General features: G+C 44.4%; 2 protein-coding genes and 1 long non-coding RNA gene across 4 annotated transcripts; 1 reads left to right on the top strand and 2 right to left on the bottom strand.

Annotated features, from left to right (window-relative positions):
- Positions 1 to 1,718: 1,718 nt before the first annotated feature.
- LOC117518150 (signal transducer and activator of transcription 1-alpha/beta-like) lies at positions 1,719 to 28,894 on the bottom strand. 2 transcript variants are annotated; one of them, XM_034179211.1, is made up of 25 exons: positions 28,739 to 28,894; positions 28,314 to 28,441; positions 25,054 to 25,198; positions 24,358 to 24,453; positions 22,914 to 23,000; positions 17,024 to 17,102; positions 14,015 to 14,106; positions 13,656 to 13,807; positions 12,278 to 12,436; positions 12,106 to 12,198; positions 11,668 to 11,727; positions 11,568 to 11,588; positions 9,308 to 9,398; positions 9,158 to 9,199; positions 9,001 to 9,084; positions 7,507 to 7,605; positions 7,165 to 7,300; positions 5,150 to 5,205; positions 4,901 to 4,995; positions 4,456 to 4,595; positions 3,926 to 4,114; positions 3,781 to 3,856; positions 3,422 to 3,518; positions 3,307 to 3,345; positions 1,719 to 2,300 (listed from the first exon to the last, which is right to left on the bottom strand). In XM_034179211.1, the coding sequence occupies exons 2-25, from the start codon at positions 28,439 to 28,441 to the stop codon at positions 2,259 to 2,261; spliced, it is 2,298 nt and encodes a 765-aa protein (XP_034035102.1). In that variant the 5' UTR covers positions 28,739 to 28,894; the 3' UTR covers positions 1,719 to 2,258. The 2 variants fall into 2 exon arrangements, with proteins under 2 accessions (XP_034035102.1, XP_034035108.1); XM_034179217.1 differs by lacking the exon at positions 3,307 to 3,345.
- A 33,317-nt stretch (positions 28,895 to 62,211) lies between these two features.
- LOC117520899 lies at positions 62,212 to 63,627 on the bottom strand. Its single transcript, XR_004563809.1, has 2 exons — positions 62,663 to 63,627; positions 62,212 to 62,557 (listed from the first exon to the last, which is right to left on the bottom strand). It is a non-coding gene; the product is annotated as an uncharacterized LOC117520899 (long non-coding RNA).
- A 229-nt stretch (positions 63,628 to 63,856) lies between these two features.
- Positions 63,857 to 69,027, top strand: LOC117519576 (mucin-2-like). Its single transcript, XM_034180877.1, has 3 exons — positions 63,857 to 63,951; positions 64,632 to 65,681; positions 65,784 to 69,027. Exons 1-3 carry the CDS (start codon positions 63,857 to 63,859, stop codon positions 69,025 to 69,027), a joined length of 4,389 nt encoding a protein of 1,462 aa, XP_034036768.1.
- Positions 69,028 to 72,089: the final 3,062 nt, after the last annotated feature.

A 72,089-nucleotide genomic window follows, 5' to 3' on the forward strand; every position in this document is an offset into this window, starting at 1 on the left:
CTGGTCTCAGACGATCTTGGAGGTGGACATGCTGGATGTGGAGGTCCTGGGCTGGTGTGGTTACACGTGGTCTGCGGTTGTGAGGCTGGTTGGATGTACTGCCAAATTCTCTGAAACGCCTTTGGAGACGGCTTATGGTAGAGAAATGAACATTCAATACACGAGCAACAGCTCTGGTTGACATTCCTGCTGTCAGCATGCCAATTGCACGCTCCCTCAAATCTTGCGACATCTGTGGCATTGTGCTGTGTGATAAAACTGCACCTTTCAGAGTGGCCTTTTATTGTGGGCAGTCTAAGGCACACCTGTGCACTAATCATGGTGTCTAATCAGTATCTTGATATGGCACACCTGTGAGGTGGGATGGATTATCTCAGCAAAGGAGAAGTGCTCACTATCACAGATTTCGACTGGTTTGTGAACAATATTTGAGGGAAATGGTGATATTGTGTATGTGGAAAAAGTTTTAGATCTTTGAGTTCATCTCATACGAAATGGGAGCAAATCCAAAAGTGTTGCATTTATATTTTTGTTGAGTGTATATACACATACATATATACATACATATATATATATATATATATAAATTAACCTTGCTTGCTCGGTCTGTACGGGGATATCAGACCTCCATGTTTTCAACCGCTGCACTGTGACATAAATCGTTTTCATTCATCCTTTAGCTCTTCTTGACAGTGACCTGAAAATGACTTTGGAACTGCACGGAGAGACACTAAAATGCATAAGAAACTGCACAGAGACCTGAAAACGACTGTAAAAAACTGAGGGGAGAGACCCAAAAACGCATTAGAAACTATGCGAAGACCCAAAAACTACAAAAGTACGCGGAGAGACCCGAAAACGACTACGAAACTGAAGGGAGCGACCCAAAAACGACTACGAAACTGAGGGGAGCGACCCAAAAACGACCACGAAACTGAAGGGAGCGACCCAAAAACGACTACGAAACTGAAGGGAGCGACCCAAAAATGACTACGAAACTGAGGGGAGCGACCCAAAAACGACCACGAAACTGAAGGGAGCGACCCAAAAACGACTACGAAACTGAGGGGAGCGACCCAAAAACGACCACGAAACTGAGGGGAGCGACCCAAAAACGACTGCGAAACTGAAGGGAGCACCCAAAAATGACTACGAAACTGAGGGGAGCGACCCAAAAACGACCACGAAACTGAGGGGAGAGACCCGAAAACGACCACGAAACTGAGGGGAGAGACCCGAAAACGACCACGAAAGGGAGCACCCAAAAACGACCGCGAAACTGAAGGGAGCACCCAAAAACGACCGCGAAACTGAGGGGAGAGACCCAAAAACGACCGCGAAACTGAGGGGAGAGACCCAAAAACGACTGCGAAACTGAGGGGAGAGACCCAAAACGACTGCGAAACTGAGGGGAGAGACCCAAAAACGACTGCAAACCTGAGGGGAGAGACCCAAAAACGACTGCGAAACTGAGGGGAAAGACCCAAAAACGACTGCAAACCTGAGGGGAGAGACCCGAAAACGACTGCAAACCTGAGGGGAGAGACCCAAAAACGACTGCGAAACTGAGGGGAGAATCAAGTCAAATGGAAGTGAAAGCTGCTTTATCAAACTGAAAAGTCTAAGATCTAAACGAGAAGTTAGTGTTTTTTCTTTTTTAAGTTACTTTGATCTTTTTTTTTCCAAACAAAGCAGTTTCCACACTTCAAACAACAGAAGGAGGAGGAGGGTCTTTATTGTGACTGTACATACAAACAACGTAACAGCTCATTTCAGAAACATCTTTCAATTCTGGTTTCTTCATGACATTCAGCATTATTATCAATACAACCAGTAGGGGGCAGTCAGTGGCAAATCCAAAATTACAGAATGAAATTTAAACACTGTCCAGGCTGAACCCGCCTCTCACCCAGGCTTTGTTTGGGGAACATATATCTTTAATCCTACCTGTGGTTCAGCACGTCATTAGGACACTGGAAGAACGTCATCCTGAACCATGACCCCCCCTCCCCACCCCAACGCACTACAAAACTAAAAACAAAACATTTAATTAGCAACAATTAACACTTTTTTTCACATTTCTGGATGTTGTCACTTGAACTCTCGCTACCTCAGTCCCAATTAATTATTTGTACATATGGTGAGGTTTTAAAGTGGTAAGTTATTTTATACTCAATTTAGTCACTTTTTTACATGAAAAAATTCATCTGAAGATGTCGATGTAAATTGTAGCTGAAGAAGTGGATTGTGGGAAATCCTCATTTCTGGTCCAAGCCACAGTCTTCAAACTCTGCACTCATCTGTGAACAAAAGAAACCGTTACAAACAGAAAATGTTGTAACTTTGACGCCGTAGACGCTGACATTAGTTTACAGGCTAACAGCGCTCATGTGCCTGTTTGCTAATGTTCCAACACGCTCACTGATCAGTTCCTGTTTAGCAGGTAGCGCCTGCCCAGGTTTGATTCCTGTTCACGCTGCCATCCGAGTCTACCCCACTGCACGTATACCGGCCTCAGCGGCCACAGGCTCTGATCCGCTTCACACTACGGAAACCAGAGATAAGCACCGGCACCAACAGGCCTCAGGGCCCAGATAGGAGATAGTTCTACTTCATTTGTGATGAATTTCGTAAAACATCGGCGCAAGAAACTCATGATATTGACGACTGGTGCTACGCTCAGTGTAAACAAGCTAGCTTGTGACATCAAACTGCAGGTTCTTGTGTGTTTGAGATGGGTGGAACAACATAACTGCTGTCATGTGCACAGGAGTATTACATCATCGTAGGCTAACAAAATAACAGCATAATGTTATGGCACATGCTAACATCGTAACAACATGCTAACTTTGTAACAGTGTGCTAACAGCAGAATATTATGACATGCTAACACAACAACAGCATGTTAACATAGTAACAGTGTGCTAACAGCAGAATATTATGACATGCTAACACAACAACAGCATGTTAACATAGTAACAGTGTGCTAACAGCAGAATATTATGACATGCTAACACAACAACAGCATGTTAACATAGTAACAGTGTCTAAAAGCAGAATATTATGACGCACGGCAAAGCAATGACAGCATGCTAACATGATAGCAGCACGTTAACATAAAAACAGTGCACCAACAGCTAATGATGCTAGCACTTTGCAGTTCTGAAATGCAAAGTGAAATGTTTTGACAAATGAATAAAAACACAAGTCAGACTTAAGCTTTGCCACACTTAAGTCACAAATTAGCATGTTGACAAACCAGTTAGCCATTACGGTAACACAGCATGCTTTTTATTTTGCTTCTACCTGAATGTCAAACTGTCCAAGTCCAAGCAGATTGTTTGTCTGAAGGACAAAGACACAAACATTTACAAGGACCATTTCATACTTTTGAAATACTCGCAGTACTCGCGGTACTCACCATGGCATCGATGTCTTGTGGACTGACGTGCTGCTCCAAAGCCTTGTAGACGTTATGAGACATCGGCAACATGTTGTCCTGCAACTGGGATGGATGTCTGGACAAGCCGCACACAGAAAGCGACATTTAATTACGCTAATCCTTGAAGCTGAGCGACAGGAAGTCAAAGCTAATCACCAAAAACAAAAGGTCAATTAACTAACGATGTCAGAGCTACTTAACTGTTTAAGCCAGTTGGTTTTGGTAAGCTGGAACCAGTTTACGTGTTTCTGCTATTCTAATGCTGAATTCAGCTTCATCTCACAAAAAGTGAGGACCAACACCAGTTCCCTGCTAAACTCCTCTGCTTGTGTACTTACACTTCTGAGACGGATATGAGCTCCGTCTTCATGTAGCCGTGTTTCTCCGTGTTCTCCACGTCCATCGGCTCTGGAGCTGCACAGACATCCACATTCAAACTCGGCCTTTAGAACCCAGAACCTTCAGCGTGTTGTTGGGACTTACCCTCCGAGGGTTTGGGGTAGTATTTCCCGAAGGCTTTGTCTTTGGGAATGTCAGGGTAGAGGAAGCGCAGCGGGTTTTCTGGAATATTCTCTGCAGCCATCACCTTGTAGGTGCGGATGATGTCATGCAGAGAAACGGCGCCCAGCTCCTTCTTGGTGTACGGCTCCACCGAGTGGAAGACCGGCTTATCTGAATCCAGACAAAACCAACATACAACCATCAAACGGGACACAAGCTCCAGGTCTGTCATCCACCAGACATCTGGGAATAATTATGTTGGGATGTTTTTGGGAACATCTCCCTTAATCAGGAGTCATGTTTCAGATTTCAACCCAAATAAGCCTGAATTCTAAAAACCAGGATTCTTGGAGCATTTCCACAAACAACATGGAACAGGACCCCCCCCCCCCCCCCCCCCCCCCAAGGGGTCAGAGTTCAGGGTTTTTTTTGTGGGGGGGGGGGGGGGGGGGGGGGTAGGATTGGTTCTGGTGTCTCTGGTGACAGATGCTCAGCAGGTGGAGAGCGCTCACCGTACACATCATGTTCGATCCAGGTGAAGGTGATGGCGCCCTCTCTGCTGCTCTCGCTGAACCTCAGCAAGAAGGTTCCGGGACACTTGTCGCTAAGCAGAACCTTCTCCCGCTCCTTACTGAGGAAGCCCATGATGGACCTGCACACAGACACAGCCTGACCCACTTCAACAATCCGCTCTGCACCACAGAACCAACCAAGCAAAGAAACACAACCTCCAACAGGATTTAGTTTAACTAAATAAATGTAAACAAAATCCAAATTTAGAGCTGAAAATCATCACTTTTCTGTTTGAAGACATTTAGTAAACAAAGAATTTGGACTCCAGCAGCTTGAGAAGAACTTCACATGTCCAAGTTCAGGTTCCACAGGGAAATGAAGGTGGTTCCCACTCAGAACCGGGCCAGGTTCTGTGGACAGTACCGTGGTTTCAGAGGTACTGACCCGTCGTTCCACAGAGACAGCAGGTGTTTTTTAATCAGATCCAGAATCCCCTCGATCCACAACCAGAAGGGGAAAGATTTCTCATTTGCACTTTGCTGCAAGAAAAACAAACAAAAAAAGTTTTAAACGGAACTGATCAGGTTTTATTGATGATCTGTCACAACAATCGATTGAGTGGAAACATTTTAGCATGAAAACAAAAATCGTCTCCCGAGTATATTCTAATGTGTTCTAAGTTCTGGTTCTCACTTTGCAGAACTTGGTCCACTGAATCTGTCCATCCAGGTTCCTCTGAGCTTTGGCGCCTACAAAATAAAAACATTTTGTTTCCACCTTCAGTTTTTTTTTTTTTTAAGTTTCTGAGTGATTCTTAAATTACAGTATGGTTAGTTATTTATGGTTACAGCCCTGTCACAAGTTCAGGATTTAGCCAAACGTATGCCGACCGTATTAAAAACACTGGGCATATGAAGGCGTACGTCAAGTAAGTTATGGGTAAGTTAAGAGCTCGTTGAAACTCGCTGATATACATCGCAATATGCCAAGCACCTTGAAAAATTTTGGGCATGCTGAAAATTTTCAACGTATGCCAGCGTATGAGTCATACATCTCACACATGCGGGATTAAGTTGTAGGTAAGTTATGCGATTTGACACACATTTCTAGTAATTTACTCATAAGTCTAAATATGTCCATTAATGCTGGCCATTGATTGGCTGAAAGCTGCGGTCCTCATACGAACAGACTGTTTCAACCATTCACACACGGAGTAAATATAACGTCTTAATCTGACCTGTTCGTTTCAGGCAGATTCATCATCACAGCCTGACAAAAACTTAACCACATAAAGCCTCCTGACTTTGGAAAACGACATCTGAAAATACTTTAGTTCCTTTGTTGTGGCTGAAGAAACGTAGCGTTTTAAAGCAAATCCCTCTGTGTTTTTCTGTTCCAGGTGCGTTTCTCAGCCTGAGGATGCCAGTGTCACGGTCTGATCGGTCCCCCGTCTGAGCCTATCTGGGGGGTGGGGGACCAATCACACCGCGGGGGGACTGATCAGACCAGGACCGGCTTGTAAAAGTTTAACGAGTCACAGCACTTCATTCATTCACGTCAGCTTTTACCACAGATATCAGTCAACTCATCAGCATTCTGCTTATCATGAAAATAAATCCCACGATCCACCAAGTCTAAAATAAAATATAATAACGTTAAATTACTCCGTTTTGCCTCTGTGTGTTGTGGAGACACCACACGACAACGTATGCACACTGGATAACGTGCGTCAATATTTAAGTGTACCATCTACCAAACAAAAGCATTCTGCCAGTGGTGAAACACAAACCAAGCCAGACTTAACCCTTCTGACCAGCATCATACTGTGCAGTACCAACCCGAACCACTTGGTGGAAACAGGACTGTCAGCATATGTCAGCTAAATCATTGAGGTTTGACAGTGGCATAATTTATTAGACGTACGCCAGCGGTTTTAATACAGTTGTATTACAGTTTAATACGCCGGCTAAACCATGATGGTGTGATGGGGCCATTACAGTCAACGGGCACAAATGTTTTGCCTAAGTGTTTGACGTTTAGGCAGGAAGTCAATGCATCAGATCTTATTGTAACCAACAGCACTTGTTAAAACAAAACAAAAACATTTATTAAAGCTACAGTGTGTAGGATTTAGTGCCATCTAGTGGCGCACTTAGATTGCACTTTGTCATCACTGGCTACAATTGTGTTTCAGTGTGTAGCTTGTTTGGTGATGGAATTTCTGCTCTGTCATGATGATGATCAATAGGTCTGATCCTCCGTTTCACAAAAATAAGCATTCTCAAACTTGTTAGCTTGTGCTAGCAACCAGTAGATAAGGAGAAAAAAATGATTCCTCTTCTTTTTACTTTAGTTTTCCAGCTGTGCTGCCAAATGTGAAAACTGCAATATTTAGTATGTCTCTTTTGGGTATCAACGTGGATGGCGTTACAAGATGGCGGGCTCCATGAGGGGGCCCGCTCCATCTCCAAGGTGATGACATGTGGAGTCGCTGTTCCTGGTAATTACATGCTAATGAACAAGTGGTTATGAATGATATGTGTAATAAATTTTTGCTAATAATCTGCCTTAAATTCTACATACTGTAGCTTTAATTAGAACCAGTTTTTAGGTGGACTGTCCTCATGTGCAATAACTGGAGAAATCCTCCAGGACAATGTGTTCTTCTGGACGCTGGTGGTGGGCCGGTGTGGTGTTCTGGTTCTGACCGAGCAGCTTGTCTTCCAGCATGTTGAGCTGCTCCTGGTTCAGGCCTCGTTTGGTGACTGAGGAGAACTGCCAGCTCAGGACCTCGGACAGCTGAGACCACTTTGCTGGCGGGGGGGACAGGAAGAACTTCAGGTCCTGAGGACACAAAAACCTGTTCAGCGTTTTCTTCATGGGTCAGATGATTAAATATCCTGCAGTGTCACATGTTTCAGATGGCTGATGAATGAGTTACATCAGGGGACGAAGGATCAGCGTGACGCCACATATGGGCGTGTCCATACATTTAAACAGTTTTGTTGGCTGTGTGATGGCTCAACATTTCTTTGTTTGTCTGGTTGTACCTTGGGCTCAGTGGTTAACATGTTGTACCAGAGGATGGAGGCCCAGGCGCTGGGCAGCTGGCAAACATTGGAGATGACCACAACAGGAAGTGACACGGTCTACAACAACAACAACACAAGAACAAATCACAATTTCATGCTGTACATTTACAGCTTCAGGTTTTTTTCAGGATGAGTAAATTAAACTGACATTACCCCAATATGTACAAATTGGCTTGAGACCAGAGGATCCTTGGTTCAAATCCCAGTCTGACTGGAAAAATCACTAAGGGTCCTTGGCCAAGGTCTTTAATCCCCTAGTTGCTCCCAGTGTGTAGTGAGCACCCTCACATCAGGGTGAACGTGAGGCATTATTGTAAAGCACTTTGAGCGTCTGATGCAGATGGAAAATCGCTATATAAATGCAGCCCATTTACTATATTTGAGCAGCTTCTGTCCCCCTCTAGTGGACCATGTGAGCATTTCAGAACTTTATTCAGTCAAAAGGCATTTATAAATGTTAGAGATGCATAATATTTTGACAGGCAGGGCTTTGACTTCTCGGTATTAATGTGTAAAAACGTTGATTTCGAGAGTTTTACAGTTCTTGAGTTTCAGGATGCCGAAGGTTTTGCCATTCAGACGGATGGAAGGACAACACTTTCTCTCAACAAGCACAACTTTTTTTTTATTTCTCTTACATTTGTTTTTTACAGAGTGCAAACTTGCAGTTTGAGATATATTTATATTATATATATATATACACACATACATACATACACACACACACACACACACAGATGCATACACACATAAACACACCCACACATTAAGCATGCTGGTACAAACTACTTTGTGTATTTCTATACATAATACATTTGTTCTCACCAAAATGAGCAATGCGGGTTTACAAACTATTTCAATTCTATTTTTAGGTATAGAAATTTATGAGTTCACATCTTAAAATGTAAAATTGGTAAAATTGTTCACACAAAAACTTTGTGAAATCAGCTTCATTCCCACAATTCTATGGGGTGTCTCGCAGTGGTTTTATTAGTCGGTCACAACTATATTTAAAAAACAAATACTAAATATAATAAATACCTTATTAAAGCCCTCAATGTTGATGATTTAACAGTTTTCTCTGTCTAATAATCACCGCTGACACTGTATCTTCTGGACATTAGAAATAAATTGTATAAAAATTAATTCCTGATCAAAAATTGATGTGTTTTTACAAAAATTATTCACCTCAGTTCACAGTTTGTGATTTTTAATTAAATGTCCTTTTGACTGCTGTTTGAAGAAAACGATTTCACGTTACTTTCATCTAGGGCAAATTAAAAAAAAAATCCTGGCATTTTATAAACAGTGAAATTTGTAAATAAACTTTGGTAGTAATTGTTACTGCTGGTTGTTGTTTTATTATAATGTGAACAGTGTTGTGGTTTTTATTGACAGGTTTTGGACACGAGTCTCTGTTTGGTTCTTTATTGGTTTGTTTGTTTGTCTCACCTCCAGTTTGACGTTGAGTCCACACTGACTGATCTCAGACTCGAAGCTCAGCGAATGAAGCTCCTCTGTGACGATCAACGGACCCTTAAAAAGGAAACTTTTTTTTTACATTTTACACTTTGATATTTTTGTTTGTTTGAACCTGACTGAGTTTTACCTCATTAGTTCGATTTCCGGCGACTTTCTGCTCTTTCAGTTGCTGTTTAGAAAACAAAATCCAGTTAATAACTGTTTATAAGTGACATTTTTGTATCAGCAAAACAAATGAGTTTCACTGTTTGGAAATAAAACATAAAAATTATTTTACCAAATGTCGGAATTCCGCCGCCAGGCTGCCGTTTGATTCCTCCATGTTCAACACTTTTGTGTTTGTTCCCAAAAGGTTGAACTTTCGAAACCTGTTTTCAGAATTAATTAATTAATGTAAAACGAGTCGTGTACACATTAAAAATGTAAATTTAAACATTCTGTGACCATTTTAAAAGTGTGAATTATTTTTAAAAATGTTAATGTAAATTCCTGAAATAGTAACAGTTTTGTTTTGTCATTATTTGATTAGTATGCCCCCGCGACCTAACCCTGGATAAGCGGGTGAAGATGACTTAAACCTGATTATAATACAACTAGAACTGCGTGGAAAAGACTCACAGACAGGAAGAAAAAAACAAATAATAATAGCAATGTGAGTTGTAGCAGAACTGACAGTAATTATGTGAAATAGAAGTAAATTTAAAATGATAAAATGGTCATAAATGAAGCAAAGCATGACAGTCTCTGGGGGGAAAATATATATATACTACCCCTGGCAAAAATTATGGAATCACCGGCCTCGGAGGATGTTCATTCAGTTGTTTAATTTTGTAGAAAAAAGCAGATCACAGACATGACACAAAACTAAAGTCATTTCAAATGGCAACTTTCTGGCTTTAAGAAACACTAAGAAATCAGGAAAAATAATTGTGGCAGTCAGTAACGGTTACTTTTTTAGACCAAGCAGAGGGAAAAAAATATGGACTCTCTCAATTCTGAGGAATAAATTATGGAATCACCCTGAAAATTTTCATCCCCAAAACTAACACCTGCATCAAATCAGATCTGCTCGTTAGTCTGCATCTAAAAAGGAGTGAACACACCTTGGAGAGCTGTTGCACGAAGTGGACTGACATGAATCATGGCTCCAACACGAGAGATGTCAATTGAAACAAAGGAGAGGATTATCAAACCCTTAAAAGAGGGTAAATCATCACACAATGTTGCAAAAGATGTTGGTTGTTCACAGTCAGCTGTGTCTAAACTCTGGACCAAATACAAACAACATGGGAAAGTTGTTAAAGGCAAACATACTGGTAGACCAAGGAAGACATCAAAGCATCAAGACAGAAAACTTAAAGCAATATGTCTCAAAAATCGAAAATGCACAACAAAACAAATGAGGAACGAATGGGAGGAAACTGGAGTCAACGTCTGTGACCGAACTGTAAGAAACCGCCTAAAGGAAATGGGATTTACATACAGAAAAGCTAAATGAAAGCCATCATTAACACCTAAACAGAAAAAACAAGGTTACAATGGGCTATGGAAAAGCAATCGTGGACTGTGGATGACTGGATGAAAGTCATATTCAGTGATGAATCTCGAATCTGCATTGGGCAAGGTGATGATGCTGGAACTTTTGTTTGGTGCTGTTCCAATGAGATTTATAAAGATGACTGCCTGAAGAGAACATGTAAATTTCCACAGTCATTGATGATATGGGGCTGCATGTCAGGTAAAGACACTGGGGAGATGGCTGTCATTACATCATCAATAAATGCACAAGTTTACGTTGATATTTTGGACACTTTTCTTATCCCATCAATTGAAAGGATGTTTGGGGATGATGAAATCATTTTTCAAGATGATAATGCATCTTGCCATAGAGCAAAAATTGTGAAAACATTCCTTGCAAAAAGACACATAGGGTCAATGTCATGGCCTGCAAATAGTCCGGATTTTAAGCCAATTGAAAATCTTTGGTGGAAGTTGAAGAAAATGGTCCATGACAAGGCTCCAACCTGCAAAGCTGATCTGGCAACAGCAATCAGAGAAAGTTGGAGCCAGATTGATGAAGAGTACTGTTTGTCACTCATTAAGTCCATGCCTCAGAGACTGCAAGCTGTTATAAAAGCCAGAGGTGGTGCAACAAAATACTAGTGATGTGTTGGAGCATTCTTTTGTTTTTCATGATTCCGTAATTTTTTCCTCAGAATTGAGTGATTTCATATTTTTTTCCCTCTGCTTGGTCTAAAAAAGTAACCGTTACTGACTGCCACAATTATTTTTCCTGATTTCTTATAGTGTTTCTTAAAGCCAGAAAGTTGCCATTTGAAATGACTTTAGTTTTGTGTCATGTCTGTGATCTGCTTTTTTCTACAAAATTAAACAACTGAATGAACATCCTCCGAGGCCGGTGATTCCATAATTTTTGCCAGGGGTTGTGTATATGGAGGGAGGGAGGGAGAGAGAGGAAGAGAGAGAGAATTTTAACAATCTAAATGAACGTATTTCGAGATGGCTTTGACACGTACCCTTTTTTCTCTGTGACGTCTCTGCGGAGAAGAAACACAAATGTGATTAATTCTGAAAATGTTCAATCGTTTTAAGAAGAAAAAAAAACAGTTAGCATACTTATCAAGTACAGCTTTGACTCTGAGTTGGTAGTTAAACTCCTGCAGCTTCACCAGGAACCTAAAGAAAAAGAAAACAAAGAGTAAAGACCAGGACTGAGACTGAGGTCCAAATGTATATTAGGACACTAAACCATGATTTTGAGTCCAGAATGCAAAATTTCAGGGTAAATGTTTAAAAGCTGCTGAAGAAATGTAAAAACAAACAAACACGTCTTAACAAGGGATCAGAAGTAAGTGGACAGTTTTTGAGGAGCACAGTGACCCGACACGTTACATGTTCAAATAGAAAAGGTTGAATATGTCCAGAGCAGCAGACCCGTGAGGGAAGCCACCAGGACAGATGTGTGATTAAAAAACAAAGAAGCTTCTCTGGCGGGGAGGAGCGGTCACGCTGACACGATGCTGTTCGTTGGCGGTGGTGGAGCCCGGTCTTTACCGTAGTTTGACGGTGATCTGTCCGCCTGTTTTGAGGACCAGAGGTCTCTGTGGGTGTGTGGGCATGCAGGGCTGACGCTCCACCACCAGAGAGCTGCACACAGACACACACACAGTCAGCACCGATCACCACACTGATCACCACCAATAAACGATCAATAACATGCACTGACTTGGTGAGGAGGGTCTTGAGGAGCTCCAGCGCTCGAGCCTCCATAAACTCCTTGTTCTGCGTGATGGGGTCGTTGTCATACGTGAACTTCTGCTCCAACTCCTGCAGCTTCTTCAGGTGCTGACGGACCTGCTGGAGGCTCTCTGCCACCACCGTGAACCTGCAGGCAGCAGGAGGAGCAGGAGGAGCAGCAAAGGATGACAGGGAGGAGGAGGAGCAAAGGATGACAGTGAGGAGGAGCAGCAAAGGATGACAGGGAGGAGGAGCAGCAAAGGATGACAGGGAGGAGGAGGAGCAAAGGATGACAGTGAGGAGGAGGAGCAAAGGATGACAGTGAGGAGGAGGAGCAAAATATGACAGGGAGGAGGAGGAGCAAAGGATGACAGGGAGGAGGAGCAAAGGATGACAGGGAGGAGGAGCAAAGGAACAAAGGATGGTGAAGAGAAGGTGGTGTTGAATTAAACAGAAGAAGTGAAAAACACTGGATAATGTGACATTATCACCTCTGAGGTTTCTGGATTCTGGTTTGGCAGTTTTTGGATAATGGGACATTATCGCCTCTGAGGTCTCTGGATTCTGGTTTGGCAGTTTTTGGATAATGCGACATTATCGCCTCTGAGGTCTCTGGATTCTGGTTTGGCAGTTTTTGGATAATGTGACATTATCGCCTCTGAGGTCTCTGGATTCTGGTTTGGCAGTTTTTGGATAATGTGACATTATCACCTCTGAGGTTTCTGGATTCTGGTTTGGCAGTTTTTGGATAATGTGACATAATCGCCTCTGAGGTCTCTGGATTCTGGTTTGGCAGTTTTTGGATAATGTGACATTATCACCTCTGAGGTTTCTGGATTCTGGTTTGGCAGTTTTTGGATAATGTGACATTATCGCCTCTGAGGTCTCTGGATTCTGGTTTGGCAGTTTTTGGATAATGTGACATTATCACCTCTGAGGTCTCTGGATTCTGGTTTGGCAGTTTTTGGATAATGTGACATAATCGCCTCTGAGGTCTCTGGATTCTGGTTTGGCAGTTTTTGGATAATGTGACATTATCACCTCTGAGGTTTCTGGATTCTGGTTTGGCAGTTTTTGGATAATGTGACATTATCGCCTCTGAGGTCTCTGGATTCTGGTTTGGCAGTTTTTGGATAATGTGACATTATCGCCTCTGAGGTCTCTGGATTCTGGTTTGGCAGTTTTTGGATAATGTGACATTATCGCCTCTGAGGTCTCTGGATTCTGGTTTGGCGGTTTTTGGATAATGGGACATTATCGTCTCTGAGGTCTCTGGATTCTGGTTTGGCGGTTTTTGGATAATGGGACATTATCGTCTCTGAGGTCTCTGGATTCTGGTTTGGCGGTTTTTGAACTGTGGTTCTCACCAGTTCTGCAGCAGGTCTACACAGGCATTGGGTGGACCACCGATGCAGGCGATTTGCTGGCGCTGCTTCCACTCTGGCAACTCCTCATTGATCAGGTCCGAGATTAGAAGGTTGATGACGTGGAGAAGGTCGGCGAGCTGGACCACCACCTCCTGACAGACAGCAGAGGTGACATCACAACATCAACACATCCGTCCATGTCTTACAGATCTCAAAGGAGGCATGGGGGGGGTTATGGACCTGTTGTTTGTGACACGACCCTGAGCCTGTCTGTGCCCAGTGAGACATGCCCACATGGCTCCAGCTCCTCCTCCCTTCAGAAAGAGGGTGTGGCACGCAGGGTGCAATCAAGCCCTCACCTGGCGTTTGGCTTTCAGTTCCAAGCACATCCTGCCGATGGTCAACTTCTCCTTCTGCAGCTCCATCGCCGTAGTTCCGTTTACTTCATTCTCTGCACAAACCACATTTACAGAATGTGAGGTTTTTTACTCAAAGATAGTGTTAAACGAGAAGTCCACCTGCTCAGACGTCAAACACCAGCTCGACGTTTGATCAGGAAACTGATCATTCTGAGATTGATCATCTGCCAAGCAGCAAATGTTCTCAGGCTGACTCCTTAGTCCATCAGCCAGAAGTCAATTTTTACCTCTTAAGGGGACTAAAGGACAAATACAACTCAGCCTCAGTGTACCAGGACCTACACAAAAAGGTATGGTGGCCATCCGGGGAGCAGGAGGAGGAGGAACAAAGGATGACAGAGATGAGCAGGAGCTCTCTGGATTCTGACAAAGGTCAGTTTTTTCGGTTCCCAGTGGTGAAGTCACGATGAGGCAAATGTGAGAGGTCATGTCAGTAAGTGTTAGCCTGCAAAACCGCCTCGACACGTTTGAGCTCAGGGTCATAAACAAACCACAACACATGTCCCCTTTCCACAACAATGTCACTTTTTCTTTGTATTTTCACTTTGTTTGCTGTGTAATTTGCCCAAAACCTCAGAGAAAGTTCTGTGTTTCTGATGGGGACATGCGAGGACTGGCTCCGGATGTAGCATTATTGCATCATATTTTAACCCTTTCGCGCCCTCCCTCAAACAAAACTCACACACACACACACACACACACTCATCTTCAACTGCTTAGTCCAATCCTGGATCGTGGGGGGCTGGAGCCTATCCCAGCAGTCAGAGTGCGAGGCGTGGTACACCCAGGACAGGATGCCAGTCTGTCACAGGGCCAAACAGACAAAAGAAAACATTCACACCCACTCGCAGACCTATGGACAATTTAAAGATTCCAATCCACCTAACTCGCATGTCTTGGATGTGGGAGGAAACCAGAGCACCCGGAGGAAACCCACGCAAACACAGGGAGAACATGCAAACTCCACACAAAAAGGTCACAGAAGGGAATTGAACCCATGACCTTCTCGCTGTGAGGCAACAGTGCTAACCACTAAGCCACCGTGCTGCCTTCAAACAAAGCTGCACTGCCCAATTAGCTCAGAGTCATTTTAGCATTTACAGTAGTTTGTAATACACTTTTAGATGAAACCTGAAATATCAGGAGTTGAAATATTGACAGTAAACTGTCTTAAAGGATCGTAATTTACACACCACTGGAAATATTTTTGCTGCCAGTTGAGATTCTTGTCCAAAATGTTTACAACAATGTGTAAATTTTACTGAATGTTGTGTTATTGTGGTGAATTCTGCAAGAACAAGATGAAGCAAATAAAACTATCAGAATTCAAATCAATCAAGAACTGAAGGAAAAGAAACATTTTCTATGCGGAAAAATGCACATGTGGAAGGCCAGGGGATACGTGTGGAAGGCCAGGGGATACGTGTGGAAGGCCAGGGGATACGTGTGGAAGGCCAGGGGATACGTGTGGAAGGCCAGGAGATACGTGTGGAAGGCCAGGGGATACGTGTGGAAGGCCAGGAGATAGTGTGGAAGGCCAGGGATACGTGTGGAAGGCCAGGGGGACGTGTGGAAGGCCAGGGGATACGTGTGGAAGGCAGGGGATACGTGTGGAAGGCCAGGAGATACGTGTGGAAGGCCGGGGATACGTGTGGAAGGCCAGGAGATACGTGGAAGGCCAGGGGATACGTGTGGAAGGCCAGGGGATACGTGTGGAAGGCCAGGGGATACGTGTGGAAGGCCAGGGGATACGTGGAAGGCCAGGGGATACGTATGGAAGGACAGGGGATAGTGTGGAAGGAGGGGATACGTATGGAAGGACAGGGGACAAGAACTGAAGGAAAAGAAACATTTTCTATGCGGAAAAATGCACATGTGGAAGGCCAGGGGATACGTGTGGAAGGCCAGGGGATACGTGTGGAAGGCCAGGGGATACGTGTGGAAGGCCAGGGGATACGTGTGGAAGGCCAGGGGATACGTGTGGAAGGCCAGGGGATACGTGTGGAAGGCCAGGGGATACGTGTGGAAGGCCAGGGGATACGTGTGGAAGGACAGGGGATACGTGTGGAAGGCCAGGGGATACGTGTGGAAGGACAGGGGATACGTGTGGAAGGACAGGGATACGTGTGGAAGGCCAGGGGATACGTGTGGAAGGCCAGGGGATACGTGTGGAAGGCCAGGAGATACGTGTGGAAGGACAGGGGATACGTGTGGAAGGCCAGGGGATACGTGTGGAAGGCCAGGAGATACGTGTGGAAGGCCAGGGGATACGTGTGGAAGGCCAGGGGATACGTGTGGAAAGCCAGGAGATACGTGTGGAAGGCCAGGAGATACGTGTGGAAGGCCAGGGGATACGTGTGGAAGGCCAGGAGATACGTGTGGAAGGCCAGGGGATACGTGTGGAAGGACAGGAGATACGTGTGGAAGGACAGGGGATACGTGTGGAAGGACAGGGGATACGTGTGGAAGGACAGGAGATACGTGTGGAAGGACAGGAGATACGTGTGGAAGGACAGGAGATACGTGTGGAAGGACAGAGGATACGTGTGGAAGGACAGAGGATACGTGTGGAAGGACAGAGGATACGTGTGGAAGGACAGGGGATACGTGTGGAAGGACAGAGGATACGTGTGGAAGGACAGGGGATACGTGTGGAAGGACAGAGGATACGTGTGGAAGGACAGAGGATACGTGTGGAAGGACAGAGGATACGTGTGGAAGGACAGAGGATACGTGTGGAAGGACAGGGGATACGTGTGGAAGGACAGAGGATACGTGTGGAAGGCCAGGGGATACGTGTGGAAGGACAGAGGATACGTGTGGAAGGACAGAGGATACGTGTGGAAGGACAGAGGATACGTGTGGATGAATGCGTCATGACATCAGCTCATCGGTCTTTGGGTTAAAAGCAGAACAGGTGTGTGAGACAGTCAGAATAAACTTCCTCACCTCTGTTTTTCAATGTGTTACTTTTGAAGTCGTAGTCGTCCTGTAGTTCTTCTAGATTCTTAATGTTCTGATCCACCACCTGACAAAGAGAGTTTTCATTTCTTTTTTAATTTACCAGAATTAAACAAAGACATTAAAATGAGCAGAAGATAAACAGTCCATCCGGTGAGTTCCTCAGAACATCACGGTGTCTATACGCTCGTTAGAGGAAAACAATCACCAACGCTCAGGTGGAAAAATACATACTGCAGTTTTTGAAGTATGTCATGTTTGTTTTTGTACAGGTTAGGGAGGTCCTGTACTCTACTGTGACTTATATATATGTTTTTCCTCTTCAAGAGGCCTTTTTTAACAGGTGCAGTAGGTCAAATCTCTTTAATCGTGACCTTCAGTGTCACTTACGTTGACCTGATTGAACATCATCACCTCATTGTGATCAGAATATCGGCTCAGATTCACTCCAGCAGGAGAAATATTTGCACAAATAGTTTCTAAAGCCTTTCAGAGTTCAGGACAACTTTAGCAGCTGTAACAGGGATTAATTTTACTAATCACCAAAATGACACATTTATCAGAGCCAGAAATGGTCATCAGGTTATTACATTTCTGAACTAATCGTGTGCACTGAAGACTTCTCAGGGACAAAAAGAAGTCATACGAGGTCTGTCCAAAAAGTATCGGACCTTTTTATTTTTTGCAAAAACCATATGGATTTGAATCACGTGTGATTGCATCAGCCAAGCTTGAACCTTCGTGCGCATGCGTAAGTTTTTTCACGCCTGTCGGTTGCGTCATTTGCCTGTGAGCAGGCTTTGAGTGAGCACTGGTCCACCCCTCTCGTGGGATTTTTATTGCGAATAAAATGTCTGAACGATTTGGAGCTTTGCTGCATCAAATTTTTCAGAAACTGTGAGAGACCTCCAGGTGGACACCATTCGGAAAATTTAGATGGGTTTCAGCGACGATTTTATGGGGATTACACAGATTAAGGAGTGCTCCAGCCGGTTTAAAGACCGCCCACAGCGTCTGAGAGCGCGGCCCGCTCCGAGCGCCGATCGACAGGCTCACACCCCGCTCAAATAACCAGATCATTTCCAACATGAAGGCTTTGTTGATCCGGGACGTTGTATAACTTTCACAAAAAAGGCAGAAGTCGTGGACATCAGCACTTTTTCTGCACATTCTACTGTTACAGGAATTTTTTTTCATGGAAAGAGAAGTGGAGGAATGCGCCACCGTGCCGCTCATGGGGCGGGACAAAACCACTTCCGTGTTGGTCTCACAGGACGGCTTTCAGACGGCTTCCGGTTGCTTTTCAGTCGTGTGAGTATCCGAGAAACTGAGCATGAGCTGGACATGCCCCAATATGTCCTGTGAGGCTTCATCACGGCGGTGCTTTGCGCCATGCAGCTCCGCCGCGACGCGTGGAGTTCCTCCGCATGTCTGTCTCAATGTGCCGAAAAAGTGCTGATGTCCACCTCTTCCGCAATTCCTGTGCTAGTCAGACGACATACCGGATCAAGACAGCGTCCAGTTTAGAATTGAACGGCACATTCCACTGTTACAGGAGTTTTTGTCATGGAAAGAGGAGCGGAGGAACTCCGCGCGTCGCGGTGGAGCCGCATGGTGCAAAGCAACGCTGTGATGAAGCCTCACAGGACATGTTGGGGCATGTCCAGTTCATGCTCAATTTCTCGGATATTCACACAACTGAAAAGCAACCGGAAGCCGTCTGAAAGCCACCTGAAAGCTGTCCTGTGAGACCAACACAGAGGTGTGCGGCACGGTGGCGCAATCCTCCGCTTCTCTTTCCATGAAAAAAACTCCTGTAACAGTGGAATGTGCCGAAAAAGTGCTGATATCCACGCCTTCTGCCTTTTTTGTGAAAGTTAGACGACGTCCCGGATCAACAAAGCCTTCACGTTGGAAATGATCTGGTTGTTTCAGCGGGGTTTCAGCCTGTCGATCGGTGCTCGGAGCGCGCCGCGCTCTCAGACGCTGTGGGCGGTCTTTAAACCGGCTGGAGCACTCCTTAATCTGTGTAATCCCCATAAAATCGTCCCTGAAAGCCAACAGAATTTTCCGAATGGTGTCCACCTGGAGGTCTTTCACATTTTCTGGAAAAATTTGATGCAGCAAAGCTCCAAATCGTTCAGACATTTATTCGCAATAAAAAGGTCCGATACTTTTTGGACAGACCTCGTATTTCATCAAAATCACTACAATCAAAGTTTACCATTTGCGGCTCCTGATAATAAATAATAAGAATAAAATTCAGAGCTCCACAGCCAAACAGACTAAATAAAGATCATGTGACCTGCAGATTGGAGCAAGGACAGAACTTATAAACTCTGGAACTACATGACTTCCACGTTTGAAACACTTGTGGGCATTTGCAAAAAAAATATTTTTTTTTCTAAAATATTTCACTTTTTCCTCCTTTATGGTTTTTGTCATTATAACTCTGTTGTGCTGCACAAAATACTTTTTTTCTTTTTTGAGTTCTTTGTTCTTCTCACCATGTGTGTGTGTTTTGTTTCCAGAGGTGCCGGACTTGCAGGTGCAGTGAAAAAATAACTACAAATGACAAAAGGGGAAAAACAAAACAAAACAAAAACACCCAGAAACTACTCAGGGTTCCAAACCTTTAGACCAGGACAGACCAGAACCCGCCGAATATGGTGGCACCCTGACAATAATGACGAGCAGGTGAGAGACGCGGTAAATAACAATGAGCGATACTTTGAACCAGAACCGACCCCACTGACAGGTGAAGGCTGCTGACATCAGGCGGCAGTAAACCACATCTAAACCACATGTGGTTCCAGACGGTTTCTAATATGACTTTTCCTTCAACTGCTAACATCCAGGTAGCAACAAACCTCTCTGCCAGGTCCATGCACTACGCTGTTCTGACCACGTGGCCTAGCTAGCATGCAGCCAGTGATGAGCACTGTTCAGCTAATCCAATAACCGATAATTATCAAAGATAATGTTTCTGTTAGCTGATTAGCTTTTCAGATAAGTTTTAAAACCATCATCAGACCAATTATCTTCTGATAAATTTAGTTCCAATAACTTTTAGCACGCTAGCACTTTTTTACATAGCTAGCAACGTTGAAAGGCATTTATAATCCATTTTGCTCCTGTCTGCTATGTATTTTGCAGCAGTGAGGAAGCTAAGAGGAGCTAAGCTCAACTCTGCCCCCAGCAGAGGAAGCCTGGCCGCCAGACTGCCACAAAAAAAAAAAGAAAAAAAAAAGAAAAAGAAAACTCAATACTCTTTAACACTATACAGTGGTCCAGCCATGAGGCAGAGGTCTTGAAATGGAAAGAGGGTTGACTTATGGCTTTGATTTATAAATCAAATTATTCCAGATAGAACAACTACATTAATGTAAACTCTTAAAATGTACAAAGTGGATATATAACACATATCTGTTCATTTTAAAATAATGCACCAATTCTGAAGATTTGAGCATTAACACACAGATGCCCAAAGGGATTATGGGTAAATTTAGCCTCCGCTCATACTGATTGGTTGACTAATTCATTCTATGTAAAAATCAACACGTGAATCAATGTAACGTGTGTGCTGGTGTTTACAAATAAATGTGCTTTTGTACAATATATCATTTTTTTCCATTTGTGTTAAAAAAAGGCATTTGCCAAGCCGAAAAGTCTGTTAAATTATGATTCAGGCTGTGTGATATAACCGGAGTCAAAATGCACAGAACACTGCCATCTATTGGTGACCCGTTATATCACAGTGTTGTCGACCACAGGATTTTAAAATGATCTGTAGGTTTCTAAAACCTGAGAGACCCCACACGTGGAGATAAAAAAATCATCGATCTGACAGGTTTGGCCGTACAGTGTGTGGTGTTCAGCCACACGTTAAAAACAACACACACCACACACGAACAGATTTCATACATGAACATTCTCAGGTCAAACAGGAAATCTTGCAAAATCTATTGGGATTAAACATGGCTTCAGAGTAAACAAACGGAGATACTGTGTGGACTATTTAAAACAGAGGAAAAACAACACAAAAAGAAAAAGGTGTTCTTTAAAGGAGTGGAGACAGCGCAAACACCAGACATCTGGTAAGTCAGAACAGCTGTTTTGACTTTATTTTCCGTGCGTCCGTCACCTCGCTTTCTGATTGGCTGCACGTCACATTCAGCAGGCTGCTCGTTTGTGGTCGGAGGACAAACACACACAGCGATATCGGGCCAAAAAATCCACCATGTTGAATATCCCCGATTTGCGATCAGAGCGCTCCTGACGTCCTTCCGAACAGATCAGAGTGCTCTGAACACACCACACACAGCAGGAATATCTGATAAGATTATCTTTAGCATCATCACGATTGTCGGGGCATCCTTAAGATTGTCGGAAGGGGAAGATCGGGTCCGATATCGGCCAAATTATCTTGCTGTGTGAACCCGGCTTAACAGATCCATTGTTATGATGCCTCACGGAGCAACTGATTGATCCGTTGTTATGACACTGCACGGAGCGACTAACCGATCGGATGTTATGATGCCTCACAGAGCGACTAATTAATGCGTTGTTATAACACTGCAACATTCAACAACCAAAATACCAACATTCTGGGTGCAATGAACATGTTTTCACTAATATTTGATTTCTTTGTGCGACTGACATCGTTATTCAAGCATTCAAAAGGCGATTCCTGTCGCCACACAACTCCAACCACACACAAGAAAGTTTTTTGACAGTTCTTGTTATTGAAAGAAACTGCATCTCCCTAACCCGACAGAGTTGTGACATCATCACGCATGCACTTAGGCGCTGTGTAGCAGGATCTTGAAAATCCCCCATTACAGTTTAACAGATTTTTTGGGTTTACAAATGCCTTTTTTTTTCTTTTTTTTGCAAATTAAAAAAATGACATTTTACAAAAGCACAATTATTTGTAAACACCAACACACATTACATTGATTCACTTGTGTTGGTTTTTACATAGAATTAATTAGTCAACCAATTAGTATGAGCGAAGGCTAAATTTACCCATAATCGCTTTGAGCATCTGTGTGTTAATGTTCAAATCTTTAGAATTAGGCATTAGTTTAAAATGAACAGATATGTGTTATATATCACTTTGTGCATTTTAAGAGTTTACATTAATGTAGTTGTTCTATCTGGATTAATTTGATTTATAAATCAAAACCATAAGTCAAACCTGCTTTCCATTTCGAGATGTCTGCCTCATGGCTGGACCACTGTATGCTGTCAAGTTAAATGACGCTTCCCTGCAGCAGTGGACAGGGCGCACAAAGACTAAATGCTGACTTAATGGCTGTGTTTGGGTTTGTGATCGGTTTTGATTGTATTAAAAGCTTTGGCAGTGTTTAAACTCAAAATCAGCTTGTTAGTAGCTGTAAGGGAGACAAAATTGAAAGTTATCGGTTAGCTGTAACTTCCGATAAATTTTTAGGCAGTTTATCGGTTCAGCATTATAAAAGATAACTTTTCATTTAACTGATTAGCACTTATCGAAGCTAACGTTTTGGTTAGCTGTGCCCACCACTGCATGCAGCTAACTCAACAACAGGCATGTTGAGTTCATTTTCAGATCATTTATCCTCATCAGATTCCTTCTGGTGACATTAAGCAGCTATCAACTTAATGGATTTATTTTTTTAAATCATCTTTCAGGTACAATTTTAAAAGGTTTTTGTTGGATATAATTCACCTGATTTATTAAAACAGTCTACAAAAAGTTGCCGCATTGCCAAACATCAAGCTCCGCCTACTCAGGAGGATTTGTGAATAAATGTTACATGTTTGTTCACAGCATTACGTCAGCGCTGCAGGGTATTTCTGTTGCCATAGTAACGGGAAGCAGACGGCATCTCACCTGGACTTTGTCTTTTATCTCCTTCACCTTGTTGTCCAGCTTCTTCTTCTCCATCACCATCGCCGACCCTGAGTCCTGACCTTCCTCCTGCAGGAATTTTGAACAATTCAGTCTGAAAACATGCACAAATGTATTATCTATGTCACACACAAATGACTTCAACAACACGCGTCCATGTGGCCACAGTTTTTTCAGGGTTCTTATGAAATTTAGGCCGAAGGTTGACAAACGACAACGTCTTAAACAATGTCGCTTTATATTAAAATAAAGCTGGAGGATGAATGAATGATGGATCAATGGAAGCTAGCTGGATAGATGAATGGAATAATGGATGAAAGATGGATTAATAGAATGATGAAACAATGGATGAATGGATTGTTGGACCAGGCACGGGAATGAGACATCCTGAAAAATCCTGAAAGTCGGCCGAGGGTCTGGGACCTGCTGTAGGAGCTCCTGGGTTTTATTCTGACAGCCAAGCAGACACTTGAAAAGAAATCAGGAATACTTTGTCCACATTGTCCAAAATAATCTGGAATTCAGGAAAAAAAAAAGTCCTGAAAATTCTCGTCTGGTTGGATAAGTAGAAGATTGGATGAATGATGGATCAAGGGCTGGACTGATGGATGAATGAATGATAGACTGTTAGACATATGGATGGAGCAAGCGGCAGCTAGACGGAAGGATGAATGGATAATGAATGGATGAGTGCATGCTTCCATTTGTGCGTGTATGAACACATCTAGCAGAAACAGAACACTGAAGAGAATGAATCAAAGGGAATCATCTATTCAGAAAAAGACTGAATTTTTTGGAACATGTCACTACAGTGACACCTAGTGGCTAGATGCACGTTTATTAGGAAAGAATCCATTTTTTAAAATGTGACGTTAAAATGTGCTCTTGGATCTGGTGTGTGATTCTCTATGGACTGTGCACATCTGCATGGTTTTAAGTAAATTTGTTTTAATATATATTGTTTTATAAGTTTACATGACAAAGGATTTGATTTTGATTTTAAAGGGGAGCTCTTTGACATTTTATTAAGTATAGAAATATATAAATTAAACTGTTGAAGATTTTACACGGTAAAGAGAAAAAAAATTTCAATACTCAGAAAAAAGGAAAATCCACCAACAGACACAAAAACAAGTCGGTATTAAAACTAATAATAAGTTCACTAGTTTAATGAAAACAAAAATACGACATGAATATTACAGAACAATTTGGCTGCACAAGTCAAAATAACTCATAACCCCTGAGCACCACATGAAGCTCTGCCCTCATGTGGCTTTAAACAGGGGCAAACAAAGGTGATGGTGCTACACCTCAAAAGCAGTATCAACCTCAGTATGCACATTAGCAGTGGGACACCAAAGATACTCAAGTTTTATTTATGTACTTAAAAATAAAATAAAATCAGGTTATTAAAACAGGCTCTTACTTTGGTGCTGATGGCACTGGCCAGGATCTTCTGCTCCTCCTTTAGGTTCCTGGAGATGATCATAGCCATGTGGACAGGATCTTCCTGAAACCGATCCTGACAACACCATCAAAATCTGTGTCAGTTTGAGCAGTTTATTTTCATTTATTTCTGACTTCGGCATCATGAACTGCAGTTTTACTTTACTGAATCAGTAAATGCATTTTCACACCAGGAACACACTGTGGTTCCACAAAATTATCTTCGATATTCTCGAGATTTTTTGAGAAAAGGTGAATAAACACAACATCCAACACACACGGTTAAATGTATGCAGATGTTATAGGGGCTCCGCCCCCTCCCACCAGTCCTAACTGTGTTCCTGCAGCTGAAGAAGTTGCACGAAGCAGATTTTACTATTGTCACTGGAAACACGCATATGTGTTTAATTCCAGATGTAAATGATGAATTTGAGCTCAGGACCAGAACCAGATCAAACGGCTCCCTCTGCAGGTGCACTCCAGAGGAACAGAATATGCAAAAGCCATTTGAGCCTTTCCCGTTTTTGGAATATTATGGTCATTGGACATTTTGCGGTGGTAAAATCCTCTCTTTGGAATGACGGCTTCCTGGTGTGTGAGACAGATTTAAATACATAATACAGATGCAGTGGATCTGCACTGTCCAAACTTTGGACCACAGACATTGTGCTCTGACCTGCAGGTTCCGCTTGATCTTGCGGATGTTGTGCTGCAACAGAAAGTTGTTCTCCAGAGCAAAGCGACTGTGCTGATCATCCAGCTGGGCCAAGAGCTCGTGGAACCGGACCGTGGCCAGTGAGTCCTGCATCGCTACCATGTCCCTGAGGAGGCGGAGACAAAGAAAGAGAGTTTTGGCACCAGACCAAGAGTGTCAAACAGGTGCAGCGACTTTATGCTAGACTGACAAAATGCAGGGCCAATATTGACATTGGTATGAAAAACTTCAACCTTCCAGCTTTCTATCCAGCCATAAATTTATTTCCTAGACATATGCTTTGACCATTTTCTTTGCTGATAAAATGTTTTTTGGGACACCGATATATATATATATATATATATATATATATATATATATATATATATATATATATATATATATATATATATATATATATATATATATATATATATATATATATATACACACACACACACACACACACACACACACACACACACACACACAAAACCCCAATTCCCAAGTCCATAATATAATCACAAAATTCAGAGAATCTGGAGAACTTTCTAGACAAACGACAAGGCCGAAAACCAACATTGAATGCCCGTGACCTTTGATCCCTCAGTCGGCACCGCATTAAAAACCAACATCATTGTGTAAAGGATCTCACCGCGTGGGCTCAGGAAGACTTCAGAAAACCATTGTCAGTTAACACAGTTCATCGCTACATCTACCATGCAAAGTGAAAGTCATACATCATCAACATCCAGAAATGCCGCTGCCTTCTCTGGGCCCGAGCTCATTTGAAATGGACAGATGCAAAGTGGAAAAGTGTGCTGTGGTCTGATGAGTCCACATTTCAAATTGTTTTTGGAAATCATGGACGTCGTGTCCTCTGGACAAAAGAGGAAAAAGACCATCCAGATTGTTACCAGCACAAAGTTCAAAAGCCAGCATCTGTGATGGTATGGGGGTGTGTTAGTGCCCATGGCATGGACAACTTACACATCTGTGATGGCACCATCAATGCTGAAAGGTACATCCAGGTTTTGGAGCAACACATGCTGCCATCCAAGCAACGTCTTTTTCAGGGACGTCCCTGCTTATTTCAGCAACAACAATAACATATGCCACATTCTACATGTGTTACAACAGCGTGGCTTCGTAGTAAAAGAGTGCGGGTACTAGACTGGCCTGTCTGCAGTCCAGACCTATCGCCCATTGAAAATGTGTGGCGCATTATGAAACGCAAAATATGACATGGAGACCCCGGACTGTTGAACAACTGAAGTCGTACATCAAGCAAGAATGGGAAAGAATTCCACCTACAAAGCTTCAACAATTAGTGTCCTCAGTTCCCAAACACTTACTGAGTGCTGTTAGAAGGAAAGGTGATGTAACACAGTGGTAAACATACCACTGTCGCAGCTTTTTTGAAATGTGTTGCAGGCATCCATTTCAAAATGAGCAAATATTTGCACAAAAACAATAAAGTTTATCAGTTTGAACATTAAATGTCTTTGTGGTGTATTCAATTGAATATAGGTTGAAGAGGATTTGAAAATCATTGTATTCTGTTTTTATTTACATTTTACACAACGTCTCAACTTTATTGGAATTGGGGCTGTACACACACACACACACACACACACACACACACACACACACACACACACACACACACACACACACACACACACACACACACACACACACACACACACACACACACACACACACACACACACACACACACACACACACACACACACCATATCATGAACAATTATAGCGGCACTGAAAGAATAAAACACCACTTAACAAGCTACAGCAGAGGTAGTCTTCCCTGCAATGACAATATTTATGAGCTTCAGCTTAATATTAGTAATAAAGCTTGTAGCAACAACGCCTAAAGCTCCAAAATGATTCACAAGTAGATCTAATAAATGTTTTAAAATAGTTCTTCCAACACAAAACTCACCATGTGCCTACAAACAAGCCACTTATTATTATTATTATTATTATTGTATCTGCTTATATGCTGGAATAAGGGATAGAGCTCTTCAAATTATTGTTTGTTACCTTCCATTTCAATCATACACACAGGTGAAATGTTTGTCCACAGCCTTTGAACTGGTGATTTGTGCAGTTTATAGCTGCACATGAAGGCATTTTTTTCATTTTTTACAAAATCACAAAGGATAATTGCATGCGCCTGGTTAAAGATCAATAGAAAAGACTGTTCAGGAGCGAAACATCGGAGTGGTAATATGGCGGCCGGTTTGCTTCAAAAATATTGGCCAATGAGCGATCCAGTGTTATAAAGGTTAGCTAAAGGTTGATAAGGTTAGACCTTACTTGCGTGACGCGCCTTGAGGCAACTTTGTTTTGATTTTATGTTATATAAATGAAAATAAATTGAAATAAATTCAAATATACAGATCAGTGGTTTGACCCCATTTCTTCTAGTGGTCAAAGTGTTGGGCTTGAGACCAGAGGATCTTCATTTCAAATCCCAGCCTGACCGGAAAATCACTAAGGGCCCTTGGACAAGGTCTTTAATCCCCTAGTTGTTCATGGTGTGTAGTGAGCGCCTTGTATGGCAGCACCCTGACATTGGGGTGAATGTGAGGTATTGATATGTAAAGCACTTTGAGTGTCTGATGCAGATGGAAAAGCGCGATATAAATGCAGCCCATTTACCATTTATTTCATTATTATCAGTCCCCATTTTGCTCCATTTCGCTAAAAAAAGTACTCAATTGAATAATATTTGCAGTCAGTCTGTGCTATTACGCTATGTTTTACCCCCATTTTGTTATTATCAGTACCCATTTTGCTTAAAAAATTAAATAAACTACTTAAGTGAATCATATTTGGAGTCAGTCTGGGTCAGTCTGCTCCATTTTACCCCTTTTTGTGATTATCAGGCTCCATTTTGTATTTTAGTATAGCCACAGATCCGATACCAGAGTATGATGTTGGCTTTCTTTGGACAAGAATCAAAAATCCAGGTTTGTTACGGAGTGAAAATGGCCACAGTAACAACAGGTGGAATGTAAAGTTCTCAACAGTCCAGTCAGTTTAGGTTCAAACCCCCAACTGTGGTCATGAACTCTGCACTGTGACTGAAGCAATGACCTCACAATACTGGTGGCAGGGTCTCTGGACTCAGTGTTCACATGTGGATGACTGACAGACAGACAGCTGTACCAAGATGATTAAAAGAGATACAACCTCTGGCAACAGCAACTTACCAATCAACGCTCTCAATCCACCTGCTCAGGTACTGTCGGATGTCCATCGGAAAGCAGTCATCGTACAGCTGGTCCACCTGCTCCAGGTACTTGGAGTCCAGCTGCTGAAGCTGGCACCACTGCGCCATCTATCGGTGGACAGGGTTAATGATGATAGTCAGAGAGCTGAGAGACTCAATCTAGAAGAAAACAGACCCTGACCTATTAAATACAGATTTAAAAAGTTAAAGTAAGACTGCAGGTTTTGGAGTGAACCGCAAACCACCGTCAAAAGATTGAGGTTTACTGAAATACACCTTGACAATAGGAGTTAGTTAAACAAAAAAAAACATTAAAACGAGATATTTTGGTTAATGAAAAAGTTAAAGTAGTTCTATAAGAGCGTTTGGGATAATTCAGTGAACGAGAACATGTTTTAAGCCTACCTTTTATTGTGAATAAATGTCACTTATCCCTAAAAGCGATCTCGGGTCCTTAAATATTTTTTTATTTTTGCTTAAATGTGAAGCTACATTATCTGCCGAGCAGCTAGCATAAGCTGCTGTCTGCACACAAGTCCCAGGAAGCTGCTTCATCCAATCACCGCACAGGACTTCTCATCCGTGCCCGCCCTTTGCCCTTAACAGCCAATCAGATTCATGGAAACACGGAGCTGTTGTGACATTCAGCGAGTCGACTCATAAACACACAAACAAAAATGTTTCTCATGAAATCAGCCACATGTAAGCGTGAAATAGAAACACGGAACTGCTGTGTATTCACCCCAATCCGGATGTTACATACGTGCGTGTCTAAGCGACTTCTTAAATCACCAAAAGAAAAAAGATTGTTTCAGGGAGGAGGGGGGAAAGCCAGTAAACGGAACAGCCCGCAGACACCACGTGTTTTCACAGAAACCGAAAGTACGTGAAAGTGCAAAATACTGCACATTAATTAATTTATTTATGTATGTATGCATTTATTTATTTATTCATTGATCGATTTTAACATTTAACATGCTCATGAAAAAAGTAAAAAAAAATACAATACAGTTGAAGGAATGAATTAAATTTATTTCAAACAAACGAAATAATAATAATAATGGGAATAATGATCATGATAATGATCATCATCATCCACAAAATATGTCAATAAGAAACATGTTCTAAAAGCAGTAGGAAGAACTAAACACTTATAAACCCCCTTCTCACGTTTCATGTATTAAAATAAATGACAAATTAATTACATCACCATGTAAATTCAAGATATTTACAGTCCAATGTCTACCCAGTGCAAGAAATAAATAATAAACAAAAATACACACCCCCATACCATCACAGATGTGTAAGTTGCCCATGGCATGGGCAACTTACACATCTGATGGCACCATTAATGCTGAAAGGTGTCAAATAAACTGTTGGCCGACACAGCTTCCTGAATCCAACTCATGTTTTTTTATTCACAGCTCACATGAACTTACATGCCTGAGTGTGTGTGTCACGAACTCTTGCGTTACTTCCTGTTTATATTAAGTGACTACGTAATGCACCATTTAACATTACTGATACCTTGACATCTCCCCCTCAAATTATTTTAATTCTAGAACATGGGGTCACACCATTAAGCTTATTAATAATAAACCTAATTTCCCGTTAGTCTTAACAACTTAAAGGAATGAACTCTTTCCCCACTTGTCTTTTACATAACTTTTAAGATACTTCTCAGATTACTTCAAAATGTAAATCATAGCTCAAACTAAAACTTAACTTCAATGTTATCTAAGTTACTTAACTAAACGTCCATTCTTTTCACAGGTCTACTAACTCTACCAAACCTGGTCACTGTCAGTCCTTCGGGTGTTACTGTAGGACTATTAACTTTACTCTCACTAATCACATAGTTAAATACGCTGATGACACAACTATCATTGGGTTGATCAGTGCAAAAGATGATTCCTGTTACAGAGCTGAGGTACAGAAAGTTGTGGATTGGAGCAAAGAAAATAATCTGCTCCTGAACACTTCTAAAACTTGTGAACTTGTTGTTGACTTTGGTCGAAATAACAGCCATTCACCTCGTTATTGAGGACTCTAAAGTCGAAATTGTGGAAGAATGTAAATTTCTTGGGCTGACGTTGTGCAATGATCTCAGTTGGAACAAAAACACCACAAATATTGTTAAAAAGGCTCGTCAGCGTCTCTTCTTCTTGAGGAAACTTAGAGAATTCACCATGAACTCTAAAATCCTTGTGAATTTTTATCGGTGCACGATTGAAAGTCTTCTTGTTAGCTCCATCACTGTCTGGTTTGGAAACATTACTGCCAAAGACAAGAGAGCGTTATATAAGGTGGTCCGCTCAGCCAAAAAAAATTGTGAACTGTGACCTGCCTGTGCTGGAGGCTCTGTACAAAAGTAGGCTCTTAAACCGAGCTTTTCAGATCATAAATGATCCTTCTGGCCACCCTGGAAGAGTCATGTTTGAGCTTCTTCCCTCTGGAAGAAGGTACCGCTCCATTAGGTGTAAGACCTCTTGTTATGCAAGGAGCTTTTTCCCACAAGCTGTGATCAGCCTGAATAGCGCACTTTAAGCCTGACAGCACCTTATTTTATTTAATTTATTTGATCTTAACTTTTTAACTTGATCTCTGTACCTTGTATTTCACAGTGTCAATGTGTCTTTATGTGATAATTTGTTTCATGTCTGTCTAATGTTGTTTTCTTGTGTGTGATGCACTGAGCTTTCTTCACAACCATTTCCTATGTGGGTTTTAACTACAAATGGCAAATAAACTAATCTTGAATCTTGAATCTCACACAGTCCCTGGTCAGAGCCTTGTTGGGGTGTTTCTTTCTCTGGCTCTGTGGCTGATTGCCCAGTGTCTGTATTCTCTTCTTCCGTCATCGCCAGCACTTGCTGAAGATGTCGCCTATTTCTCCTCATCGCTCGTCCTCCTGGCAACTTCACCTTGTATGAGCGTGGCGTGCCACACTCCTGCAGCACCGATGATCGGCCTTTCCACATGCTCTCCCCATCCAGCTTGGATAGGACCTGGTCACCTGTGTGTAAGGGTGGTAAGTCCCTTGCTCCGTGTCTCCGGTTGTAGTAGAATGCTTGTTGTTTGGCTTCTTTATCTCGGCGATGGATGAGACCTCGGTTCGGCTGCCTTGGAATCAGGTTTTTCTTTAGGGACGGCAGTGTTGTGCGAATATTACGCCCCATGAGCATTTCTGCCTGGCTCACTCCCGTGGATGTGGTTGGTGTAGCGCGGTAGCTCATTAAAGCCAATAGGGTGTCGTCTTGCTTGAGTTTGCGTTTGGCAGTTTGCACTGTGCGCTCCACGTGCCCGTTGCCTTGTGGGTTGTGCGGGCTGGATGTGGAATGCTCAATGTCATACAGCCTGCAAAACTCTTTCCAAGCATCACTGGTATATTGAGGTCCATTATCACTGACTATCTGCTCAGGGATCCCAAACCTGGCGAATGTTGTCTTCATTGACTTCACTACCTGTTCTGTTGTTGTGGTAGGTAAGTGTAGTATTTCTAGATATCGTGAGTAATAGTCTGATATCACTAGGTATTGCTTTCCTTTGTATTCACAGATGTCTGTGGCTATCTTTTGCCACGGTCTCTCAGGCAGGGGTGTCGACTGTAACAGCTCTCTGTGCTGAGTGCGTCTGTTTGTCTGACAAAAGTGGCATGTTTTAATTTTCCTTTTAATGTCCCCTGACATCTTAGGCAACCACACAGTCTCTTGTGCATGTTCCCTGCACTTGGACAGGCTCTGATGTCCCTCGTGTATGTGGTCTAGCACCTCCTGTCTCAAGGCCTGTGGGATTATAATGCGACAGCCCAGCATGATAAGGCCTTCACACTCAGACAGTGAGTCTCTCATCATGAAATAGTCTCTAACACTAGCTGAAGTGCTACTCACTCATTTGGGCCATCCATCCCTGATCAGCTTTCTCATGCTCTGGAGCTGTGGGTCCTCCTGTGTGGCTGTCCTGATCCTGTCTAGCTTGCTTTGTGAGACAGGCCAGCTGTGGGTTACTGCCTTCACGTGGCATGCAATGACTGCTTCCGTGGTGCTGTCTCTCTCCTTCAGTGGGCTGTGCGAAAGTGCGTCGGCTATGACCAACGTTTTGCCTGGCGCATACTCTGCTTTTGTATTGAAACGCATGGGCCACATCAAGAATCTTTGGTACCTCACAGGCACTGTGTCTAGGTCTTTGCTATTTATCAGCGGCACCAGCGGCTTGTGATCTGTTACGAGTCGGAATTTGTCCATGCCTACCAGGTACTTCTGGAACCTTTCACAGGCCCATACTCCCACCAAACACCCCTTCTCTATTTGCGCGTACCTGGTTTATGCGTCTGACAATCTCCTAGAGCAGTACGCTACTGGCTTCCAGCTCTCTCCGTGCAGCTGGAGAAGGACTCCTCCCATTCCGTAGCTACTCGCATCTGCTGACACTGCGGTCGGTCTCTGTGGATCGTAGTGGGCCAGTACAGGCGAGGTGACGAGGGCTTCTTTCAAGCGCTGAAATGCTCGCTGCTGTGGCTGGTCCCAGGTTTAGGCCATCTTCCCCTTTAGAAGATCATACAGTGGGCCTGCAATGGTTGCCGTGTCTGGAATGTATTTGCTCATGTAATTAATCATGCCCAATGCACGTTTCAGTTCATGGACGTTGGTGGGCACTTCTAACTCTCTGATGACGCTCACCTTCTCTGGGTCTGCTCTTATCCCATTGGCGTCCACAATGTGGCCCAGGAAATGCAGCTGTGGTTGTGCATAAGCAATTTTTCTTTGTTCAGCTTAAGGCCTGCTTGCTCCATCCTTTCAAGTGTGCTTTGCAAGTGTCTGTCATGTGTGGCCTTGTCTTTCCCATGCACAATCACATCATCCATGTACTCTGCAACTCCTTCCAGGCCTTCTAGCAGTTCATGCATCTTGCGCTGGAATATCTCTGGGGCTATGTTTATCCCAAACGGAAGGCGGGTGAAGCAGTACCTCCCGAAAGGTGTGATGAATGTGGTTAAGATTCTGCTTTCTTCATGCAGCGTTATCTGCCAAAAGCCTGAGGCAGCGTCGAGGGAGGTGAACACGGTGGAGCCAGTCAGCTTGGCCAGCGTCTCATCTGTGGTAGGTAGCTGGTAAGTTTCTCTCTTTATGTTTTCATTCAGCTTCTGGAGCCCTACACAGATTCTGACTGCACCTGACGGCTTCAGAACGGGCACCATTGGCGTGCACCATTCTGTTGGTTGTGTCACTTTGACGATCACGCCATGTTCCTCCATGCGCTGCAGTTCAGCTTGGACTTTGGGTAGGAGTGGTAGTGGGACTCTCCTGGCTGTGTGTACGGCATGTGGAACAGCATCTTCTTGTAGGTGTATCTTCACTGGGTTGGTCTTCATCGTCCCCTGGTGGACAGCTGCTGCCTTCACTTGCTGTACTCGCTTCACTAGACCCATCTCCACTGCTGTGTCTCTGCCCAGTAAGTTACTGACTGTAGGCCCTCTTGCTACATATATGTTGAAAATGTGCTTTCTTTGTTTGTGTAATGTACTGGCTGTAAATTGTCCCATAATGTCCAGTGTTCCTCCTGGACTCTGTAATGGGCCCTGGTGTGGCTCCAGCTTTCTTTCTGGTTTGAGTGTTTTGAATGTTTCCATGTTCATTACGGTGACGTCAGCACCTGTATCTATTCTAAATCTCAGTGGCGTGTACCCTATGTGGATCTGCTCTGTCCATTGTTCTGCACTGCTTTGTTTTTGTTTACTCACTGCGCTGAGGTAGAAGCTTTCATCCTCTTCATTGCACTGGTTAACTTCCCTCACAGTCTTTGTGAAGCATTTTGTTTCCCAATGCCTTTTCTTTCCGCACTTCCTGCATTCTGAATCCATAGCTGGGCATTTGGCTGCATTTTTGTGTTTTTCTTTACTGCACCGACTGCACTTGCTCTCCCCTTGGTAGCCGTGCCGCTGTCCTTCGCTCCTCTCTGCCTGCGGTTTTCCTCCTTTCTTCATGAATCTCTTTTGTTTTACTGCTTGCACTGCCAGCGGAGCCTGTTGCTCTTGCTGCGTTATCTGTTGTGCTACCTCTTCAGCTTGCCTCACCATAAGCACTACCATTTCGAGGGTTAAGTTCGACGTTAACTGTAGTTTTCTGGACAGTTCTTTATCCGTTATTCCCACGACTAATCAGTCTCTTATGTGTTCGTTTTTCTTATCTCCAAACTCCCAATTCTCACTCAGTTCATGCAGGGCTCGGATAAATGTCTCCGACATTTCCCCTGGTTTCTGTTGCCTCTGGTAAAAGCCTTTCATGAATTGTGTTTCATTTTGGTATGAAATACTCATCACATTTCTCCAACACAGTCTCATAATCATTCTCATCCTCTACTTCTGTGAAGCTGAATGTTTTGAAAATATTTTCAGCTTCGTTGCCCATTGCATAAATTAACGTGCTAACCTGGCCATCTGCGTCTTCGTAGCTTAGCTTTGAGACTGACCTGAATCACGTGAATCTCTGTCTCCACGACGGCCATTCTCAAGGTTTCTTGAAGTTGAAGTTTTCCGGAGGCTTAAGATTTGCCATTGTAGTGTGTTCTATCCTAGAGCACTTCTGACACCATGTCAAATAAACTGTTGGCCGACACAGCTTACTGAGTCCAACTTGTGTGTTTTATTCACAGCTCACATGAACTTACATGCCTGAGCTCTCGTGTGTGTGTCACGAACTCTCACGTTACTTCCTGTATATATTAAGTGACTATGTAATGCACCATTTAACATTACTGATACCTTGACAAAAGGTACATCCAGGTTTTGGAGCAACACATGCTGCATCCAAGCAACGTCTTTTTCAGGGACGTCCCTGCTTATTTCCGCAAGACAATGTCAAGCCACATTCTGCACGTGTTACAACAGCGTGGCTTCGTAGTAAAAGAGTGCGGGTACTAGACTGGCCTGCCTGCAGTCCAGACCTGTCGCCCAGTGAAAATGTGTGGTGCATGATGAAATTACAACAACGGAGACCCGGACTGTTGAACAACTGAAGTCGTACATCAAGCAAGAATGGGAAAGAATTCCACCTACAAAGCTTCAACAATTAGTGTCCTCAGTTCCCAAACGCTTATTGAGTGTTGTTAGAAGGAAAGGTGATGTAACACAGTGGTAAACATACCACTGTCCCAGCTTTTTGAAATGTGTTGCAGGCATCCATTTCAAAATGAGTAAATATTTGCACAAAAACAATAAAGTTTATCAGTTTGAACATTAAATATCTTGTCTTTGTGGTGTATTCAATTGAATATAGGTTGAACAGGATTTGTAAATTATAGTATTCTGTTTTTATCTACATTTTACACAACATCCCAACTTCATTGGAATTGGGGTTGTGTGTGTGTGTGTGTGTGTGTGTGTGTGTGTGTGTGTGTGTGTGTGTGTGTGTGTGTGTGTGTGTGTGTGTGTGTGTGTGTGTGTGTGTGTGTGTGTGTTGGTACAAAAAAAGCCCTTTTTTCACTTTCATTATGGGGTACTATGTGTAGAATTTTGAGAAAAAAAAATTATTCCATTTTGGAATAAGGCTGTAACATAACTAAACATGGAAATGTGAAGCGCTGTGAATACTTTCTGGATGCACCGTACAGTGACTTATATTCCGGTACCTGTAAAATGTTCTCCAAAACTCCCACATTCCTCATCATGTCTGATTGAACACAACATATGTGGGATTTCCAGCTGATTTTGTGGCCCAGTATCACACCCAGAAATGTGTTTTCATACACTCTCTCAGTAACAGTATTTTCTGTTTTGATTTGCATGTCTGCATCTAGACCACGATTTCCAAATAACATAAATTTTGTTTGGTCCAAATTTAAAGATAATTTATTTAGTTATCAAATCACTTTTTTTTTAATTTATTTATTTCTCTTGTGATATCTCTCAAAAGCAGCTGTAAATTCTCTCCAGAGCAAAAAAAAAAAAAAAAAGTTTGTGTCATCAGCAAACAGAACAATTTTTTCAAGTTTTGGACACTTAACATTTTTGGACAAGCAACAGTTTTGGACACAGATCCCTGACGTACACCACAGGTAATATTTAAACATGATGATTTATATTCACCTATTGGTACAAATTGCTGCCTGTTTGTTAAATAGCTTTTCAACCAGTTGAGCACAGTTCCCCTGATGTTGTACCTTTCTATTTTTGATTAATATATTGTGGTTTAATTGTGCAAAAAACTTTTTTTTAAATCTATGAAGATTTCCACTGACTATTTTTTTTAAACTTTATTTTTAATCCAAATTTTCTAATCTTACAATGAAGAACAAAGCATAGAAGATATACCACGCATAGAACTTAGAACAGGTGGGTCACTGGGGGTGGGGGGGAGCAATGGTGCATTTAAAAAAAGAATAAGAACATAGACAGCAGATTTGATTAGCAACGGGTTACAATAAACCTTGATAAAATGCCAAGTATGAAGGAGTTGGGGCATTTGCTCGATCCCACCCACCTTAAGTACATGGACCACCTAAGTTGGTCCATCTAGTACAGACTAATGGGGAGGGTGTCTCCTGGGGCCGTTATATTATCATGGACTAATCAACTCAGTTTGAGGAAGTTGACCAGTGCGAATGTACTGTATGATTTACCGGAGCTGGAGCTGGTTTTGTGGGAATTTGGAGGAGCTGGCATTTCCACTCCTAAATTTCCTGAGTATTACATTAGGCACTGCACATATTCAGTTTTCCTGTTACCTGGGAGTGGTGGATTATTCCCTCAGGAAGGGACTGTGACTGTCTGTGCTGAACTGTTTGCTGGGTGTGCACACACCCACATAACCTGTTTGTTCTTCCTGCCAGCAGTACCCGATCTGACAGCTGGAGGCAGTGGCCACCTGGGGACTCAGGACTTGGCAGCTCCGGTGTGTTGCAGGTCTCCGTTGGCAGTGGAAATCGTGTGGGGCTCGGCTCTTCTCTGGACAGGCGTCTCCTATCCTCGAGCCTGCCCACACGTCACCTGTTATGTAATTGACTGTTACCTAAAAGCAGCATCTGTATTCCGTTGTGCACATTTCACAACATTAAATTGTTATATTTTGGCATTTTCATTGTCCGTTCATTTACGCCCCCTGTTGTGGGTCCGTGTCACTACACTTTCACAACAGGATTTCTCGGCCAAACGTCATGGATCCCGAGGGGCGTCAACCATCGATTGAACAATCAATGGAAACGCAAGGTGCACAGGGGCCAGCAGGAGGCGTGTTAGGTGAGCTGCAGCAGATCTTAACCGCCTTCACTGCTCGGTTGGATTTAGTCACCAAGCAGAACGTTATACTCAATCAGAGGATGGAGGCTCTCACTGTGCAGGTGGAAGCACGCGCGCAGGGCGCAGCTACAGCACCTCCTCCTGCTGACCTGGTGCCAAATACAGAACCTCCAGTGGTTGTTCAATGAACTCCCCCCCCGTCCCCTGAAGCATACATAAGCCCTCCGGAACTATACGGCGGTTGTGTCGAGACGTGCGCAGACTTCTTAATGCAGTGTTCGCTCGTCTTTGCACAACGTCCCGTTATGTACACGTCAGACTCCAGCCGGGTGGCTTATGTTGTGAATTTGCTTCGAGGTGAGGCACGCGCCTGGGCTACGGCGCTCTGGGAACAGAACTCATGGCTTTTATCAGCATACACTGAGTTTGTGAGGGAGTTTGGGGCAACTGTTTGTTGTGATTTGGCGCTATATAAGAAAAAAGTTGATTGATTGATTGAGTTCAGACTGGTGTTCAATCACCCTAATAGAGGCGAGACTGCTTCAAGTGTGCTGCTGTCGATAAGAGGGGCGTCGGAGCGCAGCCGAGTATGCAGTCGACTTCCACATCACGGCAGCGAGAGCCGGCTGGAATGCTGTTGCGCTACGCGCTGCCTTTGTAAATGGACTGTCTCTGGTCCTTAAGGAGCACCTGGTGGCAAAGGACGAGCCGCAGGATTTAGACGGGCTTATCGACCTGGTTATACAGTTAGACAACCAAATAGCAGAACGTCAACAGGAGCAAGACGAAGGGCGTGGTAAGGCACGAGCCGTCCCTCTTCCTTCTGGGTCCGAAAAGGCGCCGCCTTCTCCACGCTCCACAGCCAGAGCACTCCACGTGACGACAGCTCCCCCTGCTGACGTTGCTATGGAGACGAGCAGGGCCAAAAGAAAATCAGATTACAGATAAAGGAGGCTGGCCCGTGGGGAGTGTTTTCACTGCAGCTCAACCGAGCACACGCAGAAAAACTGCCCCAAACGGTCAAAACAACAACACTCGCCCTTAGAGACTGGGCTAGGAGTGGGTCACAACACGCACGTGGGAAGTGCACGTAAATCTGCACGAATCCCAGTTACGATCCTGAGTGGGGATTTAACCCTTCACGCCCCAGCACTTGTGGACACGGGGTCGGAAGGGAATCTGCGGGACAGCAGATGGGCAAAGGAAGTAGGGCTCCCTCTAGTGGCCCTCCCTTCACCATTGAAGGTACAGGCACTAGATGGCACCCTTCTCCCTTTAATCGCACGCCAGACACAGCCCGTAACATTGGTGGCGTCTGGAAATCACAGGGAGGAGATTGTGTTTTTTGTAACACCTTCTACCTCCCGAGTAATTTTGGATTATCCATGGATGATAAAACACAATCCCCGGATTGATTGGCCATCTGGGGTTGTGGCTCAATGGAGCGAAACCTGTCACCGGGAGTGTTTAGGATCCTTGGTTCCACCCGGTGTGACAGCTGAAGAGGAGGTTCGAGTCCCCCCCCAATCTGGCGGCGGTGCCAGCCGAGTACCACGATCTTGCTGACGTCTTCAGCAAAGATCTGGCACTCACGCTGCCCCCACACCGTCCGTACGATTGTGCCATTGATTTGATCCCAGGCGTTGAGTACCCGTCCAGCAGGCTGTACAACCTCTCACGTCCTGAGCGCGAGTCAATGGATACCTACATCCGGGACTCTTTAGCTGCCGGGCTGATCCGGAACTCCAACTCCCCGATGGGTGCTGGTTTCTTTTTTGTGGGCAAGAAAGACGGCGGACTCCGTCCATGCATTGACTACAGAGGGCTGAACGAGATCACGGTTCGCAACCGATACCCGCTACCTCTGTTAGATTCAGTGTTCACGCCCTTGTATGGAGCCCAAATCTTTACAAAAGTTGGATCTTAGGAATGCATATCACCTGGTTCGGATCCGGAAGGGAGACGAGTGGAAGATGGCATTCAACACCCCGTTAGGTCACTTTGAGTACCTGGTCATGCCGTTCGGCCTCACAAATGCACCCGCGACGTTCCAAGCCTTGGTAAATGATGTCTTGCGGGACTTCCTGCATCGGTTCGTCTTTGTATACCTAGACGATATTCTCATCTTCTCCCCGGATCCTGAGACCCATGTCATGCATGTACGTCAGGTCCTGCAGCGGTTATTGGAGAACCGGTTGTTTGTGAAGGGCGAGAAGTGTGAGTTCCACCACACTTCTTTGTCCTTCCTGGGGTTCATCATCTCCTCCAACTCCGTCACCCCTGATCCAGCCAAGGCGGTGAGAGATTGGCCCCAACCAACAAGCCGTAGGAAATTGCAGCAGTTCCTCAGCTTTGCAAATTTCTATCGGAGGTTCATAAAGGGCTATAGCCAGGTAGTTAGCCCCCTGACGGCCCTAACCTCCACTAAAGTCCCCTTCACCTGGTCGGATCGGTGCGAAGCCGCGTTTAGGGAGTTGAAACGCCGGTTCTTGACTGCACCAGTTCTGGTGCAGCCCGATCCCAACCGCCAGTTTATAGTTGAAGTGGATGCCTCTGACTCAGGGATAGGAGCCGTGCTGTCCCAGAGTGGGGAGTCTGACAAGGTCCTCCACAGTTGTGCCTATTTTTCGCGCAGGTTGACTCCGGCTGAAAGGAACTATGACGTCGGCAATCGGGAACTTCTGGCAGTGAAAGAGGCCCTTGAGGAGTGGAGACACCTGTTGGAGGGAGCTGCGGTACCATTTACAGTTTTTAAGGACCATCGGAACCTGGAATACATCCAGACCACCAAGCGTCTGAACCCCAGGCAAGCCCGCTGGTTGCTGTTCTTCGGTCGTTTTGACTTCCAGATCACGTACTGCCCCGGTACCAAGAACCAACGATCCGACGCAGTGTCCCGGGTGCACGAGGAGGAAGTTGGAACAGAGCTGTCAGATCCACCGGACACCATCATACCCGAGTCCGCTATCGTGGCCACCCTCACCTGGGACGTGGAGAAGACCGTCCGGGAGGCCCTGGCATGGAACCCAGACCCGGGGACTGGACCCAAGAACAGATTGTATGTCCCACCAGAAGCCAGAGCTGCAGTCCTAGACTTCTGTCATGGTTCTAAGCTCTCCTGCCACCCAGGGGTGCGAAGAACTGTGGCAGTCATCCGGCAGCGCTTCTGGTGGGCATCTATGGAAGCCGACATCCGGGAGTATGTCCAGGCCTGTACCATCTGTGCCAGGGGCAAGGCTGATCACAAGAAAGGACTCCTCCAGCCGCTGCCTGTGCCTCATCGCCCCTGGTCCCACATCGGCCTGGACTTCGTCACGGGCCTCCCGCCATCCCATGGCATGACGACCATCTTCACGATAGTGGACCGATTCTCCAAGGCAGCCCACTTTGTGGCCCTCCCGAAGCTCCCGACGGCCCAGGAGACAGCAGACCTCCTGGTCCACCATGCCGTGCGTCTGCATGGGATTCCTACTGACATCATCTCTGACCGTGGTCCCCAGTCCTCTTGGCAAGTCTGGAGGAGTTTCTGTGGTGAACTGGGGGCCACCATGAGCCTCTCGTCCGGGTATCATCCCCAGACCAACGGACAGGCAGAGCGGGTCAACCAGGAGTTGGAGCAGGCTCTCTGCTGTGTGACTTCCGCGCACCCGACGGCCTGGAGCAACCATCTGGCCTGGATTGAGTATGCTCACAATAGCCAAGTATCATCAGCTACCGGCCTCTCCCCGTTTGAGGTGTGTTTGGGGTACCAGCTCCCATTGTTCCCACTCGTGGAGGGAGAGGTCAGGGTTCTCTCGGTCCAGGCCCACCTGAGGAGGTGCCGTCGGGTGTGGCGCACTGCCCGCTCTGCCCTGCTGAAGGCCCGGACGAGGGCCAAGGCCCATGCAGACCGCCGGCATTCCCCGGCCCCTGCATACCAGCCTGGGCAGGAGGTGTGGCTATCGACACAGGACATCCCTCTGCAAGTGGAATCCCAAAAGTTAAAGGACTGGTTCATCGGACCCTTCCCTATCCTGAAGGTCCTCAGTCCAGCCGCAGTAAAGCTGAAGCTGCCAGCTTCACTGCGGATCCACCCAGTTTTTCATGTGTCTAGGATCAAACCTCACCACACCTCATCCCTCTGCACCCCCGGACCGGTGCCGCCTCCTGCCCGGATCATCGACGGGGAGCCTGCATGGATGGTTCGCAGGCTCCTGGATGTCCGTCGAAAGGGCCGGGAGTTCCAGTATATGGTGGACTGGGAGGGTTACGGACCCAAAGAGCGCTCCTGGGTGAAGAGGAGCTTCATCCTGGACCCCGCCCTCCTGGCCGACTTCTACAAATGCCACCCCGACAAGCCTGGTCGGGTGCCAGGAGGCGCCCGTTGATGGGGGGGTCCTGTTGTGTGGACCGCTGAAGAGGAGGTACTGCTGGCCCAACACCAGAGGGCGCCCTGCCTGAAAGCGGGCTTCAGGCACCAGAGGGCGCAGCCACCTCCCTGGAACACTGACTGTGACAGCTGTCACTCATCATCATCATCATCATCCACCCATAAAAGCCAGACAGCGACTCCACTTCCCTGCCAAGAAATCAGCTTACCCGACAGGTAAACCTCTCAGCCGTCTCTGTGCCGTACGCACATATTTGCTTCTGAACTCTTTGCAGTTAACCTTCTGAATACTTACAGCTTGGAGCTGGTTTTGTGGGAATTTGGAGGAGCTGACGTTTCCACTCCTAAATTTCCTGAGTATTACATTAGGCACTGCACGTATTCAGTTTTCCTGCTACCTGGGAGTGGTGGATTATTCCCTCAGGAAGGGACTGTGATTGTCTGTGCTGAACTGTTTGCTGCGTGCGCACACATCCACATAACCTGTTTGTTCTTCCTGCCAGCAGTACCAGATCTGACAGCTGGAGGCAGTGGCCACCTGGGGACTCAGGACTTGGCGGCTCCGGTGTGTTGCAGGTCTCCGTTGGCAGTGGAAATCGTGTGGGGCCCGGCTCTTCTCTGGACAGGCGTCTCCTATCCTCGAGCCTGCCCACACGTCACCTGTTATGTAATTGACTGTTACCTAAAAGCAGCATCTGTATTCCGTTGTGCACATTTCACAACATTAAATTGTTATATTTTGGCATTTTCATTGTCTGTTCATTTACGCCCCCTGTTGTGGGTCCGTGTCACTACACTTTCACAACAGCTGACCATTTGATTATCGTTGGTGGGTCCCAATTAAGCCATTTCCTTGTTATTGATTTTTTCCCTGCTATCAGTAATATTTTCATTGTTTCAGCAGCTGTCCGAGTGGCTGGTCTCAGACGATCTTGGAGGTAAACATGCTGGATGTGGAGGTCCTGGGCTGGTGTTGTTACACGTGGTCTGCGGTTGTGAGGCTGGTTGGATGTACTGCCAAATTCTCTGAAACGCCTTTGGAGACGGCTTATGGTAGAGAAATGACCATTCAATACACGAGCAACAGCTCTGGTTGACATTCCTGCTGTCAGCATGCCAATTGCACGCTCCCTCAAATCTTGCGACATCTGTGGCATTGTGCTGTGTGATAAAACTGCACTTTTCAGAGTGGCCTTTTATTGTGGGCAGTCTAAGGCACACCTGTGCACTAATCATGGTGTCTAATCAGCATCTTGATATGGCACACCTGTGAGGTGGGATGGATTATCTCAGCAAAGGAGAAGTGCTCACTATCACAGATTTAGACTGGTTTGTGAACAATATTTGAGGGAAATGGTGATATTGTGTATGTGGAAAAAGTTTTAGATCTTTGAGTTCATCTCATACAAAATGGGAGTAAAATCAAAAGTGTTGCGTTTATATTTTTGTTGAGTGTAATTTGGCACATGTTGAGCCAATCATTTTCTGTCTATTGTTTCTGCTTCCTTTTCCCATGTACTTTTAATTTATAGTGTTGATGTTTTTTTGTAGGCCTCTAGGCACGCATATATTCTAGATAGCCTCTTCCTATAGGATTTACCTTTGTAGGCATCAATAAAGATGTTGACGATGTCTTGATAGTTGTTTTCTAATGTTTTAACATTTTTATTAAAATAATGTCTGAGTTGCAAATATTTGAAAAAGTCTCGCTTCTCGAGATCAAATTTTTCCTGCAGTTGTTGGAAACTTTCAAGGTCAGATCCAGAAGAGATTACACAGTATGAGGTAACACCTTTTCTGGTCAATTCTTTAAATCTAAAGTCAAGCTGTGCTGGTCTAAAATCCCTTGTTGTGAAAGTGTCGTGACACGGACCCACAACAGGGGGCGTAAATGAACGGACAATGAAAGAGTCAAATATGAACACTTTACTGTTGTGAAAAGCACAACCAAACACAGCAGATTACAGAATAAGTACAATAGTCAATTAGCAAAGGTGACGTGTGGGCAGGCTCGAGGATAGAAGACGTCTGTCCTGAGAAGAACCGGAACCACACGATTTCCTCCGCCGCCGAACCCGGAGAATACTGGAGCCGCCAAATCCCGAACACCCCAGGTGGCCACTGTCTCCGCGTGTCGGATCTGGTACTGCTGGCGAGGAGCAGAGACAATCAGATGTGGGTGTGTGAACATCCAGTAACAACAACGGTGGGAATTCCACCTCCACCTCTAACACACATTCGTGCAGCGTCTGTTTAACCACTTATCTGACGGGAAGTAGGACGAAACAGTCGCGACCCACGCCGGTCCTCTGGTTAGACAGCTGCAACACAATAGCACTTGGAATCAATCAATGCCGGCAGAGAAAGTTACCTCCTAAGGTAGACGATATCTCGGCAACGAGGTGGAGATGACGTCCGGTCTTTATGGAGTGGGATGATGACGTGTAGATGGGTGACAGCTGTCAAGAGATAATGAGTGACAGCTGTCACCCCCGGCTGTGTCCGTGGCGGCAGCGCCCTCTCGTGCCTGAAGCCCGCACTTCAGGCAGGGCGCCCTCTGGTGGTGGGCCAGCAGTACCTCCTCTTCTGGCGGCCCACACAACATCCCTATCGTGTTCAATCCATTTTAGTAATCGTGCACCTCTCTCGAAAAGGGGATTACGGAGCTCTCTGAGCCAGATGCTGAGGGGGACTCGAGTGTAACTTTTCTGAATGTTTAGTGATGAGGTATTTTTCACCCAGCAGAGCTTGAAGGGGGACGTCAATTTGACTCAATTCTAGCTCCTTCCACTTTGCATCATACTCCTCTTCACACCAGTACACCGCATGCTGCAATTGTGCTGCTCTATAGTAATTTCCCAAGCATGGGAGTGACAATCCTCCTTTAACTCTTGGTAGTTGTAAAGTTTTATAGCGTACCCTCGGTTTCTTGTTCCACCATATAAACCTAGAGATGGTTCGATCCCACTCGTTGAACTGTTTACTAGGGATTTCCAATGATAAGTATTGGAAAAGGAATAACATTTGAGGTAAGACAATCATCCTTATAATTTCTATTAGGTTATATAAATCAAGTGTTAAGGGGCCCATCTGTCCAAATCGTTTTTCATTTTGTTAGTCATAGTGCCATAATTTGCTTCATATATTTTGTTTAGATTTATAGTGATATTAACACCTAAATATTTCATGATTTTTGTTTTCCATTTAAATTTGTACAGTTTACTTATATCCTCTCTGGGTGTGTAATTAAAGCACAATATATGAGTTTTTTCTATGTTTAATTTATAACCCGAGTAGAGTCCAAATTGATAGAAACTGGACATAAGATTAGGTAGACTGGCATCGGGGTCAGATAAGGTCACCAAGACATCATCGGCATATAGACATGTTTTGCATTCTCTTCCCTTAAATACAATTCCCTTAATTTCTGGATCCTCCCTAATTTTTTGGGCAAGTGGCTCTATGAAAAGTGTGAAGAGAATGGGACTCAATGGGCATCCTTGCCGGCATCCTCGTTCCAGGGCAATTGCACCTGAGAGGCCGCCATTTATTTTAATCGGGGCCACTGGCAAATTATACGAGTATATTGCTTTCAGACAATTTATAATTGTATTGTTAAAGCCAAAACGTTGTAGGACTAGATATAAATATTCCCAGCGTACAGTATCAAAGGCTTTTTCAACATCGAAGCTAATTGCTAAAGATTTCATATTATTCTTACTCATAATGCTGGTAAGGTGTAGTGCTCGCCTTACATTATCCTGTGTATGTCTATTTTTAATAAATCCTGTCTGGTCCGTATCAATCAGTTCAGGGATCTAGTCTGCTAACAATTATTGAAGTAAATTTTTTTTTTTTTTTATAGCGCCAAATCACAACAAACAGTTGCCCCAAGGCGCTTTATATTGTAAGGCAAGGCCATACAATAATTACGGAAAAACCCCAACTGTCAAAACGACCCCCTGTGAGCAAGCACTTGGCGACAGTGGGAAGGAAAAACTCCCTTTTAACAGGAAGAAACCTCCAGCAGAACCAGGCTCAGGGAGGGGCAGTCTTCTGCTGGGACTGGTTGGGGCTGAGGGAGAGAACCAGGAAAAAGACATGCTGTGGAAGAGAGCAGAGATCAATCACTAATGATTAATAATTTTGTAATCAATGTTCAAAACAGAGATGGGTTGATATGAACTGCATTCCCTTTTGTCTTTTCCTGGTTTTGGTATGACGGATATTATTGCTTGTTTCCAGGATGGTGGTGTCTCGCCTCCTTTAAGCACATGGTTAAGACAGTTTAGCAGTAAAGGTGTTATGGACTTCCTAAAAGTCTTATACCATTCAGCGGTATAGTCCATCTCCACCTGGTGCCTTGCTTGCTTTCAATTCTGAGATGGCTTTATCAACCTCTGCTTGTGTTATATCAGTAGTTACCTGTTTGTTTTGTTCTACACCAATTGAGGGAAGGTCCAGAGAATCTAAAAACTGTTTTACTAACAGGAGCTCGGTTAGTTCAGTTTGACTATATAAATTTCTATAATATATTTCAAATGATTTATGTAATTAATCTGGTGTAAAGCACATCTGGTTGGTAACGGGGTTTTTAATTTTAAAGATGGATCTGTCCAGTTGTTGTTTTTAAGTTGCCAGGCCAATATTTTTTTTGCTCGAGGTCCATTCCCATTTTGTATGAGATGAACTCAAAGATCTAAAACTTTTTCCACATACACAATATCACCATTTCCCTCAAATATTGTTCACAAACCAGTCTAAATCTGTGATAGTGAGCACTTCTCCTTTGCTGAGATAATCCATCCCACCTCACAGGTGTGCCATATCAAGATGCTGATTAGACACCATGATTAGTGCACAGGTGTGCCTTAGACTGCCCACAATAAAAGGCCACTCTGAAAAGTGCAGTTTTATCACACAGCACAATGCCACAGATGTCGCAAGATTTGAGGGAGCGTGCAGTTGGCATGCTGACAGCAGGAATGTCAACCGGAGCTGTTGCTCGTGTATTGAATGTTCATTTCTCTACCATAAGCCGTCTCCAAAGGCGTTTCAGAGAATTTGGCAGTACATCCAACCAGCCTCACAACCGCAGACCACGTGTAACAACACCAGCCCAGGACCTCCACATCCAGCATGTTCACCTCCAAGATCGTCTGAGACCAGCCACTCAGACAGCTGCTGAAACAATCGGTTTGCATAACCAAAGAATTTCTGCACAAACTGTCAGAAACCATCTCAGGGAAGCTCATCTGCATGCTCGTCGTCCTCATCGGGGTCTCGACCTGAAGCCAGTTCGTCGTCGTAACCGACTTGAGTGGGCAAATGCTCACATTCGCTGGCATTTGGCACGTTGGAGAGGTGTTCTCTTCTCGGATGAATCCCGGTTCACACTGTCCAGGGCAGATGGCAGACAGCATGTGTGGCGTCGTGTGGGTGAGCGGTTTTCTGATATCAATGTTGTGGATCGAGTGGCCCATGGTGGCGGTGGGGTTATGGTATAGGCAGGCGTCTGTTATGGACGAAGAACACAGGTGCATTTTATTGATGGCATTTTGAATGCACAGAGATACCGTGACGAGATCCTGAGGCCCATTGTTGTGCCATACATCCAAGAACATCACCTCATGTTGCAGCAGGATAATGCACGGCCCCATGTTGCAAGGATCTGTACACAATTCTTGGAAGCTGAAAATGTCCCAGTTCTTGCATGGCCTGCATACTCACCGGACATGTCACCCATTGAGCATGTTTGGGATGCTCTGGACCGGCGTATACGACAGCGTGTACCAGTTCCTGCCAATATCCAGCAACTTCGCACAGCCATTGAAGAGGAGTGGACCAACATTCCACAGGCCACAATTGACAACCTGATCAACTCTATGCGAAGGAGATGAGTTGCACTGCATGAGGCAAATGGTGGTCACACCAGATACTGACTGGTATCCCCCCCAATAAAACAAAACTGCACCTTTCAGAGTGGCCTTTTATTGTGGGCAGTCTAAGGCACACCTGTGCACTAATCATGGTGTCTAATCAGCATCTTGATATGGCACACCTGTGAGGTGGGATGGATTATCTCAGCAAAGGAGAAGTGCTCACTATCACAGATTTAGACTGGTTTGTGAACAATATTTGAGGGAAATGGTGATATTGTGTATGTGGAAAAAGTTTTAGATCTTTGAGTTCATCTCATACAAAATGGGAGCAAAACCGAAAGTGTTGCATTTATATTTTTATTGAGTGTATATTTGAGTTTAAGTTCAACCTTGTGGTTGAGTTTCCTATTTAATTCTGCTTTTATGGTTGCAGTCTGCTGTAGTAGATCAGGGTCTTTGGTCTCTATATGCTTTTGCTCTAATGTGTTTAGCTGTTTTGTCAAGTGATCGAGTTGCTCAGATTTTCCCTTTTTCTTCCTTGATGCCCACATTATAATTTTTCAGACTATTTTTTTATTTCATTTATATAGCGCCAAATCACAACAAAGTTGCCTCAAGGCGCTTCACACAAGTAAGGTCTAACCTTACTTGTTGTGAATGTGCACAACGAATACAACCAATCACAGCAATGGACAACAGTCAATTCACAAAAGTGTCGTGTGGGCAGGCTCGAAGATAGGAGACGCCTCTCCAAGGTAAGACCGGAACCACACGGCTTCCTCCGCCACAGGACCCTGGGAATACTGGAGCCGCCAAGTCCCGAACTCCCAGGTGGCCACTGCCTCCGCGTGTCGGACCTGGTACTGCTGGCGAGGAGCAAAGAACAGTTAGATGGGGGCGCGTATGCACCCAGGACTCCGAACAGCAGGAAAGGTACCTCCACCTCTCGTTGGAACAGTAATCCAAAAAACTAGCTCAATCCAAAAGATGCACTCTATTTGCTTTGATACGTTACCTCTCTGGTAGAAACGATATCTCGGCAAATGAGGTGGAGATGCCGTCCTGCTGATATACCTCCATAGTGATTGGGATCAGCTGTCTCCGGTGATGGGTGACAGCTGTCATCCTGGCTGCTCCTGTAAGGCGGCAGCGCCCTCCGGTGCCTGGAGCCCGCACTCCAGGCAGGGCGCCCTCTAGTGGTGGTGGGCCAGCAGTACCTCCTCTTCAGCGGCCCACACAACATTACTAACCCCAACAACAAGAACACAGTGTTGTGAAAGTGTAAGAGCACGGACCCACAACAGGGGGCGCAAATGAACGGACAATGGATAAGGCCAAATACAACACTTTACTGTTGTGAAATTGCACAACAACAACGACAGATTACAATATGAACTCCAATATACACAGTGTTATGTGGGCAGGCTCGAAGATAGGAGACGCCAGTCCAAGTCGAACCGGAACCACACGATTTCCACCGCCACCGAACCCCGGGAATACTGGAGCCGCCAAGTCCCGAACTCCCAGGTGGCCACTGCCTACGCGTGTCGGATCTGGTACTGCTGGCGAGGAGCAAACACAGTTAGAAGTGGGTGCGTGTGCACACAGCAACACGTATGGTGGGAAATCACCTCCACCTCTCGTCAAAAAAAGGAACAGAGTAAATGCTGTCCAAGTCACACAAGCAACAGTTATTCCACAATACAGTCAGCTGAGAATTTACCTCTTCGTAGAGCGATATCTCGGCAATGAGGTGGAGATGCCGTCAACAAATCAGAAAGACAACAAATACAGTATAATTTGTCAGTATTAAGCAACAAGAAAAACAGAAGAAAATAAGGTGATCGCCGGCCACTATCCCTAAGCTTCAATAAAAGACCCAGACTTTAGATAAAGTTGAGGCCGCGGCACACTCCATTTACTAATAAAATTAATTAAAGTGTATTAATTAAAAAGTGTAGAACTATATTATACCAGTATGCTAGTCATACGAAAGGGAAAATAAGTGCGTCTTAGATCTGGACTTGAAAGTCTACACAGAGTCTGATTGTTTTATTGACGCAGGGAGATCATTCCACAGAACAGGGGCACGATAAGAGAAAGCTCTGTGACCCACAGACTTCTTATTCACCTTAGGGACACAAAGTAGTCCTGCACCCTGAGAACGTAAAGCCCGGGCCGGTACGTAAGGTTTAATTAGGTCAGCTAGGTAGGGAGGTGCCAGTCCATGAATAATTTTATAGGTTAGTAGCAGAACCTTAAAATCTGATCTCACTGGGACAGGAAGCCAGTGAAGAGACGCCAAAATGGGTGTAATGTGGTCAAACTTTCTGTTTGTGTCAAAAGTCTGGCAGCAGCATTTTGAACCAATTGGAGACCCCTAATGCTGGACTGCAGTAAACCAGAAAATAGAACATTGCAGTAGTCCAATCTAGAAGAGATAAATGCATGGATCACGGTCTCAGCATCAGCCACAGACAGGATGGGACGAATCATCACTATATTTCGCAGGTGGAAGAAAGCAGTCCTAGTAATACTTCTAATGTGGAGGCCAAAGGACAACGTAGGATCAAAAATGTTGCCCCATGATGATGAAATGATGTTAATTAGTTGTAACTATCAGGACTCGTCATCCCATCCCTATTTTTGAGAGGTGGGGATGGACCACTTTTCTGTTTGGGTGGTTGCCATCCAGGACCCAAGTAGCAGGAGGTGGTAATGGTAGAAAATCTATTTTTTTTTTTTTTTTCAAATATGCTTACATCCACTTCAGAGATTGTGCATTGTGTAACTTGGGAGATATTTCATATAGGAAGTGGGTGTCTACCATGACAAAAACCCCCACCCCATGCAAAAAAGAAAACTGCAATATATACTGTAATTGCAACATCTTTCAAAATATTAGAATGTAATTGTTTTGACTTCATGATTAGTTTTGATGAACCCTGCATTGAACACAACATTCAAGTTTATGATATATAATGCTCCTGACTTGGTAGTACTTGTTTTAGAGAGGTCACAAAAGCTACCTAAGTACTGATATTATTACAGTGATCATGCAATTACACATGTAATTTCAAGTCACAGCATGGCAAGTTGTAGTAAATCAAGTGTCATGGCCAAGCCAAAAACAAGATCTCAGGCTAACAGTATGACTGAAATAAAACCTTTGACAATGGTTTATGTTCTTAAAGTTTCTGAAGAGCATGGCCTCCTCCTAAGTTATTCAGACAGTGTGACTGAAATAAAACCTTTGACAATGGTTTATGTTTTTGTCATGCCCGGCGGGTGCCAGGCACCTGAAGTGTTTGGACCCAAAATGCAAACTCCCGGACTACTGGATGTAGAAGTAATCATGGTCTTTAATTCAGGCTCTGGTTCGGTACACAGGTGATCAGTCGGCGAGGCAGAAGCACAAACAGGGTCAGGCAAAAACGCAGTCATGGGCAAGCAGGGTTCAAAGGCACGAGCAGACACAGACATCATGGGCAAGGCAAAAGGCACAGTCAAAAAACACAAAGCAGGATCTGGATACACGGCAAAAACAGGACTAGACAAAGCACTGGTGAGTGTACAAAGACAACAAACAAGCAAGGGCGTGGTGGCTGGGTGGAGATTAAATAAGACAGGAGTTAACTAGGTGCACGTGAGGAACAATCAAGAAGGGGGCGTGGCTAGCGAACAAAGATACTTCATAGTGCAAGACAGTGAGGGAGGACAACACAAGGTGGAGTAAAGAAAAGACAAAGATATGTGAACAGGTGCACAGAGTGTGAGTGAAAGAAGACAAAGCAGACAGAGTTAAAGTGAGAGAAAAACATGACAGGTGCAGGATGTGAAGTGGGAACAAGAGGCAAAAACAAAACTGAGCTACAACTGAATCATATTTCCGTGAACAGGAATCAGACATGAACAAGAGACTAGACTAAACATGAACTGGTGAGACAGACTTAACAGGACAGAAAAGCAGACCAGAGATAAACTAGATAAAACTGCTCAGAGAATAATAAGAAATTAAACACCATGACAGAACTAATACTGGAACAGGCAGACATAAACTCTAAGTAGAAAAGAAACAAAACCAGACAAAGTGCAAACAGAAATGAGAACAGCATAAATGAGCAAATGATAACTAAATAATCAACTATGAAAACACAGATTAATAGAAAGGAATTGAGACATGATCAGAATATAAATATAAATCAAATCAAATCAATTTTATTTATATTGGCACCAAATCACAACAAACAGTTGCCCCAAGGCGCTTTATATTGTAAGGCAAAGCCATACAATAATTACGTAAAAACCCCAACGGTCAAAACGACTCCCTGTGAGCAAGCACTTGGTGACAGTGGGAAGGAAAAACTCCCTTTTAACAGGAAGAAACCTCCAGCAGAACCAGGCTCAGGGAGGGGCAGTCTTCTGCTGGGACTGGTTGGGGCTGAGGGAGAGAACCAGGAAAAAGACATGCTGTGGAGGGGAGCAGAGATCAATCACTAATGATTAAATGCAGAGTGGTGCATACAGAGCAAAAAGAGAAAGAAACACTCAGTGCATCATGGGAACCCCCCAGCAGTCTAAGTCTATAGCAGCATAACTAAGGGATGGTTCAGTGTCACCTGATCCAGCCCTAACTATAAGCTTTAGCAAAAAGGAAAGTTTTAAGCCTAATCTTAAAAGTAGAGAGGGTGTCTGTCTCCCTGATCTGAATTGGGAGCTGGTTCCACAGGAGAGGAGCCTGAAAGCTGAAGGCTCTGCCTCCCATTCTACTCTTACAAACCCTAGGAACTACAAGTAAGCCTGCAGTCTGAGAGCGAAGCGCTCTATTGGGGTGATATGGTACTATGAGGTCCCTAAGATAAGATGGGACCTGATTATTCAAAACCTTATAAGTAAGAAGAAGAATTTTAAATTCTATTCTAGAATTAACAGGAAGCCAATGAAGAGAGGCCAATATGGGTGAGATATGCTCTCTCCTTCTAGTCCCTGTTAGTACTCTAGCTGCAGCATTTTGAATTAACTGAAGGCTTTTCAGGGAACTTTTAGGACAACCTGATAATAATGAATTACAATAGTCCATCCTAGAGGAAATAAAATGAATTAGTTTTTCAGCATCACTCTGAGACAAGACCTTTCTAATTTTAGAGATATTGCGCAAATGCAAAAAAGCAGTCCTACATATTTGCTTAATATGTGCATTGAAGGACATATCCTGATCAAAAATGACTCGAAGATTTCTCACAGTATTACTAGAGGTCAGGGTAATGCCATCCAGAGTAAGGATCTGGTTAGACACCATGTTTCTAAGATTTGTGGGGCCAAGTACATTAACTTCAGTTTTATCTGAGTTTAAAAGCAGGAAATTAGAGGTCATCCATGTCTTTATGTCTGTAAGACAATCCTGCAGTTTAACTAATTGGTGTGTGTCCTCTGGCTTCATGGATAGATAAAGCTGGGTATCATCTGCGTAACAATGAAAATTTAAGCAATGCTGTCTAATAATACTGCCTAAGGGAAGAATGTATAAAGTGAATAAAATTGGTCCTAGCACAGAACCTTGTGGAACTCCATAATTAACCTTAGTCTGTGAAGAAGATTCCCCATTTACATGAACAAATTGTAATCTATTAGATAAATATGATTCAAACCACCACAGCGCAGTGCCTTTAATACCTATGGCATGCTCTAATCTCTGTAATAAAATTTTATGGTCAACAGTATCAAAAGCTGCACTGAGGTCTAACAGGACAAGCACAGAGATGAGTCCACTGTCTGAGGCCAAAAGATCATTTGTAACCTTCACTAATGCTGTTTCTGTACTATGATGAATTCTAAAACCTGACTGAAACTCTTCAAATAGACCATTCCTCTGCAGATGATCAGTTAGCTGTTTTACAACTACCCTTTCAAGAATTTTTGAGAGAAAAGGAAGGTTGGAGATTGGCCTATAATTAGCTAAGATAGCTGGGTCAAGTGATGGCTTTTTAAGTAATGGTTTAATTACTGCCACCTTAAAAGCCTGTGGTACATAGCCAACTAATAAAGATAGATTGATCATATTTAAGATCGAAGCATTAATTAATGGTAGGGCTTCCTTGAGCAGCCTGGTAGGAATGGGGTCTAATAGACATGTTGATGGTTTGGAGGAAGTAACTAATGAAAACAACTCAGACAGAACAATCGAAGAGAAAGAGTCTAACCAAATACCGGCATCACTGAAAGCAGTCAAAGATAACGATATGTCTTTGGGATGGTTATGAGTAATTTTTTCTCTAATAGTTAAAATTTTATTAGCAAAGAAAGTCATGAAGTCATTACAAGTTAAAGTTAAAGGAATACTCGACTCAATAGAGCTCTGACTCTTTGTCAGCCTGGCTACAGTGCTGAAAAGAAACCTGGGGTTGTTCTTATTTTCTTCAATAAGTGATGAGTAGTAAGATGTCCTAGCTTTACGGAGGGCATTCTTATAGAGCAACAGACTCTTTTTCCAGGCTAAGTGAAGATCACAGAGTTTAGGTAGCTACTCTACACTGTGTTCGTATATGGCATTAGAGAACATAAAGAAGGAATCATATCCTTAAACCTAGTTACAGCGCTTTCTGAAAGACTTCTACTGTAATGAAACTTATTCCCCACTGCTGGGTAGTCCATCAGAGTAAATGTAAATGTTATTAAGAAATGATCAGACAGAAGGGGGTTTTCAGGGAATACTGTTAAGTCTTCAATTTCCATAGCATAAGTCAGAACAAGATCTAAGGTATGATTAAAGTGGTGGATGGACTCATTTACATTTTGAGCAAAGCCAATCGAGTAATGTAACAAGGAAAGTGACAAAGCAAAATTAGAACGTAGAATAAACATGATGAAAGTAACAAATAAAAACAGAACTGAGAATAACCATGTGATGAAAATAATATGACTAGTGAATAGTAACAAGAACAAAGTGACAAGAAAAACATGAGAGAATAAATCATGATGAAAATAAATAGTAATAAATCAAAGCTGCAGCAGACGGGAAACCATGAAAAGAAGAAAATCAAGGGCTTAGCGCCCTGACCGGGCCCAGTCCCTGACAGTTTTTAAAGTTTCTGAAGAGCATGGCCTCCTCCTAGGTAATTCACACAGTGTGACTGAAATAAAACCTTTGACAATGGTTTATGTTTTTAAAGTTTCTGAAGAGCATGGACAAACTTTACACATAGAGGAACAGCCAGATAATTGAAAATAGACCATACAAGGGATGGGGGGTTATTTTTCAGATATAGGATTAATTTTGATGCCAAAATGCTGGTATTAATATTGTGAATCATTTCCCGAGTGGATGTATTGAAATTCTGACTTGTGATTTTACCACCTCCTGCTACCCAAGGCTGTTATGTAGTTATGTTATGCTAACAGGCTGATCTACAGGCCTAGGCTTTTTCAACGTGCTGATCACCAAACATTTCACGTTTATTTTCAGATTTAGCATTCTAGATATTTGATATGTCTTTAAGATATTTTCATTGCAATCCAAATGTTCATTATTTTTGCGTGATCAGTTGATATAGTTAATTACTATTAACTTTTTCTTTTTCCTTACATGCATTTCTGCACGTTTAGAGCATGATCCACACTGCCACCAGATGGCAGCACAACATCTATTTCCATCTTTAGAACACACGCACACGCGCACACGCGCACACACACACACACACACACACACACACACACACACACACACACACACACACACACACACACACACACACACACACACACTTGGAATTGCAGTTCCATCCATTAAGGCTAAATAACAGTAACTGTAATAGTAATTGTTTAATTAATCCAAGACATTTGAAAGATATCGATCCCCACATGGTGTAAAATATCATTAAAAGTTAGTTACGAAAATGCTGTTCTTTTGTTTGGCTTTTAATCCCTCAGCAGTGGATTAAAAAGGCATAAATCACCATTTTCACTGAATTGGCAAACGGAGTTCTGATGATTCACCTGTACCCTTCTAGCCTGCGGCACAGGGGGCGGAGCTACACCTGGCCGGAGTTCCTCAGCAGATGTGTCTGACTGACAGGTGCTGGAGGTGCAGGGTGGAGACCACGAACCACCTGTGTTTGGCCCTAAAACCAGCTGGACCAGTGAAATGTTTGACAGTTTAGATGATACAGATGACAGACTTCACTGAGTACACACTGAGTACACACTGAGTACACACTGAGTACACACTGAGTACACACTGAGTACGCCTTCAATGTACACAGTTTATTCATCATAAAAACACTCTCATTTCAGCAGTTTTCTTCACAAAACTAAAATAGATTTCACTCCATCCACACAGACAGTAAATCCACCTCAAAAGTGCTGCGGTGAGCCACAGTGAAACCAGCTGAAAGGACTTACTAACCTGTTCAAGAAAAAAGAACAAATGATTATCAAGATGTTCTTGGTTGGAAAACATTAATATAAATCAAGAAAATGATTGTTCCAGTGAGAGAGGAATCCTGATGCAACTTCACGTTACATGGAGAATGGACAGAGATGCAACCATATACTAATCTCACCCTGGGGAGGGTGGTGTGTGTGTGTGTGTGTGTGTGTGTGTGTGTGTGTGTGTGTGTGTGTGTGTGTGTGTGTGTGTGTGTGTGTGTGTGTGTGTGTGTGTTCCTCAAGCTCGGGTCCTCTCCCAGAGGCCTGGGAGTTTGAGTCTTAGCTGTTCCTGGACTGCACTCTTCTGGACAGAGACCTCTGAGGTTGTACCTGGAATCTGCTCCTGCCACTGGGACCACTTTGGACTTTATCTTCCAGATCTGCTCCAGTTGGTCCTTCAGCCTTTGGTACTTCTTGATTTTCTCACGCTTCTTCTTTCTGAAGTCACCTGGGATTGCCACATCGATCATAACACATATGCATTAAGAGCTTTAGCTGAAATAAAGTGACATCAATCTTGTAAAAGGCAGTATTATAGTGATTTATTGGAAAAAATAAAACAAACATTAAGGGTACTTGGAAGATTTTAAAAGAAGTCATAAATAAGGAAAAGGTGTTAAAGAATATCCTGCCCTTTTTTACACAAGTGCAGTTGTTAAGGAAAATAAAGCTATAGCAGATAATTTTAATGATTACTTTGTAAATGTGGGTAAAAATTTAGCTGATTCGATTGTGTCTTCTGGACTGTGTTCTTTGGATTACTGTAAAACAATTAATCAAATTCAGGATTCAATGTTCATTAAAGAAACTGATGAATATGAAATAATTGATATTGTTCGTAACTTCAAGGGGAAAAGATCAATTGATAGTGATAGTTTTGATATGTCTTTGATTAAAAATATTATTGATTGTGTTGTTGGACACGGAGACATGTTTGTCTTCAGATTTAAACAGCGGTATCACTTTAGCTAATTTCATTCTGAAAGGAAATTTCCCAGTCATTAGTGACAGGTTACAAATATAGGACACGCTGTGACATGCCCACCTCTTCCACAATTTCTCAGATAGTCACACTACTGAAAAGCCACTGAAAGCCGTCTGAATCTTCCGAATGGTGGAAGAGGTGGCCATCATTTTTCGGAGTCCAACATGTCCTGTGAGATTTCAACACGGTGGCGCTTTTGTTCTGCCATCAACTTTGTGCCGAAGCCATCGGCATGAATTTCACTGCAACTCTTTTCATGGCCAAATCTTCTGTCACAGTGGAATGTGTCAAAAAGTGCTGATGTCCGCCTCTTCCGCAATTTCTCGGACAATCACATGACGGTCCCACATCACCAAAGTGTTCACTTTGGAAATAATCTGGTCATTTCAGCATGTTGATGGCGGCCCGGAGCGTGGCGCGCTCTCCACCGGTTGTGCAGACGTCTTCAAACCAGTTGCACTGCTCCTTAATCTGTGTGATGCCCAGAGCATCGTCACCGAAAGCCGTCTGAATAATCCGAATGGTTTCCACCTGGCTGTCGCCCAGTTTCTGGCAAAATGTGATGCAGTCACGCTGCTCCAGTCGTTCCACCATTTCCTTGCAAAGAAAAAATGACGAGAGACTCCACCCATCCTCACACAAAGGCTGCTTACAAGCAAATGACGCAACCGACAGGCGTGAAAAAAATCACGCATGCGCACGAAGGTTCAAGGTTGGCTCATGGAAGCACACGTGATTCAAATCCATCAGGTTTTTGAAAAAAAATAAAAAGGTCGGATACTTTTCTAACAGACCTCGTACATACACATGTATATACACACACACACACACACATATATATATATATATATATATGTGTGTGTGTGTGTGTGTGTGTTGGTGTGATTGTGTAGATATGTATTCATGAAATTTTGTTTGTGTGTATATGTTTGTTATTTTTTAGTATAAGGGGTGGGTATTTATAAGCTCTGCTTCTGCCCTCACCCTTTTGGCCACGCAGGACTTTTGTAAAGTTGCTTTGTTATGAGTTTTTTTGTTTTTGTTGTTGAATTGTGTGCCAAATAAACTCATTCATTCATTCATAACTTGGGGGTGTGATGGTCTAGTGTTGGCCTTGAGACCAGAGGATCCTCAGTTCAAATCCCAGCCTGACCAGAAAATCACTAAACGTCCTTGGGCGAGGTCTTTAAACCCCTAGTTGCTCCTGGTGTGTACTGTGTACCTTGTGTGGCAGCACCCTGACATTGGGGTGAATGTGAGGCATTATTGTAAAACACTTTAAGCGTCTGATGCAGATGGAAAAAGTGTGATATAAATGCAGTCCATTTACCATTTAACTGTGGTTTTCTTTCCCTGTCAACCACCACTATGGCTGGTTGGTTGGCCAGCAGCTGCTTGTCTGTCTGGAATTTGAAGTCCCACAGAACCTCAGCCCCGTCGTTCTCAACCGCCTTACAGTGTCAGTTCATAGATTTAATGTTTTACTTTGCAGGATTGTTGGATTTACTCCACTTTGTATCACACAAACTGTTTCAGATATCAAACAAAATGTAATATAAAATAAAGGCAACCTGATTAAACACAAAATTGTTCCTAAATATAGGTTTTATTCAGAGTAAAGTTTTACAATTCCAACACAGTTATTAACGGGCAAACCCTTGAGTTATTAAATTGATACCTGCCTTCAGGTAGATCAGACACATCAAAGGCTAATCAAACTAATCAGGTAGATCAGACACATCAAAGACTAATCAAACTAATCAGGTAGATCAGACACATCAAAGACTAATCAAACTAATCAGGTAGATCAGACACACCACAGACTAATCAAACTAATCAGGTAGATCAGACACATCAAAGGCTAATCAAACTAATCAGGTAGATCAGACACACCACAGACTAATCAAACTAATCAGGTAGATCAGACACACCACAGACTAATCAAACTAATCAGGTAGATCAGACACATCAAAGGCTAATCAAACTAATCAGGTAGATCAGACACACCACAGACTAATCAAACTAATCAGGTAGATCAGACACACCACAGACTAATCAAACTAATCAGGTAGATCAGACACACCACAGACTAATCAAACTAATCAGGTAGATCAGACACATCAAAGACTAATCAAACTAATCAGGTAGATCAGACACACCACAGACTAATCAAACTAATCAGGTAGATCAGACACACCACAGACTAATCAAACTAATCAGGTAGATCAGACACATCAAAGACTAATCAAACTAATCAGGTAGATCAGACACATCAAAGACTAATCAAACTAATCAGGTAGATCAGACACACCACAGACTAATCAAACTAATCAGGTAGATCAGACACACCACAGACTAATCAAACTAATCAGGTAGATCAGACACACCACAGACTGCCCACATCATAAGTTAAATAGAACTGCTTCAGCAGTATGAAGTTAAATAAAGTCTGATTAAAAGAAATCCCAGAAAACAATCAGCAGAAAGATGACTGAAGTAAATCACTCTGTTACAAGATTATGTCTAATCCTCTGGGAATCCAGCGAGCTACCGTGTGAGTCATTAACTCGACATGAACAACAACTGGCACCTCCCCAAACTAGAAATCATCAAGTCAGATTATTAAAGAAACAGAGTGATAAATTCATGTGGTCGTTCCAGTTCAGTCGGACATGTTTCTGTATGTTTGTACACGTCACTTATTCCAGCCAATTTAACAGGAAATGATAATACATTAATTAATGTTTTAAAAAACTGACAAAGAAAAAGTAACCAAACGTCTTTCATTAAAAAAAATCTCCTTTAACAGTGGAATATCCAGATAAAATGCTGAAACCGACTTCTTCTGAAACTTCTCTGTTCTCTCACGACGTCCTGGATCAACAGAGCCTGAAATGTGGAGGTTTTCAGCTTGAACAGGCTGACGACGGCGCCTGAGAGCGCTGTGCGACGTCTCGCACTGTGGGAAGTCCTTAAAGCGACAGAATCACCTCAAAATCTCTCATCAGCTGTTAAAATTTTCACTGAAAACCAGCTTAATTTTTCGAACCGTGTCCACTTCGATGTGTCTCACAGGTTTAGAAAAAATTTTGATCAAACAAAGCGCCAGTCTCTCAGCAACTTCTCAGACAAAGGAATTCCGACGAGGGGCTGGACGACTCCTCCCACAAGGAGTGCTCACAGGCGAATGACGTCACCGACAGGCGTGGAAAAACTCACGCATGCACACGAGGGTTCAAGCATGTCTGACGTAAAAACATATAATGAAATCCATATAGTTTTTGAAAAAAATAAAAAGGACCGTTACTTTATTGACAGACCTCGTGTATATATATATATATATATATATATATATATATATATATATATATATAACTTGATCAAAACAAACCCTATCACTGCAAGAATGATTTTTTATTTTATTTTTTTTTTGTGGTGGGGGTGGGGTGTCACTACAGCCGGTGAGGCGGTGGGTTGAGACCCGGGCAGTTCACAGCTCAATAATCTTAAGAAAAATGTTGTAGAAAACCAAACAACACTAGTTTCTAACCTCAGGAAGATAGACAATGAGCTACGACCTTATTCTTATGCATATGAGCCGTCGTCTGAGCTGGAAAAAATAATACGAGCAGGCGGCTGAGAAACGAATTCTGTAATAATTATTAAATTGACAAACTGAATGGAAATACACGTGTACAATCCAATTACAAAAGCTGCCACGAGTGGAACATCTGACCATAACATGGAGGAAAAACTCAAATCAAACCGACAGCAAGCCAACAAAATGCCAACAGAGCAAATCCAGAAGGAATTATTTCACTGTGGTTACAGGATCAGACTCCATTGTTTCAGTTCAGGTGGGACTTCACAGGAGATCTGATGTTCTTCTGCCTGCAGACAAAACATTTTAGTGAAGAACCATCTCATTAGGTCCACAGAACAATCAGATCAGATCACTGTGAAAAGAAAGTTCCTGTTGTGTGGGCCGCTGAAGAGGAGGTACTGCTGGCCCACCACCACCAGAGGGCGCCCTGTCTGGAGTGCGGGCTCCAGGCACCAGAGGGCGCTGCCGCCTCACAGGAGCAGCTGGGGTGACAGCTGTCACTTATCGCCTACGACAGCTGTCACCAATCATCTGATCAGCAGTGGTATATCAGCAAGACGACATCTCCACCTCTTTGCCGAGATATCGCTCTACCTAGGAGGTACAGTACTCAGCCGACTGTGTTGTCTTTTTGACATTAACACTTTGTTACTTTTGTGCGTTAAATAGCAGACATTCTTCCGACGAGAGGTGGAGGTGGTTTTCCCGCCATACGGGTTGCTGGGTGCAAACGCACCCACATTTAACTGTTTTTGTTCCTTGCCAGCAGTACCAGATCCGACACGCGGAGGCAGTGGCCACCTGGGAGTTCGGGACTTGGCGGCTCCAGTATTCCCGGGGTTCGGTGGCGGAGGAAATCGTGTGGTTCCGGTTCTGCTTTGGACAGACGTCTCTTATCTTCGAGCCTGCCCACGTGACACATTTTGTGAATTGACTTCTTTGTCTATTGTTGTAATCTGTTGTGTTTGTTGTGCTTATTCACAACAGTAAAGTGTTGTTATTTGACTTCCTCCATTGTCCGTTCATTTGCGCCCCCTGTTGTGGGTCCGTGTTCCTACACTTTCCCAACAGTTCCTTACCTTTCTACCAGTGTCCATGACCTCCACGGCCACGGCCACGGCCGTAGCCATGACCCTGACCATGATGTCTCCTGTGTTTGCCCTTTCGTTTGCCTTGGCCACCACCTTCGTCACCGCTGCCGCTCCCACGAGAGCTTCCACTTCCACTTTCATGATGCTCGTCATCTCTTTCATTGCAATGTCTGTCAGGACTTCCCTTTTTTTTCACAGCTATCATCATGTCGATCCTTTCTTCGGCAGTGGTTTCTATCAGGACCTCCCTCTCTTTGGTCGTGGTTTCTATCAGGACCTCCCTCTCTTTGGTTGTGGTTTCTATCAGGACCTCCCTCTCTTTGGCAGTCGCGGTCTCTGTCAGGACTTCCCTCTCTTTGGCGGTCGTGGTCTCTGTCAGGACTTCCCTCTCTTTGGCAGTCGCGGTCTCTGTCAGGACTTCCCTCTCTTTGGCGGTCGTGGTCTCTGTCAGGACTTCCCTGTCTTCTTACATCTTGATCAGGTCTATTATCTATAGCATGTCGATCCCTCTCTTGGTGGCCGCTCTCTTTTCCAGAGGGGTCCCGCTGTTTGCTGCGGCCCTGTCCTCAGCCATCATCTTGTGTTGGATTTTTGTCTTCCAGTGTGAGCTGGCTGAGGGGGTCGAATGCATCATTGTCTGCCAGAACAAAAAACCAAAGCCAAGGAATCATTAATTCTGCAGTTCATTCTAGAATTGACAGTGTTTGAAATACGTGATGATGCGTAAACCGCGTCATCTTACTTCCACTGCTGAACATGTCCCAGGGTTTGTTTTTTTTGTTTGGTCGATGAGTCAGAGGATTCTTCAGTGAAACAGGGTTCAACCTCAAAAACAAAACGGAGCTTAGTCACATTTCATTTGAACTGGTTTGACAGGATGCAGAACAATTACAAGTTTAATTCTGACTTTGACAAAAATAAACCTCTTATCCACAAAATATAAAGGTCTTAGAAACTAAAAAAGGTCATTTGAGTTGAAGTGTAGAACTGTTCTTTGATATTGGTATTCTGTCAGGTTAACTTGAGTTTAACAGTGAAATTAACAGCGAAATCAAGTCTGAAGGAACGCGTCACTGCCGCTGAACATCGACACAGGTTTATCTTCAGCTGAAGCTCAGTTGTCATCAAAGTTCAGTTCTACTGCAGAAACTTTACGAAGACAAAATGGTGTACTTACCTGAAGCGTGGTGCATCAACCGCCGTGTGTTCTGTCAGCGTGAAGATGCTGCACGATGATTTATCAGCGCTGCCTCACATTCATGTCTCATCACGTCAGTACGTAAAGGCGGAGCTTGAACCTGGACTCAAACTTCAGGCTTGTTTCATATGTGGGACATCTACAGGGTGGAGTCTCACTCAGAAAACAGACATGCTGGAGATGCAAACTTTAAGTATGTAAAGCTGCTAAAAAACAAACAAACTGAATTTTAAACATTAATGTAGCAGAAACAACAACTATTTTCTATGTAAAGGGCTCAGACCAGAAAAATGTGTCTGGAACAGAATCCACACAGGTCCAAGTCTTCAAACATCAGCTCTCACAGCCCTGATTAGAGTCACCAGCGACCTCCTCCTGTCCTCAGACTCTGCCCACCTGAACCTTCTCATCATGCTCAACCTCACCGTAGTGTTTAATACCATCAAGCGCTCCATTCTCCTCTCCCGCCTGGACTCTCCTCCCAACACCACTGGTACCATTCTCTCCTGGTTCAGGTCAAATCTGTCCAACAGACAACACTTGTTTGCATTATTGGCAATCGACTGAAGTCTGGACAACGTTCTCTGGTCTGTCACAGGGAGAGCGCTCCGAAGAATGGGCGAAGACAAACTAATGTTTGTGTCTGACACGCTGGTACTAGTGACATTATACACAGTGTCAGGTCAGGAAGCACGTGTCGCCGTGTGCACTGTGTTATTGAACTGCCCTGGGTCCTGAATGCAAATCACTGAGGCAGACAACCAGCGCGTTCCCACCTCTCCAAAGTACCCACCAATCTGCCACCCTGGAGTCCTCAGCACTGAGGCGCCTGTGTGAGGAATCATGCTCACAGAAACGCATGACTTGGCCAAAATGTTGTAGCTGATGTTCCTTCACAGCGTCAGTGATCCTCTTCATCTGAGTCTGTTCATTTGACACAAAGTCAGTCCAGTAAAACCCACTAATCCTCCAAGGAGACATGGTGCCAAAGTCATCCCATCATCACCTTAAATCAATGGTTAGAGTCAAAGTCTCACAATCATACAAGAAGCCAGGAAGCACCAGCACCCTAAAGATATGGACCTTTGTTCTCCTAGAAAGATATCAGCATCATCCTATACTTCTGCCCAATGACCTCATGACTCCATAAACTCCTTCAAGGTCTATCTTGATCTAAAAGACCAAGAGCCATGAATGTCACTGCTGAGATTACTGAATGTCTGATGGGCAAGTTCAGGAAGTCATTGAAGGCCTGTATCTTAGTCTTGATCCACGACAATCACAAACACAGACACTGATTCCTCATTCAACCTGTAAACTTCTGCAGTCAGTGCGTCCTTCATGAAGTCATTATCAGTAAACCTCACAAGCAAAAGCAACAAAGCTGCTGGATTCCACAACCCAGTCCTGCACCCAGTCCAACATCCAGTTCGACACCCAGTCCAACATCCAGTCCTACACCCAGTCCAACACCCAGTTCTACACCCAGTCCAACATTCAGTCCAACACCCAGTTCTACACCCAGTCCAACGTTCAGTCCAACACCCAGTCCAACATCCAGTCCAACATCCAGTCCAACACCCAGTTCTACACCCAGTCCAACGTTCAGTCCAACACCCAGTCCAACACCCAGTTCTACACCCAGTCCAACGTTCAGTCCAACACCCAGTCCAACATCCAGCTCTATGCCCAGTCCAACATCCAGTTCTACACCCAGTCCAACATCCAGTTCGACACCCAGTCCAACATCCTGTCCTACACCCAGTCCAACACCCAGTCCAAAACCCAGTCCAACATCCAGTCCAACACCCAGTTCTACACCCAGTCCAACGTTCAGTCCAGCACCCAGTCCAACATCCAGCTCTACGCCCAGTCCAACATCCAGTTCTACACCCAGTCCAAAATCCAGTCTAACACCCAGTTCTACATCCAGTCCAACACCCAGTCCAACACCCAGTCCAACATCCAGTCCTACACCCAGTCCAACATCCAGTCCTACAACTAGTCCAACTCCCAGTCCAACATCCAGTCCAACATCCAGTCCAACATTCAGTCCAACACCCAGTCCAGCATCCAGTTATACGCCCAGTCCAACACCCAGTCCAACATCCAGTCCAACATCCAGCTCTATGCCCAGTCCAACATCCAGTTCTATGCCCAGTCCAACATCCAGTCCAACACCCAGTTCTACATCCAGTCCTACACCCAGTCCAACATCCAGTCCAACACCCAGTTCTACATCCAGTCCTACACTCAGTCCAACACCCAGTCCAACATCCAGTCCTACACCTAGTCCAACTCCTAGTCCAACATCCAGTCCAACATCCAACTCTATGCCCAGTCCAACATCCAGTTCTATGCCCAGTCCAACATCCAGTCCAACACCCAGTCCAACATCCAGTCCAACACCCAGTCCAACACCCAGTCCAACACCCAGTTCTACACCCAGTCCAACATCCAGTTCGACACCCAGTCCAACATCCTGTCCTACACCCAGTCCAACACCCAGTCCAAAACCCAGTCCAACATCCAGTCCAACACCCAGTTCTACACCCAGTCCAACGTTCAGTCCAGCACCCAGTCCAACATCCAGCTCTACGCCCAGTCCAACATCCAGTTCTACACCCAGTCCAAAATCCAGTCTAACACCCAGTTCTACATCCAGTCCAACACCCAGTCCAACACCCAGTCCAACACCCAGTCCAACACCCAGTCCAACATCCAGTCCTACACCCAGTCCAACATCCAGTCCTACAACTAGTCCAACTCCCAGTCCAACATCCAGTCCAACATCCAGTCCAACATTCAGTCCAACACCCAGTCCAGCATCCAGTTATACGCCCAGTCCAACACCCAGTCCAACATCCAGTCCAACATCCAGCTCTATGCCCAGTCCAACATCCAGTTCTATGCCCAGTCCAACATCCAGTCCAACACCCAGTTCTACATCCAGTCCTACACCCAGTCCAACATCCAGTCCAACACCCAGTTCTACATCCAGTCCTACACTCAGTCCAACACCCAGTCCAACATCCAGTCCTACACCTAGTCCAACTCCTAGTCCAACATCCAGTCCAACATCCAACTCTATGCCCAGTCCAACATCCAGTTCTATGCCCAGTCCAACATCCAGTCCAACACCCAGTCCAACATCCAGTCCAACACCCAGTCCAACACCCAGTCCAACACCCAGTTCTACACCCAGTCCAACGTTAAGTCCAACACCCAGTCCAACATCCAGCTCTACGCCCAGTCCAACATCCAGTTCTACACCCAGTCCAAAATCCAGTCTAACACCCAGTTCTACATCCAGTCCTACACCCAGTCCAACACCCAGTCCAACATCCAGTCCAACACCCAGTCCAACATCCAGTCCTACACCCAGTCCAACATCCAGTCCTACAACTAGTCCAACTCCCAGTCCAACATCCAGTCCAACATCCAGTCCAACATTCAGTCCAACACCCAGTCCAGCATCCAGTTATACGCCCAGTCCAACACCCAGTCCAACACCCAGTCCAACATCCAGTCCTACACCCAGTCCTACACCCAGTCCAACATCCAGTCCAACATCCAGTTCTACACCCAGTCCAACATTCAGTCCAACACCCAGTTCTACACCCAGTCCAACGTTCAGTCCAACATCCAGTCCAACATCCAGTCCAACACCCAGTTCTACACCCAGTCCAACGTTCAGTCCAACACCCAGTCCAACACCCAGTTCTACACCCAGTCCAACGTTCAGTCCAACACCCAATCCAACATCCAGCTCTATGCCCAGTCCAACATCCAGTTCTACACCCAGTCCAACATCCAGTTCGACACCCAGTCCAACATCCTGTCCTACACCCAGTCCAACATCCTGTCCTACACCCAGTCCAACACCCAGTCCAAAACCCAGTCCAACATCCAGTCCAACACCCAGTTCTACACCCAGTCCAACGTTCAGTCCAGCACCCAGTCCAACATCCAGCTCTACGCCCAGTCCAACATCCAGTTCTACACCCAGTCCAAAATCCAGTCTAACACCCAGTTCTACATCCAGTCCTACACCCAGTCCAACACCCAGTCCAACATCCAGTCCAACACCCAGTCCAACACCCAGTCCAACATCCAGTCCTACACCCAGTCCAACATCCAGTCCTACAACTAGTCCAACTCCCAGTCCAACATCCAGTCCAACATCCAGTCCAACATTCAGTCCAACACCCAGTCCAGCATCCAGTTATACGCCCAGTCCAACACCCAGTCCAACATCCAGTCCAACATCCAGCTCTATGCCCAGTCCAACATCCAGTCCAACACCCAGTTCTACATCCAGTCCTACACCCAGTCCAACATCCAGTCCAACACCCAGTTCTACATCCAGTCCTACACTCAGTCCAACATCCAGTCCTACACCTAGTCCAACTCCTAGTCCAACATCCAGTCCAACATCCAACTCTATGCCCAGTCCAACATCCAGTTCTATGCCCAGTCCAACATCCAGTCCAACACCCAGTCCAACATCCAGTCCAACACCCAGTCCAACATCCAGTCCAACACCCAGTCCAACACCCAGTCCAAAACCCAGTCCAACATCCAGTCCAACACCCTGTTCTACACCCAGTCCAACATTCAGTCCAACACCCAGTCCAACATCCAGCTCTACGCCCAGTCCAACATCCAGTTCTACACCCAGTCCAAAATCCAGTCTAACACCCAGTTCTACATCCAGTCCTACACCCAGTCCAACACCCAGTCCAACATCCAGTCCTACACCCAGTCCAACATCCAGTCCTACAACTAGTCCAACTCCCAGTCCAACATCCAGTCCAACATCCAGTCCAACATTCAGTCCAACATCCAGTCCAACATTCAGTCCAACACCCAGTCCAGCATCCAGTTATACGCCCAGTCCAACACCCAGTCCAACATCCAGTCCAACATCCAGCTCTATGCCCAGTCCAACATCCAGTTCTATGCCCAGTCCAACATCCAGTCCAACACCCAGTTCTACATCCAGTCCTACACCCAGTCCAACATCCAGTCCAACACCCAGTTCTACATCCAGTCCTACACTCAGTCCAACACCCAGTCCAACATCCAGTCCTACACCTAGTCCAACTCCTAGTCCAACATCCAGTCCAACATCCAACTCTATGCCCAGTCCAACATCCAGTTCTATGCCCAGTCCAACATCCAGTCCAACACCCAGTTCTACATCCAGTCCTACACCCAGTCCAGCATCCAGTTCTACGCCCAGTCCAACACCCTGTCCAACATCCAGCTCTATGCCCAGTCCAACATCCAGTTCTATGCCCAGTCCAACATCCAGTCCAACACCCAGTTCTATATCCAGTCCTACACGCAGTCCAACACCCAGTCCAACATCCAGTCCAACAGCCAGTCCTACACCTAGTCCAACATCCAGTCCAACACCCAGTCCAGCATCCAGTTCTACGCCCAGTCCAACATCCAGTCCAACACCCAGTCCAGCATCCAGTTCTACGCCCAGTCCAACATCCAGTCCAACACCCAGTCCAACACCCTGTCCAACATCCAGCTCTATGCCCAGTCCAACATCCAGTTCTATGCCCAGTCCAACACCCTGTCCAACATCCAGCTCTATGCCCAGTCCAACATCCAGTTCTATGCCCAGTCCAACATCCAGTCCAACACCCAGTTCTACATCCAGTCCTACATGCAGTCCAACACCCAGTCCAACATCCAGTCCAACAGCCAGTCCTACACCTAGTCCAACATCCAGTCCAACGTCCAGTCCTACACCTAGTCTAACTCCCAGTCCAACATTCAATTCTACACCCAGTCCAACACCCAGTCTGACACCCAATCCAACATCCAGTTCTACACTTAGTCCAACACCCAATCCAACACCCAGTCCTACACCCAGTCCAACACCCATGTGACATTTTTTAAACGCAGTCCAAAAAAAAGGGCACTCCTGTACAGTCTGGCAGGTGTGCACATCCATTTGCCAGGCTGCTGTTCACCTGTGTTCCAGAGTCATTAAATGCAGCAGTTCTGCTTGTCACCCAGCTCTCTGTGACCAAAATAAAAAGACAACACAATGAGGTGGCCACTTTAATTATATACACCTGCACCTGTGTGGATCACTCCCCCCACCCCCAGTCCCCCCAAAACACACACACACACGCACGCACGCACACACACACACACACACACACACACACACACACACACACACACACACACACACACACACACACACAAAGAAGCTCAACAAACACAAAACACATCTATAACCAGATCAGCTCGAGCTGAACCACGGGTTCCTGGACAGTCACCTCTGCGCTTCTTCTCGTTGGCTTTATTTCTTTGGTGGCTTACAGTCATTTTGACACCGTGATCCAACTTTTAACTTTGTGTTCATCTGTTATTGTCTGCAAAATTGCTCTTTTGCAGACAATAAATGCTAGTCTTGAGCGCGAGTCATTGTGTCAGCATGCTCAGACTGCGCCTCATCTGATCCATTAACAAGATGTTAAATCTATCAAACATACTTTTACATCTGCTTATAAAGAAGGAATGAACATGCAACTGTTTTACCAAGCTATTACAATATAAACAATGCAAATAATTACCTTTTAGGCTGTTACAAATATGTTCTCCACCTCAGTGCATGAGACAGAGAGAGGAAAACAGCCCCAAATGTCCTCTGTGATTCCAGAAGCGATTAGAGGTGTTTCAACTTCCAAACTGTGACAGAAAGCCAAAATAGTCTGTCCTGTCCCCGTAGCTGCCAGGTGCTTGGATAATGGGCTTGTAACAGCTTCGTCCTCACAACTAACATGCCTCTAAAATCCTCGTAGTAACTCGTACACAAACTGCCCCACAATGTTGTTACCAGATTTTGAACTTCTTGAAATCTGCACCACGCTCAGAGATGAGCCTCGTTAGCTGAATATTCTGCCTCTAAGAGCCACTATTCTCCCACGACTGTTGAATAACTGGACTTGTACCAAAAAAAAACATGCTATGTGACTCATTATTCATTGTTATTATTCAGTGGGACCAGGGCTTAAGTCTTTTCTTCCAGTCCATAGGGTGATACTCATCCTCCAGATTAAAACAACGATTGTTTGTATGTAATGCTCGGGGAATTGCCTCTCCACCTGTGTGGAGGAGCACACCTCTGATGCTGCTGATACCTGGAGCTTTCCCTAACTTCAGCTGTTTGATAGCCTTTGCAATGTCACCAATATTTAGTGGTTCACAGTGGAAGATGATCATCTTTACACAGAGAAAGGGTGTTCCAGGTGGCCACCCACATGAACCGCATCGGGTCTGGACCGGGGTGTTGTTGTGCAGTAACTGAACCATCAGCAGAGCATCAGCCGCCACCCTCCCAAGACAAGAACCTGGTGCTCTCCTTTAGTCTGAGATGATTCTCCAAAGGGAAACTCCTAACCAGTGTCATATTGTCTCACAAAATAATTTATGGCACCATTAATTGGACCAATCAGGTCTAGATGGGTTCTCCATAAAACTCCCCAACAGCCATGTTGGAGAGAATACTCATTTGTCAAGATAGAATTTACTTTGAAACCCTGCTGGTTATCCAGAAGGCTCGCCATCATCTGGCTCCACAGTAGATCTGCAACCATGTCTTTGGTTGGTGGCTCAAAATGCAAAAAGTACATTGATGTCCCTATTTTGGAGCCAATGCTTTCCTTTTTTAAAAAGCACAGCTGGGACGCCACATGTGGTGGATTAAGGTCACAGACACAACAAGCAGGGTTAAAAAAATGAAGCAGCCTGAGATGGACTTGTGTCCAGTCCACAGTGAGATGAGCTCTGGCACCACTGGGCCTCGATCTGACTTCATTTCTTCTCCTTTTACATCTTTGAATTAAAACTGAAAGTCTCCACTTCAAGCACATCTTGTTTCACTTTGTGGTGTTGCACAGAGACAAAATCACCAACTGTCCAAATACTTATGGACCTCACTCTCTGTAAATAAATTGACTTTTTTAAATGACTAGTTTTAACCTTTTTTTAAATTAAATAATTTCAAATATTTTAAATGGCCTCTCCTCCACCATTTTTTCAGAATCACCTCAAAATTGAATGTTTTTTGTTTGTTTGTTTAAATTCCAACTTAGACTGAACTGTTGGGAAAGTGTAGGAACACGGACCCACAACAGGGGGCGCAAATGAACGGACAATGGAGTAAGTCAATAACAACGCTTTACTGTTGTGAATGTGCACAACGAATACAACCAATCACAGAAATGGACAACAGTCAATTTACAAAAGTGTCGTGTGGGCAGGCTCGAAGATAGGAGACGCCTCTCCAAGGTAAGACCGGTACCACACGGCTTCCTCCGCCACAGGACCCCGGGTATACTGGAGCCGCCAAGTCCCGAACTCCCAGGTGGCCACTGCCTCCGCGTGTCGGACCTGGTACTGCTGGCGAGGAACAAAAACACAATTAAAGGTGGGCGCGTTTGCACCCAGGACTCCGAACAGCAGGAAAGCTACCTCCACCTCTCGTTGGAAAAAAAGGTCTGTTATCACTCACAAAAGTCACAAAAGGTTACTGTCAAGCAGTCAGCTGAGAATATTACCTTCCAGGTAGAACGATATCTCGGCAATGAGGTGGAGATGCCGTCCTGCTGATATACCCCACTGATGATTGCCGTCAGCTGTCTCAGGTGATGGGTGACAGCTGTCACCGAGGCTGCTCCCGTGAGGCGGCGGCGCCCTCTGCTGCCTGGAGCCCGCACTCCAGGCAGGGCGCCCTCTGGTGGTGGTGGGCCAGCAGTACCTCCTCTTCAGCGGCCCACACAACACTGAACATTCAAAACATTTTTCTCAGCACGCTGGAATTCATGTAGTTTATCTGCATCTCGACAGCGGCTGAATCACAACAAAACAACCAAACCTACAATTAGCACAGAAACACCAGCAGGATGTTCCAGAAAACATGACAGATTGTTAATCTGCA

The sequence above is a fragment of the Thalassophryne amazonica genome, chromosome 1, assembly GCF_902500255.1.
Source record: "Thalassophryne amazonica chromosome 1, fThaAma1.1, whole genome shotgun sequence".
In the NCBI taxonomy this organism is placed as follows: Eukaryota; Metazoa; Chordata; class Actinopteri; order Batrachoidiformes; family Batrachoididae; genus Thalassophryne; species Thalassophryne amazonica.

Bases quoted from the DNA above. Each gene is read 5' to 3' on its own strand.
- LOC117518150 (XM_034179211.1), bottom strand. From the start codon at position 28,441: ATGGCGCAGTGGTGCCAGCTTCAGCAGCTGGACTCCAAGTACCTGGAG. The intron at 12,199-12,277 runs GTCAGTGCATGT...GTCTGTGTGCAG, and splicing joins CTCAAGACCCTCCTCACCAA to CTCTCTGGTGGTGGAGCGTC. The intron at 4,996-5,149 runs GTGAGAACCAGA...TTTTTCTTGCAG, and splicing joins AGTGGACCAAGTTCTGCAAA to CAAAGTGCAAATGAGAAATC.
- LOC117519576 (XM_034180877.1), top strand. From the start codon at position 63,857: ATGCAAATCACTGAGGCAGACAACCAGCGCGTTCCCACCTCTCCAAAG. The intron at 63,952-64,631 runs GTGAGGAATCAT...TCCAACACCCAG, and splicing joins CTCAGCACTGAGGCGCCTGT to TTCTACACCCAGTCCAACGT. The intron at 65,682-65,783 runs GTTCAGTCCAGC...TTCTACATCCAG, and splicing joins AGTTCTACACCCAGTCCAAC to TCCAACACCCAGTCCAACAC.